The 66,008-nt window shown below is 40.7% G+C and overlaps 1 protein-coding gene across 1 annotated transcript; it reads left to right on the top strand.

The window, feature by feature from the left end:
• Positions 1-15,137: 15,137 nt before the first annotated feature.
• On the top strand, positions 15,138-16,276 carry LOC147418400 (small ribosomal subunit protein eS21-like). Its single transcript, XM_086507288.1, has 3 exons — positions 15,138-15,295; positions 15,783-15,915; positions 16,030-16,276. The coding sequence occupies exons 1-3, from the start codon at positions 15,246-15,248 to the stop codon at positions 16,090-16,092; spliced, it is 246 nt and encodes an 81-aa protein (XP_086363414.1). The 5' UTR covers positions 15,138-15,245; the 3' UTR covers positions 16,093-16,276.
• The last annotated feature ends 49,732 nt before the right edge of the window (positions 16,277-66,008 follow it).

The following is a 66,008-nucleotide window of genomic DNA, read 5'->3' as shown; positions in this document are numbered from 1 at the left end:
GCCATGTACTAGCAATCTCTTCATTTATTTCTCTCACCCATGTGAAGGCATTACATAAGATCACAAATCTTTGTGCTGCAAGCATATGCAATGGCATCAAGACCTCACACACCTTCGAAGATGGTGAGAGCTAGGGGGGAATGAGAGTAGATTGAGAGGAAGGAGTAGTCTTACGAGAAAGAAGTATATCTCCTCACATAATCACTCATAAAAGCTTAGCATGGTAGAGGAGATGAGCATGCATTGAAGCTTGGCTCTTGGTTGGATTTGCATCACAAAGACAAGAGTTGTTGGTGTAGGCCTCCCTTCTCACAAGCTTGGAGTAGATGATGAGCTTTCCATTAAAGCTTGAGAAGGAGAGAGAGAGAGTGTGTTCTTGCTTCACACATGAGATTGTGTGAGTGTGTGTGTGATAATGCCTTTGAAAAATCAGCCCCCTCTCTCTCTTGGTCGACCCTTCTTGATAAATCCTCTTGCTGGCTTCCCATTGGACCTCTCCAAGCTTAGCCGATAGGGTTTAAGAAGCATAAGTGATAGTCTTGTGACATGTGTCTCCTTTTCCCCTTTTGTGAGAGATTTAGGTAATTTAATAATGCAACTTAACTCTCATTGGACCCCTTTGTCTTCTGGCCAATAGGAATCAGGCAAGCCATGGGGCTGTTGAATGCTCATTGGACCCCTTGGGAGACTGCTAGCCAATAGTCTTCTAGAGAGCTTGATTCTTATTGGTTCTTTTATCAAGTGTTTTTAAATAAATTAAACTAGATTTACTCTAGCCTAATTCTCATTGGTCCACCTCTATGGCCATCCAATAGGATTTGAGTGCACCTTGTGGGCAATTGACCTAGGGAGCTGACATGTGTCCCCTATTCCCTTTGTGTAAAGGGAGCCTGTGAGTGTGTGTGTGTGTGTGTGTGTTTCTCTCTCATCCCCTACTTACAGGGCTCGCCCCCTCCTATGTAGGAGTCTTGAAGACTTTTTGACACACTCACAAACCATCCAATTTCACTAAGCTTGACCATTGGACACAACCTTTGAATTTTGGAACCTTAGCATTTTGGAAGTCTTATTGGGCTGAACCTTAGGGTCTTTAAAGCCCGTTTTTGCACATTGCTCTTTTGCAGATGTCCCCCCCTTTGGATCCCTATTTTCCCTCCTTTGGATCCCTACTATGGCCGGTCTGCCAGCTTAACCAATATTCTAGCTTTTTCTCCCTTGGTACTTCCCCATATTAAATGATCCGTTTAACATGAGAAAATCATTTAGGATAATTAGATATTAGTTATTATGACAGAACCACTATCTGTTGGGGACTCCATTTATTTTACAAATAGACCACCAAATTCTCAAGTACTTCATAACACAAACCAAGCTTTCCGACAAACAAATGAGGTGGGAAAATTTTATTTGCAATTTTATTTTCATATTAGTCACGTTGTTGGAAAGCACAATCAAGTGGCTGATGCACCTTCACGATGACCAAAAGTTAATGCGGTGTCTATAGCAACTCACAATGATCTATCTTTTATGGTAGATAAGTATGCTATTGACCCTGACTTTAGAGACATAATGTCAGCCCTTGCTTTGGGGGAGAAAGAGGAACCATTCACCTTGCACTATGGTTATCTTCTCCATGGCAATAGGCTATGTGTTACCCACTCCCTTCATTAGAAAGTTATGTATGAATCCCATGCTCCTCCCTATGCAAGACATAGAGGCATTCAACCTACTCTTCGAGGACTAGAGACGTATTTATATTGGCCTACCATGAAAGTGGGCATATAAGAGTATGTTTCAAAATGTGTGATATGCCAAAAGACCAAGTATGATAGAGAGAAGCAACCTGGATTACTCCAACCATTGCCAATCCCTAATTCACCATGGGAGAGTATATCCATGGATTTTATCTTTGGATTACCCAAGTCTATCCATGGGAATACGGGAAAATGAACAATAGTCGACATGTTTAGTAAGCAAGCACACTTTATTCCTGTCAAAAAGACTATTAAGGCACACCAAATGGCAACTCTCTTCATATCTTAGATTTTCAAACACCATGGATTGCCAACATCCATCGTGTCAGATAGAGATCCTAGAATGATCAATAATTTTTGGAAAAGTCTCTTTGAAAATCTAGGAACAAGATTGAATTTGTCTTTGGCGTATCATCCACAAATGGATGGCCAAAGTGCGATAGCCAATCTTACGATTCTTGATCTACTAAAGACTTATGTTACAGAAGTAGATCAATGCTCACAATGGGAAAAAAACTTACCTCTTCTTGAGTATGCGTACAATAATGTTGTCCATACTTCTACGAGAAGAGCATTTTTTGAAATCATTGAGGGAAGACCTAAAAGTCCCTTGCTACTTAAAGTACATGGGAAGATCTTCGTTGCCGATGAGTATAGCCGTGACCTACAATAATCTTTTCAAAAGATTAAGGAGAGTATATCCATCTCTCAACAAAGGCAAAAAGCTATTGTTGACAAGCACAGAAGGGCCTTAACGTTCAAAGAAAATGATTGGGTCTTACTTAAGTTTCCTAAGGCTCGATTGAGGCAAACGACGGGCAAAAATCCTGCGGGCCATCAAAAGCATTATGCTAAACTAGCAAAAAGATACTATGGTCCTTTTCAAATCTTGAAGCCAATCAATGAGATGGCTTATCAACTCCAGCTGTCCAACCATTGGCTAATACACAATTCTTTTCATGTGAGCCTACTTAAGCCGTACAAAGGAGAGCCACCAAGTGAACCAATTATTGAAGACCCTCCCGAAATCAAAGATCAAGAAGAGGTGCTACAACCCGAAGCTATCCTTCGGCATGAAGACAAGGTACTATGACATGGTAAGATTATCCGACTATATCTTATTAAGTTCAAAAATTATCCTTTTGAAGATGCTAGATGGATGCAAGGAACACAAATTAAGGATATTATGAACCTTGTTGATGCTTACAATTCTACATTAGAGTAAGCAAATGTACAAATTTCTTTTGAATGACCAATTTTCGTCTTATAAGACTAGTTCTTTCATAATAACTAATATCTAATTCTCCTAAATGATTTTTTCATGTTAAACTGATCATTTAATATGGGGAAGTGACAGGGGAGAAAAAGCTAGAATATTGGTTAAGCTGGCAGACCGGCCACGATAAGATCCAAAGGAGGGAAAATAGGGATCCAAAAGGGGGGACATCTGCAAAAGAGCAATGTGCAACAATGGGCTTAAAAGACCCTAAGGTTCAACCCATAAGACTTCCAAAATGCTAAGGTTCCAAAATTCAAAGGTTGTGTCCAAAGGTCAACCACTAGGAAAATTGGATGCTTAGTGTGTGTGCCAAAAAGTCTTCAAAGAGTCCTACTTAGGAGGGGGCGAGCCATGGAAGTAGGGGATGAGAGAGAAACACACACACACACACACACACACACACTCACAAGCTTCCTTTACACAAGGGGAAAGAGGGACACATGTCAGCTCCCTAGGCCAGATACTCAAATCCTATTGGATGGCTATGGAGGTGGACCAATGAGAATTAGGCTAGAGTAAATCTAGTTTAATTAATTTAAAAACACTTAATAAAAGAACCAATAGGAATTAAGCTATCCAGAAGACTATTGGACAGTCTCCCAAGGGGTCCGATGAGCATTCAACAGCCCAATGGCTTGCCTGATTCCTATTGGCTAGAAGACGAAGGGGTCCAATGAGAGTTAAGTTGCAGTAATTAATTACCTATTGCTCTCACAAAAGGGAAAATGGGGACACATGTCAGAAGGCTATCACTTATGCTCTTGAAATTCCATTGGCTAAGCCTGGAGAGGTTCAATAGGGTGTGAGCATGAGCAATAGCAAGAGGGGTCGACCAAGAGAGAGAGAGAGAGAGAGAGAGAGAGAGAGAGAGAGAGAGAGAGAGAGAGAGAGAGAGAGAGAGGGCTGATTTTCTCAAAGAATTATTACATACACACTCACACTAACTCATGTGTGAAGCAAGAAGACTCTCTCTCTCCTTCTCAAGCTTTAATGGAAAGCTTGTCACCTACTCCAAGCTTGTGAGAAGGGAGGCCTACACCAACAACTCTTGGCTTTGTGATGCAAATCCAACCAAGAGCCAAGCTTCAATGCATGCTCATCTCCTCTATCATGCTAATTACTAAGCTAAGCTATGCTAATATGAGTGATTATGTGAGGAGATGTACATCCTTCTCGTAAGACTACTCCTTCTTCCTCTCAATCTACACTCATACCCCACTAGCTCTCACCATCTTCGAAGGTGTGTGAGGTCTTGGGTCTAAGACCGTGAGGGAATTGATGTTGTGTTTTGCTTAGTGCTTGAAGCTTCCATCTTCATTGCACTAGCTAGTATTGAAGGAACACAAAGAATTGTATTGTAAAATGTCTCTCTTGATGGGAGAAACCATAATACAAAGTCTTTTGGAGGGGGGACCTGCTCCATGTAAATCCGGTCCTCAGCTATTGTCAATAGCTTAATTTCTCTCTCTTTTGAAGTATTGTTCATGCTATCTAACTAGGTGGTATACTTTTTGTTGCTCTCTCCACCCAAGCACTCTTGTTATTCTCAGTAGGAATCTATTCTAATGAAATGCTCACTATGTTCATGCTATTTTCTACTACACACAAGTTACTAGGCCATTAAATGTTACATTGGTATCAGAGCACAAGGTTTCTCTTTTCTTGCTCATGAAGGGAGGTCCTCAAGCTAGCTGTAAATGGTTGGTACTATTAATTTCATTTGAGTAAGTAGAATGGGGATTTTTCAGCTTTGCAGTGCGCATGTCTTCGTGTAGATAATGGTGCATCACCGTCAAGAGCTATGGTCTTAATAGTGGACTCCTACGGGCTTAACCACTATTGAGCTATTAGAAGCTTGACAGGAGCCGGTGTTGTTTCGGTGTTGAATGACCCTCTCTTCTATTCCTTGCATCTAAGGGTATTTGAGCCACGGGTACAGTAGCTTGAGTGCTTTTCTAAAGGGGTAAAGAGGAGTAGCAAACTAGGGCTTGAAGTGTCAAAGTACACCTAAAAAGTTTACACCTAAAAGTTTTTAGAATGGCTGACAATAGTAAAGAGAGTGAAATTAATGTTAATAGCTTTGATTTTGCTAATGAGCAGGCTACTAATGATGCCCCTATGCTTGTTAACTACCTTGTTTCTAGGCTTCAATAAGCCATGGGCAATCCATCCCTCCATGGGATTCTCCAAGCTCCCCACCATGACGAGAGAGTACCTAGAAAGCCTCCTTGTGAGACTCCCAAAGGAGACCTCTCTCTGATTCGGGAAGAAGAAGAGGATCCATATGAAGGGCTCAAAAATTTGCTTCTTGATGATGTATATCCTTATCAAAGGAGAACTCAAGAGCCCCCATCAAAGGAACGAGAAAGAAGTGAGTCTTCTGCCACCTCGACGGAGATGGCTCCACAAAGACGAAGGGCTAAACGCTCTCCATCACCTCCAAAACGGAGAAGACCATCACACACTTCTTCACACCATTCTTCAAAGAGGGATGAAAAAAAGCAAGAGAAGAAAAAGGGGAGAAAGAGGAAACCCTCTTCTCCATCTTCTCCATCTTCTCCATCCTCTTCCTCTTACGAAAGTGATGGTGCAGACAAAGAAGATTAAGGCAAGAAAAAGGCGAGAAAGAGGTCAACCTCTTCTCTATCTTCCTCAAATTCTTCATCTTCTGAAGAAAGTGATGGTGCAACTTTTGAACCATCAAAAAGAAGAGTCCATAGGAAATACTATGACGCATGGAAGAGGTCGTCCAAGCTCAAGAAGTTCAAAGATAGAGGAAAGAGCATCTCTTTCCTTACCTACGATGGCACCTTTGGTGCTACGGACAAAGTCTTGGCCTTTATCCAACAATTCGATGTGGCGTTTGGAGATGAGGGCTTCATGGAGTCCTCTAAGCTACACCATGTAGCTATGCACTTTCAAAAGTCTGCCAGGCAATGGTGGTCTAGCCTACGGGTCAATAGTGAAGCTCCACAAACATGGAAAGCTTTAAGAGCTTCAATTATGAAGCAGTTTTTGGCCACCGATGCCAAAGACAAAAAGTACTCACCGAATGGCAAAGCCTGAAGCTCTCTCCCTACGAATCCATTCACAAATATGTAGACAAGTTTTGGGACCTACAACTCAAAGCCATTGTCTTCAAAAAGTTGGATTTTGGAGAGCAAAAGCAACAATTTTTTGTGGGCTTAACTGAAGAAATGGCGGAGTATGTCAACTGCCAAAGTCCACGCACCATATTTGCAGTTATACACCATACTATGGTGGCTTCTCAAATCAATTTCCAAACAGGGGCTAAAAGAAATTCTAAGCCCACAAAAAACAAGGGTTCCAATGAGCCTAAGGGGAAGGACAATGTCCAAAAGTCTCCTAAGGGAAATTCCAACAAAGCTAAAGAGAAGGGAGTTTACAAAGGTAAAAACAAACTCTCTCCTGAAGAGCTTGAGCGTTATCGCAAGGATAACCGCTGTTTCAAGTGCGGCAAGCAAGGGCACGCGTACCGTGCTTGTCCCCAAAAGAACACCCGCCATTAACCTCCCAGAGCTACCTTGCTCGAAATCTAAGAGGAGGAAACTCACCACAAAGGATCTCCTCTATTCCATGCTCGGGGAAAGGTAAGAGAACATGATGCTTTTATTCTCTTTGACCCTGGTTCTAATCACAATTTCATATCCATAGAGTTGGTCACCAAGCTATGCATACAAGCTTACGAGATGGGAGATGTCCTACCCGCAGATGGTGCTTTCAAGGGGCAAGACGCTTCAGTCACTCCCTTAATTGGGGAAATTGAGGCTCCATGTCCAAAGCTATGTGGACAAAGAGGACTTCTTTATCTCTCCTCTCAAGCATGAGGATGTAATCCTAGGGGCACCATGGTTTGATTGCATGGCTGCCAATGTTAAATTCCCTGAAAGGAAAATCTCTTTAGGTTCAGGGAAAAGGATATGTACATAGATGCTAAGCAAATGGGTAACACCATACCCATTGTACATACGCAAGCTTTCAATAAGTCAATAAAGAGCTCTATTTTGGTGTACATGATTTTTGTTAAACATTCTCAAAATGAACCTAATGTTTTAACAAAAGAAAATATATATACTCACAAGGAATTAGAGTTATCCAATTTTCTCAAGGGGTTTCAAGATGTCCTTATTGACGACATCCCTTGTGAGCTACCTCTTAAACGAGGCAATGATGACCATGCAATTGAACTTCTTCCAGGAAGTTCACCGCCCTTCAACCTCCTTATAGAGTTTCTCAAGCTCAACAAGAGGAGATTATGCGGCAAGTGCATGAGTTAGTTGAGAAGGGCATGGTTAGGCCTAGCTCATCTCCATTTTGCTCACCTTTGCTATTAGTGAAAAAGAAAAACGGCACATATCGTATGTGTGTTGACTATAGAGCACTAAATAGGATCACTATCAAGAATAGGTTTCCCGTTCCACGGGTAGAAGACTTATTTGATAAGCTACAAGGATCGACCTACTTCAGTAGGATTGACCTAAAAAGTGGTTATCAACAAATAAGGATAGTTGATCAAAACATTGTAAAGACCGCATTTCGCACTACATTTGGTCTTTACGAATTTATTGTCATGCCTTTTGGCTTGACCAATGCACCAACCACATTCAACCACTTGATGGAGAAGCTCTTCAGGCCTCACCAAACCTTTACTGGGGTGTTCTTTGATGATATTATCATCTACTCTACTTCACTAGATGAACACAAGCAACACCTCCATGTAATATTTAAAGTTCTAAGAGAGAATAAACTTTATGTTAATCAAAAGAAAAGTGAATTTTTCTTGCAAGAGATTCAGTATTTAGGTCACATTATCTCTTAAATGGCATCCAAATGGATCCATCCAAGTTAGAGGTAATAAAAGGATGGCCTAAACCAAGGTATCTTCATGAACTAAGAAGCTTTATAGGTATGTGTGCATACTATAGACGCTTCATAGAAAAGTTCTCACAAATTGTAGGACCATTACATGACCTAACAAAGAAAAAAATTAGGTATATATGGTCTACCAAGGAGAACAATGCTTTCGAAAAGCTTAAAGAAAAGCTTATCTCTGAACATGTGCTTACATTGTCGGGTCTCTCAAAGCCATTTGAGGTCCAATGTGATGCTTGTGATGATTGCCTTGGAGGTGTTTTTCTCCAAGAAGGGCACTCCATAGCCTATGAAAGTTGAAGGCTCGACCCTGTTGAGCAAGCTCTAGGCATATATGAAAAGGAACTCTTCACAGTTCTACATGCCTTAGACTCATGGAAGCACTATTTATTAGGGACTCCATTCATTCTCCGAACGGATCACCAAAGTCTTAAGTACTTCATGATGCAGACCAAGCTCTCCGGCAAACAAATGAGGTGGGTAAATTTTCTTTCGCAATTTCATTTTCATATTGCTCACATTGCTGGCAAGCATAATCAAGTAGCCGATGCACTCTCAAGACGGCCGAGAGTGAATGCAGTTTCCATAGCAACTCACAATGATCTATCTTCTATGATAGATGAGTACGCTATTGATCTCAATTTTAGAGATGTGATTTCAGCCCTTGCATTAGGGAAGAAAGAGTAACCATTTACTTTACAAGATGGTTATCTTCTCTATGGCAATATACTATGTGTTACTAGCTCACTACGTGAGAAAGTAATGTATGAATCTCATGCTCCTCCTTATGCAGGGCATAGAGGGATTCAGTCTACCCCAAAAGGGATTGAAACATATTTCTATTAGCCTACCATGAAATCAAACATACAAGAGTATGTTTCTAAATGTGTGGTATGCCAAAAGAAGTTTGATAGAGGTAAGCAACTTGGATTGCTTCAACCTTTGCTAATCCCTAACTCACCCTGGGAGAGCATATCCATGGGATTTTATCTTTGGATTGCCTAAGTCTATCCATGGGAATACGGGGATTGGACGATAGTAGACAGGTTCAGTAAACAAGCTCATTTTATACCTATGAAAAAGACTACAAATCCCATCAACAAATGGTAACCCTCTTCATTTCACAAATCTTCAAGGACCATGGCTTGCCAATGTCTATAGTGTCGGATAGAGATCCTAGAATGACCATTAATTTTTGGAAGGGTCTCTTTGAGAATTTAGGGACAAGGCTAAATTTCTCTTCGGCCTATCACCCGCAAACGGATGGCCAAAGTGAAATAGCTAACCTAAAAATTCTTGATCTACTAAAAGCCTATGTAACGGAAGTAGATCAAAGGTCAACACTATACATACTTCCATGGGAAAAGCACCTTTTGAGGTAAGTGAGGGAAGATCAAAAAGTCCCCTGCTACTTAAGATCCACGGGAAGATAAAGCCTTACAAAGGAGAGCCACCACAAGAACCAACTATTGAAGACCCACTGGAGATCGAGGACCAAGAAGAGGTGCTGCAGCCCGAGTCCATTTGCATGAAGACAAGGTACAAAGAGGCGGTAAGACTATCGGACGATGTCTTATTAAGTTTAAGAATTATCCTTTTGAAGATGCTAGATGGATACAAGGCATACAATTAAAGGATAACCTAAACCTTGTCAATGCTTACAATGCTTCCCTACAGTAAGCAAATGTACAAATGTTAAAAATGAACAAAGGTTTTGTCTTATAAGACTCTCTTTTTATTTATTGTGCACAAAAATGAAGTAGTATGCATGCTAAGATCACGTTTGCGGAGACGACATCTCCCAAACACCAAGTAGAGCTTGTCACTCTACTATGGAATATTTATAGGACTAATGTGCAGACATGCTTGCAGCAGCTTAGGCTCTCAAGCGCGAAATGGATTAGTCCTCCATTCTAGAACAATGTCGTAGGGTAACATAGGGATCCTCTACCCGCTAGAAAAAGAACTAATGAATATGCTTTATCCTCTCTACCTCATAGTCAAGGACGACTATGATTTCAAGAGAGAAGTAATGTCATAAGAACTAATATCTAATTATCCTAAATGATTTTCTCATGTTAAATTGATCATTTAATATGGGGAAGTGCCAGGGGAGAAAAAGCTAGAATATTGGTTAAGCTGGCAGACCGGCCATGGTAGGGATCCAAAGGAGGGAAAATAGGGATCCAAAAGGGGGGCCATCTGCAAAAGATCAATGTGCAACAATGGGCTTAAAAGACCCTAAGGTTCAACTCATTAAGACTTCCAAAATGCTAAGGCTCCAAAATTCAAAGGTTGTGTCCAAAGGTCAATCGCTAGAAAAATTGGATGCTTAGTGTGTGTGCCAAAAAGTCTTCAAAGAGTTCTACTTAGGAGGGGACGAGCACTAGCAGTAGGGGATGAGAGAGAAACACACACACACACACTCACAAGCTTCCTTTACACAAGGGAAAAGAGGGACACGTGTCAGGCTAGATACCCACAAGGTGTACTCAAATCCTATTGGATGGCCATGGAGGTGGACCAATGAAAATTAGGCGTAAATCTAGTTTAATTAATTTAACAACACTTAATACAAGAACCAATAGGAATTAAGCTCTCTAGAAGACTATTGGACAGTCTCCCAAGGGGTCCAATGAGCATTCAACAGGCCAATGGCTTGCCTAATTCCTATTGGCTAGGAGACAAAGGGGTCCAATGAGAGTTTAATTAAGCTATGCTAATATGAGTGATTATGTGAGGAGATGTACATCGTTCTCGTAAGACTACTCCTTCTTCCTCTCAATCTACTCTTATACCCCGTTAGCTCTCACCATCTTCGAAGGTGTGTGAGGTCTTGGGTTTGAGACCGTGAGGGAATTGATGTTGTGTTTTACATGTGTTTTTCTTTTAGTGCTTGAAGCTTCCATCTTCATTGCACTAGCTAGTATTGAAGGAACACAAAGAATTGTATTGTAAAATGTCTCTCTTGATGGGAGAAACCATAATACAAAGCCTTTTAGAGGGGGGACCGTCTCCATGTAAATCCGGTCCTCAGCTGTTGTCAATAGCTTAACTTCTCTCTCTTTTGAAGTATTGTTCATGCTATCTAACTAGGTGTTATACTTTTTGTTGCTCTCTCCAGCCAAGCACTCTTGTTATTCTCATTAGGAATCTATTCTAATAAAATGCTCACTATGTTCATGCTATTTTCCGCTACACACAAGTTACTAGGCCATTAAATGTTACAAGTTCTCTTTTTATTGTGCACAAATTTAAATAGTATGCATGCTTAAGATCATGTTTGTGATGGCGACGTCTCTCAAACACCAAGTAGAATTTGTCACTCTACTTTGAGAGAATGAAATGGACTAAAGAGCAGACATGCTTGCGGTAGATATGGCTCCCAAGCACCAAATGGATTAGTCATCCATCTTGGAATGATGTCGTAGGGTAAAAAGGGATCCTCTACCTGCTAAGAAACATTGACTAATGACTAAGGCTTTATCTCGTCTACCTCATAGTTGAGGACGACTATGATTTCAAGAGAGAGGTAATGTCAAGAAAATCTAATATCTAACCAATCCAAATGATTTTCTCATATTAAACTGATCATTTAATGTGGGAGAATAGACGGGAACAAAGGTTAGAATATAGACATGTGCTTATGGGTCTATCTCAACATGGGGCCAATGGTAAAGCGGTCCAAATGAGGGATGTTATGTCAAAGAGAAAGGCTAGTTAATGGAGCTTAAAGACTTTCATTAAAGACCTCCACTAGTTAGTGTTCAAAGTCTTTTGACCTTAGATAAGCTAGGGCTATGCTTGAGGTGGGAACCCGGCCCAAGCTTGAGGTGCTTGTCGTGCTTGCTGACTAAGGTGCTTGAGGTGCTTGTCATGCTTGATGACTAAGGTGCTTGAGGTGCTTGTCGTGCTTGCCGACTAAGGATCTCGAAGTGCTTGTGGGAACACTACCCAAGATTGATGTGCTTTGTCGCGCTTGCTGACTAAGGTGATTGTGTCTCATAAGTCAAAGGCATCCCTACAAAGGAGGGGTAGGACCCAAAGCTAGGGGATGAGAGAGAACACACACACACACACACACACACATTTGGTCACAACATTTGACTTTGATAGCATCTGGGGGCTTCTAATTGTGTCTTGAATCACTGTATCTGGCTACTAAATAGGACATCCAACCTTTTACACTCAAACTAGATTTAAGTTGTTGTCTTATGGGAGTCTACCTTATGCTTTACATAATAATTACTGCTATCTCTTGCTATGGAGAAAAACTATGCCTAAATAAAGCTTTCCACTATGCTATTTTGGTAGCATGGTACCTCTAATAACCTAACCCCATAGGAATGGTCTCTTGTGGAAATAACCCTTGGAAAGTGAAACTCCTTGTGGTTCTAAAAATATTTTCATGTATCGAGCTTCCTGGCTTAAATCACTATGGGGAAATCTATGTCGCCACCGTTCCCCTTCCCTTTTTGATGATGATGGCGGCTAGGCGAGGCTTGTAGCTCAACCTTTTCACAATATCTCTAGGGCCCGCTCACGATCCCGAAGGGGATTGCGCACAGCGGAGGGCTTGCAGAGGGTGGCCATACTTGTCATGATGTTTGGGTGACGATTGCGGACATACACACAACCACTAACCCTATATAAAGGTGAGGGGCTCTTCCCTTCACTTAGGCTTGGGTTTGTCTAGTTATTACCAGTGGATCCTTGGCTCTACTGTCCACTGCTACTGTGTTTATTATTAGGATGGCTTCCACTTCAAAGGTTTTTTATTCACTATCCTTAATGTGTACTATGCTTGTGTACCACATTGGCTTTGTACCACTAATCTCGGTTTGACAAAACCTCGTGCTTATGATGTATAAATGATGGTTGAATGGTTGATATTTTGATGAAGTAGGTTAAGGGAGTAACTCACTCAAATGATAAATTTGCAAATTTTATCTGGTTATAAATACTTACATAGATATTACCATAATGGTTATCTGACTTAATATTTCTACTAAGGTAAGTTGCTGATGGGGTGTTTTTACTACCTAAATGTGTTATATTATAAGGGGGAGACTGTTCTGACTGTGCTGAACACTGGTTGATATTCTGGAATGTTATGTGATGGTTCATATTCCTAAAGTAAGTATTTTGGTGGGTTATGTGGTGGTTCTTAATCTGACAATGAGTGGTTCTTAATCTAACAATGAGTTACATTGGGATTTTGTTGAGAAAGGGTTTCGGCTTACTAGTTTTTACAAAACCATAAGAATTGATTTACTGATGGAATCGGAGCTTGGTAACTGCAGGATCTAAACCAGTTATGATACATACACTTTGCAGATAAAACCATGATAATCTATCGTTGTCTGGCTTAATCTCTCTACTAAGGAGGAGATGCTAGTTTGCTTTGATTTACTTACATCCTGTTTGTTGATTACTGGTTATATTTTTTTGGTTGGGGATATGTCGTTAAGTCCTGAAACCTGGGTTTTTTCAACTACAGATAGCTGTTATAGGGTATTGCCATAAATTGTATATAAACTTATACATACATGCATATTCTAGGTTTGATGCTTGGCATAAAATCTATGGATACTGATCTGATTTTTGGTGCTTTACTACCAAAATTTGTCTTGGTCTCTGGGATAGATCTTACTTTCATAAAATGGCTATATTTGGGTATGATTGGAGATGGCTCTAGTTCTAACTAGTACATCTTTGGCTCTGGCTAATACTATTCTTGGCTATTTTTACCAAAATATTTTCTTCTTTGCTGACCTTGCTGGACTCTGTCAAGCTGGCCTTGACTTGCAAAAAATTTAACATACAACATGCTGCTAATTACTAGGATTAAGGTTTGGCTTTTTGCTTTATACATAATTTGGTTTGGCTTTATACATAATCTGGCTTTTTTGGCATAAATTCTGATCGGGCCTTGTTATTAATCTGGTGAGTACTGATCTGGTCTTTTAGGTGCTTTACTACATGTCTTGAAATGACCACCTAAGGTGATTGGCCAAGCCTGGCAAGGGCCAATAGGGATCAAGCAAGAGAGAGGTGTGTGTGAGAGAGAGAGGGGTCGACCAAGCAAGAAAAGGGCTGATTTTTGACATTCTCACACACACACATTCCCATTGTGTGAAGTGCAAAGTGCAAGAGCTCCATCTCCTTCTCCAAGCTAGTAGAGAAGCTGAGAGCCTATACCAACACTCTTGGCTATGAAATGCAAATCCAACCAAGTGGCACGCTTCAATGCTTAAGCTTGCCATCTTCTCCATCTTCATTACTATCTTATTAAGTTGCGTGTTCCGTGTCTGGTAGGGACGACATATATTCACGATACCGGATGTTTCAATTGCACAAGCGCGACTCCAGCTCGACAACACTACAAGGTTTGTTATCTATATCCAGTACCCCACGACTATGCGTTTGCTTGGCGCAACACATAAACGCTATACGGCTTCTGTTTCTTATAATTTTTGGAGAGACCACAGTGCTAGCTCTCCACCATACTTTTGTATGGAACCTCTACATGCTGTGATGTTTCATTGCAAGATGATATGTTTAACTATTCACATTGCTTTTTTGTAGCTTGATTCAAACATTGTCCTCCAGCTTGCACAATTGGATGACATTCGTACACGATTATCATGTCGGTAGTGTGGTTCAATTTTTATACTCTATCTATGCTTTTTGTATTTTGGAGTTTGTCAAAGCTTCCTTAACTTTAGTTGAGCCATATGTTTTGCTCATGAGTGCATGCTCAATTTCGATTATTGTATCTCTATATCAAATAGACATGTATTTCTTTTCTCACAATCTGGCAATTCAATCTATATATTGAAATAAAGGAAAATTGACTACGCTTGATTGAGAATAAGATGGGTGTCTCCACAGTTTGAAGACTATATGGTCGATATTACTAGATTGAATGGTGTTTTTTGCAAACAACTACCCAAGTAGGTTAAGTTGCAACCCTTTTGCTTGATTTAATTACCCTCTTTAGTAGCCCTTATCGTATATGGAGCACTATGGGACACAACTTTCTTCTTCCCAATGATCATCAAGTCCCAAGCTGAGCTATTATTGGTGCCTATCAAGTGGTTCTACTCATTTTCTCGTGTCACCACAACAAAACTCGGAGTATTTACAACAAAGGTCCACCAAGCAAGACTAGTTTGGGAAGAGGGGTATTTTGGTAATTTTCTCTAATATGAAATACTAAAAAAGTAGTGGCCGACCAGGTGTGAAGAGATCAACAACTCGTGCGCACACTTCTTTTGCCCGCTGCTGCGCTGCGAGGAGGAGCCTCGTATCGGAAGATGCAGAATGAGGAGGGAGATAACGTGGATCTGTACATCCCCAGGAAGTGGTAAGCTTCGTTTTCTCTGCTCTGTTTAGGTTTTCATTGCAGAGGTTGTAATGTGCTCCACCTTCGTTTTCTTTGCTTTATTTATGTGTCATAACCGTAAACAAGACCAAGGCTGCATGATTGTGCTCTCAGGAATCCATATATGAAGAGTTCTGCTAGCATTTTCTGAGAACGGTAAAGGAGCATGCTGCTGCGAGTAGTAGGGTTGCTTTTATTCTCTCACGGATTCCATGGTGTCCCTGCATAAAATTAGGATTTTGTCAGCGTTGTAGCATTTATGCAAGGTGTAGGCAGCTTTGTCATGTGAGAATCTTGACAGCCATTCCTTGCGATTTCAGGAAAAATGCTGCGTACCTCATAGATTTTGGGGGTTGTGCTTGCTTTAAATCTTTCTTTGAGTCTCTCATGTATGTATGCTGTGATTTTTATAGATTGGTTGAGTTACTGATATCGCTCCCAATTTGTGGTTTTCTGGCATTTCTTTCAGCTCGGCTTCAAATCGCTTGATAACTGCAAAGGACCATGCTTCAGTGCAGTTGAACATTGGGCATTTGGATGAAAATGGCCTTTACACCGGCCAATTTACCACATTTGCCTTGTCTGGGTTTGTCCGAGCTCAGGTCAATACATGCATTTACTAGTAATTTGTCCTTGTTTCAATTTTCCTGTTGAATACTCTTTGTTATTCGATTTTAAAGAAGTGCAAAGTTTAACTGCGGCCATCCTATTGATAGGGGGATGCGGATAGTGCTTTTGATCGGCTTTGGCAGAAACAGAGGGCAAAAATTGGCCAGTAACTGTAGTGGGCAAGCCCTTACTCTTTATTAATGTTGGTCTCTATGAGCAAAAGGATTTTAGAACAAATGACTTTTCAAGCTGCATTTGTGAAAGCTCAACAAGTTTGTAATTTGAAGACTCGTCTCTGCTAGACTCCAGTGAAGTGCCTTCAATTTAAAAGTGTTTTTGATTTTTTGGACATAACTGAACGTGCCCTTGCCTCTATTTATCTGTGTGCACATTTTTTCTACGTCCAAAGCTTATTTTTGAATCCAGTCCAGAGTCATATCGTCTTTTTTTGTGCCCATCCAACAATGTCTGATAGTTTGAGAATACTTATGTTCTCGATAAATTTTTGGCATAAAGTTAAGCTCTGTAACACAATTGTATATCCTGGACGTTCTTAGAATGTAGTGTTTGCATCATCAGGTCTGTGGCATCTCCTTCATGAGGAACCTGCCCAAAGATATTTGATGTTGTAAAGCGAGGAGGGGATAGGTACATCTTTAGTTGCATTATCATTCAAATCCGTTTGAAATCATAATCAAGAGTTTGAATAAACTGGAGTTTTTAATCGGTTTTCAGACTTGACTCTAAATGGGTTTCTTTTGCAATGGCCATTGATCCATGTTTCATTATGGTGCATAATGTTATATTGTCACGTAAATGCTACTTGCCTGTAAATATTCTATTTTAAGACTCAATGGTTGGTAGCACTTGAATAATACAAATGTTTTAGAAAAACTGAGAAATTAGGGTCGCGTTTTGAATGGCCCAGGGGTCCGGTTCATCCTTTCAAACTTGCTATGTTTATTTTTGGTTGATAAGAAGGGCAATCAATCTGTCACTTCTTAAGTTGAAGCACGTATTCTAGGTTCACCTCCCAGCAAATCCAAGCATTAAATTGTTAATGATGGATCATTTGAACTTGACAACTTGGGTGCTAATCAAGGCTACTCGTGTCTGACATGATAAAATGTCCTGGTGTATGACGCATAGTTGAAAGTAGCCTTGTTTTTGAATGGCAATAATATTTTGTCAGCGTGTTGGTATTATCAGTTAACGATGAACCTTGTGTCAGCCTCGGGTGGCGTTGGAAAAGGTGAATTGGATGATGATCAAGACTGCTACCATGAGCAAACCCCCTCTTGAACACGGGCAGCCATCGAATTTTGGATGTACTCTAGTGAATCAAGCCCATCGCATGGGCAAGGGATAGCACACACTTGCACAAATGAACCTAGAGTAGGAGAAGGGTGTGAGATTGCAAGAGAGATCGTTGCCCAAAAATGCAGGCCAGCTGTAGGAGAGAGAAACTGCTAAAGGACAGAGAAATTCCAAAATGTTGGCAAACTGCCACAAGGGTTCGGTCCATTTATAGGGACCACTCAGCAATAATACCCCATGACCCAATAATATGGGGGTGCTTATACAAATGTAGTAATGTGCAATCGACCATCTCTCTTTATATGAACAAAAAAAAAAAAACTTTGTACTTCCATGGTCTTTTCATTACCTAAACTCACCCTTCACGTATTTCCTTTTGACGTTTCTAAAGGGTTTTTAATTTTTCGAGATTGGAGAGACCTAATGCGGGTGCTTATATAAAATGCCCCATCGTCTTACGTCGCCCCTTGTCATGTAGCCTATAATGGCTACATCTAGGTCGGGCCAGAGTCGGAAAGGAGGGGTTCAAGGGGAGACCGCCCGGCCATAGTGCCTGTGCGATCAGACCAATATGAACAGGTAGGTCACACCATAGGCGTTGAGTTGGGTGGTGAGCTATCGACCAGACCCTCTTTAGGTGGAGTGCTCGAAGCGGCATTATAGGTATTGAACATTGGTATCAACAACTCTAGGGTTGCGTTCCACGCGTGAACGGACCCACCTAATTTTTAAGCCCTTTATCATTGGCTAATAGGGAATTGTTGGGCTTGTAGCGGCATTGTAAGTATTAAACATTGGTATTAACAAAGCTAGGGCCCCGTTCTGCGCATGAACAGATACACCTAATCTTTAAGCCATTAATCATTGGCTAATAGGGAATTGCTCAGAGGATAACGAATCATTGAGCTAAAAAGACAAAATGGGTTTGCGCCATAGCTTGGTAGGAGGAAGCTTCTCTCTCTCTCTCTCTCTCTCTCTCTCTCTCTCTCTCTCTCTTATTGCTCACAAGGGCAAAAACCCTATCTCCTCTCCCGCTCAAACTCTCTCCCTCTCTCAACCCTCTCTCACTCGCTTGCTGCTCCTCGTTGCTATTGTGCACCGCGGGGTTGCTTGTCGCTGTCGTGCTTGAACCATTGCTTGGGCGCCTTGCTACCCAATTGCGAACGCCTCATGTTGCCCATCGTGGTGATGTCAACGTTGCAACCTTGCTTCCTACTGGTGTTTGCCATCGTTGCCTGTAGGTCACCCACTGCCTGGTTGCGTCGCTTGTGCACTGCTAGTCCTATCATCCGTTCTTTGCCAGCGTCGCTTGCAACGCCCTGCGTTGCTGTGTGCTATCGTGCAGCCACGCGTCTCGCTGCCCTGCAACGCGCTCCATAGTTCCCACTTCTAGAAGCTCCGCCCAGTGCCACGTCGCCTGTTGCTGTTCCCCAACCTGCAATGCCCCTTGGCCACCGTCTAGTTAGCATCCTCCTTGCTGGGTGCTCACAAACAAAAAGGGGGGTTTCACACCTTGCCACCCTTGTAAAGACCGAGCCATGTCTCTCTCCTCAATTATAACAGAGAGCACAAAAAGGTATGACAAGGTATTAGAGGGCTAATACAAAGCTTTAAAATTCAAGGATAAAAGCAAGCTTTAAACAATTAAGCTTTTTAAGATGCCTTTTACGCGCGGGGAACAAAAGAAGACGCCCGAACTTACATATCTCCAAGCGAATTTATTGTATGGATGCGACTACATTAGATTCGACTACAAGATCTATCGGTCACAAGCTTCATCGATTTTGTGCACGCCCGTCTCTCTTAGAGGACTTTTCGACATGCCGCCAGTTTCTACGACGAGTTGTGACTCTCAAAAGAGAGGGGGGTGATTATTCCATTCTTGCTTATTTATTTAGCGTTTTTGTGCAAGTCTTAATTTTTTAAAATTTTTGTGCATTTATTTCCTTAAAAAAACATTTTGAAAAAGTATGTTTTCATGTTGTGTCTTTGTCACCCTCTAGCTCTTTAGGTTTTTCGATCTTGTCATCGATTGCGGGCTAAACACAGACCAAACTATTTGGCTCTGACTTTTTCACTCTGGAGCGCGTTCGCGATCACTTCACGTGATCTGCCAACGCCCTCCACGATCATAGATCCTACAATTGGAACACGGCGTGTCGTAGAGGCTGCCGATCCATATGACCCTCTTTTGGATGGTGAGCCAGATTTTATGGAGACTGATGTCATAAAATCTAATATCTAACCAACCCAAATGATTTTCTTAATTAAATTGATCATTTAATGTGAGAGAATAAATGGGAAAAAGGGTTAAGATATAGACATGTGTTTATAGATCTATCTCAACACGGGGCCAATGGTAAAGGGGCCCAAATGAGAGATGGTCTATCAAAGAGAAAGGCTAACCAATGGAACATAAGACCTTAGGGTTAGCTTCATTGAAGACCTCCAGTAGTAGGTGTAAAAGTCCTTTGACCTTAGGTAAGCTAGGGCTGAGCTTAAGGTGGGAACCCGGCCCAAGCTTAAGGTGCTTGAGGTGCTTGTCGTGCTTGATGACTAAGGTGCTTGATGATTGACATGCTTGAGGTCCTTGTTGCTTGAGATCCTAGGGCTGTACTTGACGTGAGAATCCAGCCCAAGCTTGAAGTGCTTAAGGGCCAAGCTTGTGGTGGAAACTGTGCCTAAGCTTGAGGTGTCAGAACGTCAAGATTCAACCCCTACAAGGAGGGGGCGAGCCCTACAAGAGGGGAGATGAGAGAGAACACCCACACACTCACATAAGGCATGCATGGTACAAAGAAAGCAAAAGGGACACTTGTCAAGTTCCTCCTCATGTTGCCCTCATGGTGTGCCTGAAGCCTATTGGTTGGCCACCCAAGGGTTTCAATGATAATTTAGGAGATTTAATTAATTGTCTTTGCATTTATCAAGTCCTCTCTCTCAAAGGGGAAAGGGGGACACTTGTCCCAAGGCTACCCTTGTTGCTTGTAATGCCTCCTGCTTGTGATTGGCTAGGCCTGGAGGGGTCCAATGAGCGTCAAGCATGAGCTACAAGGAGGGTCGATCAAAGCAAGCTAGGGGGTTACCTGAGGGGTATACTCTCCCACACACACTCACACACACTCACACACACTGTCATTGTGCATTGTGTAAAGTGCAAGAGCTCACTCTCCTTATCCAAGCAAGTAGAGGTTGAGAACCTACACCAACACTCTTGGCTATGGAGTGCAAATTCAACCAAGAGCCATGCTTCAATGCTTAAGCTTGCCATCTTCTCCATCTGTATTACTGTGCTATTATGTATGCTAGCAACAAGAGTGATGATAAGTGAGGAACTAATTTTTTCTCCCATGAAATGTTTCTTCTTCCTCTTCCCTACCCTCATTCCCTGCTAGCTCTCTCCACCTTCGAAGGTGTTTGAGGTCTTGGGACTGAGGCTTGGGATAGTTAGAGCGTTTCACAAAGTTTATTTTATGCTTGTAATGCATGAAGCTTTCCATCTTCATTGCATCATCTAGGTCACAAGGAACACAAAGATTGTATTGTATCAAGTCTCTCTCAATGAGAGAAATCATAATACAAATGTCTATTGGAGGGGGGACCGGCTCCACATAAATCTGGTCCTCAACTGTTGTCATGTTCTCTAAATTCTCTCTGTTGCAAAAGTATTGTTCATGCCAAGTTAACTGATTGCTATGTCTATGTTGTTATCTTCAATTATGTTCACCCGCTATGCTCACAAAGTAATTTCTCAAAAGTACTCTCGTTAATTTTCGCTACTCTCAAGTTAATAGGCCAATTACATTAGATTGGTATTAGAGCATTTGGTTTCTCTTTTCTTCCTTAAGAAGACAGGTCCTTAAGTAGCGTATAAATGGTTGATTTTGTTAATTATATTAGGGTAAGTGGAACTGGGTTCTATTATCGGTTTTGTTGAGATCACTATGTAGGATATGGTGCACACCTCGGGAGCTTTGGACTTAATAATGGAGTCTTTTTTTAGATTTTTCTACGGCTTTACCATTATTGAGCCATAAAAAGTTTAAAAGGAGCTAGCCCTCCGTAACTCTGCTATGTTAGACCTACTCTACTACTCTCTATAATTAACCACTTCGAGCCGTGGGTAGATACTTAAGAGCCAATTTTCAAAGGCTAAGAGGAGTGGCAACTAAAGTTTTGAATTTCCAAAGCATACACTAAGTGCATACACAAATTTTGTTAACATGGCTGACAATGACCAAGAGAGTAGAATGAACATTGATAGCTTTGATTTTGCACATGAAGGTTCTAATGATGATGCCCCCATGTTTGTCAATTATCTCGTTACTAGGTTGCAGCAAAGCTATGGGCAACCCTGCTTTGCAAGCCGAAGTTACACACAACAACTTCGCGCTTATGGGATTTGCCTTCCTCTCCAAGATGAGAGAGAGCTTAGGAGGCCTCTTGAAGAGACCCCCAAAAGAAGACTCTCTCCCACACGAGAGGAGGAATCCAAAGAGCAAGAAAGCAATGAAACTTTAAGTTCTTCTAAAGATGTGGCTCCACGAAGACGACGGTCTAGACTCCTCCCGAGAGAAAAAGATCAACACATAGTCCTTCTCCTCGTCATTTCGAAAGGGAAGAGAGGAAACAAAGGAAGAAAAGGGTTAGAAAGAGGTCACCCTCTTCTCCTACTTCTTCACCTTCCTCCTCTTCCGATGAAAGCTATGGCTATCCTCCTAGAGAATACAAGAGGGGAGGACATCGTAAATCATACCCTGCATGGCGAAGGTCACAAAAGCTAAATAAGTTCAAAGAGGGAGGAAATAGTATCTCTTTTCTCACCTATGATGGCACCTTTGGTGCTACTGACAAAGTGTTGGCCTTCATCCAGCAATTTGATGCGGCCTTTAGAGATGAGGGCTTCACGGAGTCCTCCAAGCTACACCATGTAGCTATGCACTTTCAAAAATCAGCTCGTCAATGGTGGGCTAGCCTTCGTGGCAACAGAGAAGCCCCAAGGACATGGAAAACTCTACAAATTTCCATCATGAAGAAATTCCTTGCAAGCAATGCAAAGGACAGAGTGCTTACTGAATGGTGCAGCTTGAAGCTTCTCTCTCATGAGTCTATCTACAAGTATGTAGACAAGTTTTGGGATTTACATCTCAAGTCTATTGTCTTTCAAAAGATAGACTTTGCTGAACAAAAGCAACAATTCTATACGGGATTACCTGAAGAGATGGCCGAATACATCATCAACTCTCAACGGCCTGGTTCTATCACCGAAGTAATCCATCACACCATGGTTGCTTCACGCATCAACTTCCATCAAGGGGCTAGACAGAATGTCAAGCCCATAGAAAACAAAGACAAAAATGATGCAAAGGGAAAACCAATGCTTAAAATTCTTCCCAAGGCACTTCCAACAACAACAACGACAATCGGTCCAAGGAGAAGGGAGGTTACAAAGGCAAAAAAAAACTCTCTCCTGAAGAGCTTGAAGCTTTTCGCAAGGACCATAAGTGTTTCAAGTGTGGGGAGCAAGGACATGGCTATCGTTCTTGCTCCAAGAAGAATGCTCGCAATGAAACTCCAATGGCTTCCACCATCGAAGCTCCAAAAGAGGATGTTCATTGCAAAGAATCATCACTTTCCTATGCTTGGGGAAAAGTAAGAGAGCATGATGCCTTCATCTTGTTTGACCCTTGCTCTACTCACAACTTCATATCAACGGGGTTGGCCACCAAGTTTGGGCATTCAAGATTTTAACATGGGAGATATGGTAATGGATGACACAACTTTCAATGGACAACAAGCCTCTGTTACTCCCTTGATTGGGAAGTTGAGGCTTCATGTCCAAAGCTATGTCGACAAAGAAGACTTTTTCATCTCTCCTCTCCAACATGAGGATGCTATCCTAGGGGCACCATGCTTTGATCGCATGGCTGCCAATATGAAGTTCCCTAAAGGAGAATCTACTTCATTACAAGGGAAAGAACATGTATATGAATGCTAGTGATCCCACCACCATTCCACTTATAAATTCTCCCGCTTTTGATAAATCAATGAAGAGCTTAGTTTCTGCGTACATGATTTTTGTCAAAGAGTCTCTAAAAGATCCTAATGTTTCATCAAATGTAAATGGTAGGAATCAAGAAGAGTAAAACTTGTCTAATTTTCTAAAAGAATTCCAAGATGTGTTCATCGATGATATCCCTATGGACTTACCTCCAAAACAAGGGGATGATGACCATCGCATTGAGCTCCTTCCAGGAAGCTCACCGCCTAACAAGCCTCCTTATCGAGTCTCTCAAGCTCAACAAGAGGAGATCATGAGGCAAGTACAAGAATTGGTAGACAAAGGGATGGTGAGGCCTAGTTCCTCTCCCTTTTGTTCTCCAGTCCTTTAGTGCAAAAGAAAGATGGTACATACCTTATGTGTGTGTACTATCAAGCACTAATTCATATCACTATCAAAACCAGATTTCCTGTGCCTCGGGTAGAAGATCCGTTTAATAAGCTACAAGGCTCTACCTATTTCAGTAGGATTGACCTTAAAAGTGGGTATCATTAAATAAGGATAGTGGATAAGATATCCTAAAGACCGCGTTTCGCTTAACGTTTGATCTTTATGAATATCTAGTCATGCCTTTTGGCTTGACTAATGCATGAGCTACATTCAATCGCCTAACGGAGAAAATTTTTAGACCTTATCGCAAATTCACTGGAGTGTTCTTTGATGATATCATAATCTACACCAAGTCTTTTGAGGAACACAAGCAACATATCCAAGTGATTTTTCAAGCATTGAGGGAGAACAAGCTTTTTCTCAACCAAAAGAAAAGCGAATTTTTCCTCCAAGAGATTCAATACTTAGGTCCTATTATCTCTTGAGATGGTATCTGTATGGATCCATCAAAGTTAGAGGTAATAAAAGCATGGCCTAATCCAAGGAATCTACATGAGCTAAGAAGCTGTATTGGTATGTGCGCATACTATAGACGCTTCATAGCAAAATTCTCTCAAATAGCAGGACCACTATATAACTTAACTAAGAAGAACGTTAAGTATGTATGGACTGCTAAGGAGAAAAATGCTTTTGATAAGCTCAAAGAAAAGCTTACCTCCTAACCAGTCCTCATGCTTCTGGATCTCTCAAAGCCATTTGAGGTCCAATGTGATGCTTGTGGTGATTTCCTTGGAGCAGTTTTGCTTCAAGAAGGGCATGCCATAGCATATGAGAGACGAAGGCTCAATATTGATGAACGAGTCTTGGGCATTTATGAGAAAGAGCTTTTAGTTGTTCTACATGCCCTAGATACATGGAAGCACTATTATTGGGGACTCCATTTATCCTATGAACCGACCACCAACGTCTCAAATATTTCATGACACAAACCAAGCTTTCCGACAAATAAATGAGATGGGCAAATTTTCTTTTGCAATTTAATTTCTATATTGCTCACATTGCTGGTAAGCACAATCAAGTGGCTGATGCACTTTCACGACGACCAAAAGTTAATGCGGTGTCTATAGCTACTCACAATGATCTATCCTCTATGATAGATGAGTATGCTACCGTCCCTGACTTTAGAGAAATAATGTCAGCCCTTGCTTTGGGAAAGAAAGAGGAACTATTCACCTTGCAGGATGGTTATCTTCTCCACGAAAATAGGCTATGTGTTACCCATTCCCTTCGTGAGAAAGTTATTTATGAATCCCATGCTCCTCCCTATGTGGCGCATAGAGGTATTCAACCTACTCTTCGAGGAGTAGAGACGCATTTCTATTGGCCGACCATGAAAGTGGACATACAAGAGTATGTTTCAAAATGTGTAGCATGCCAAAAGACCAAGTATGATTGAGGGAAGCAAATTGGATTACTCCAGCCATTGCCTATCCCAAATTCACCATGGGAGAGTATATCCATGGATTTCATCTTTGGATTACCCAAGGCTATCCATGGCAATACCGGAATATGGACAATAGTTGACAGGTTTAGCAAGCAAGCACACTTTATTCCTGTCACGAAGACTATTAAGGCACACCAAATGGCAATTTTCTTCATATCATAGATTTTCAAACACCATGGATTACCAATATCCATCATGTCAGATAGAGATCCTAGAATGACCAGTAATTTATGGAGAGGTCTCTTTGAAAATCTAGGAAGAAGATTGAATTTCTCTTCGGCCTATCACCCACAAACGGATGGCCAAAGTGAGATAGCCAATTTTACGATACTCTATCTACTCAAGACTTATGTTACCGAAGTAGATCAACGCTCACAATGGGAAAAGTACTTACCTCTTGTAGAATATGCCTACAATAATAATGTACATACTTCTACGGGAAACGCACCTTTTGAGATCATTGAGGAAAGACCTAAAAGTTCCTTGCTACTCAAAGTACATGGGAAGATCTTCGCCACCGATGAGTATAGCCGTGACCTACAAGAATCTTTTCAAAAGATTAAGGAGGCTATATCCATCTCTCAACAAAGCCAAAAAGCTGCTGTTGACAAGCGCAGAAGGGCCTTAACATTCAAAGAAAATGATTGGGTCTTGCATAAGTTTCTTAAGGCTCGATTAAGGCAAACCACGGGCAAAAAAATCCTACGGGCCATCGAAAGTATTATGCTAAGCTAGCAAAAAGATACTATGGTCCTTTCCAAATTTTGAAACCTATCAATGAGACGGCCTGCCAACTCAAGTTGTCCAACCATTGGCTCATACACAACGCTTTTCATGTGAACCTACTTAAGCCCTACAAAGGAGAGCCACCAAGTGAATCAATTATTGAAGACCCTCCCGAAGCTGAAGACCAAGAAGAGGTGCTACAACCCGAAGCTATCCTTCGGCGCATGAAGACAAGGTACTACGACATGGTAAGATTATCCAACGATATCTTATTAAGTTCAAAAATTATCCTTTTGAAGATGCTAGATGGATGCTAAGGATAATATGAACCTTGTCAATGCTTACAATGCTACATCGGAGTAAGCAAATGTACAAATTTCTTTTAAATCCTCCATGTTTTTTGTCTTATAAGACTAGTTCTTTTTTTTTAATTGTGCACAAATTTAAATAGTATACATGCTTAGACCTCTCTCAAACACCAAGTAGAATTTGTCACTCTACTTTGGGAGAATGAAATGGACTAAAGTGCAGACATGCTTGCGGCAGCTATGTCTCCCAAGTACGAAATGGATTAGTCATCCATCTTGGAAAGATGTCGTAGAGTAAAAAAGGATCCTCTACCCGCTAAGTAAGATTGACTAATGACTAAGGCTTTATCTCCTCTATCTCATAGTCGAGGATGACTATGATTTCAAGAGGGAGGTAATTTCATAAAATCTAATATCTAACCAACCCAAATGATTTTCTCATATTAAACTAATCATTTAATGTGGGAGAATAAATGTGAACAAGGGTTAAGATATAGACATGTGCTTATAGATCTATCTCAACACGAGGAAAATGGTAAAGGGGCCTAACTGAGAGATGGTCTATCAAAGAGCAAGGCTAACCAATGGAGCATAAGACCTTAGGGTTAGCTTCATTGAAGATATCCAATAGTAGGTGTAAAAGTCCTTTGACCTTAGGTAAGCTAGGGCTGAGCTTGAGGTGGGAACCCGGCCCAAGCTTAAGGTGCTTGAGGTCCTTGTTGTGCTTGATGACTAAGGTGCTTGAGGTACTTGAGACTGAGGCTTGGGATAGTTAAAGCTTTCCACAAAGTCTATGTTATGCTTGTGATGCATGAAGCTTTCTATCTTCATTGCATCACCTAGGTCACAAGGAACACAAAGATTGTATTGTAACATGTCTCTTTTAATGGGATAAATCATAATACAAATGTCTATTCGAAAGGGGGACCGGCTCCCCATAAATCCGGTCTTCGACTGTTGTCATGTTCTCTAAATTCTCTCTTGCAAAATTATTGTTCATGACAAGTTAACTAATTGCTATGTCAATGTTTTTATCTTCAATTATGTTCACCCGTTATGCTCACAAAGTAATTTCTCAAAAGTATTCTCATTAATTTCCACTACTCTCAAGTTAACATGCCAATTCCATTACATGTGCTTGAGGTGCTTGATGACTAAGGTGCTTGTTGATGATTGAGATGCTTGAGATCCTTGTCTGCTTGAGATGCTAGGGCTGTACTTGAGGTGAGAACCGAGCCCAAGCTTGAAGTGCTTAAGGGCCAAGCTTGTGGTGGGAACTGGGCCTAAGCTTGAGGGTCTTGAGATGTGAAAAAGTCAAGATTCAATCCCTACAAGAAGGGGGAGAGCCCTACAAGAGGGGGGATGAGAGAGAACACCCACACACTCACATAAGGCATGCATGGTACAAAGAAAGCAAAAGGGACACTTGTCAAGTTCCTCCTCATGTTGCCCTCATGGTGTGCCTGAAGCCTATTGGTTGGCCACCCAAGGGGTTCAATGATAATTTAGGAGATTTAATTAATTGTCTTTTCATTTATCAAGTCCTCTCTCTCAAAGGGGAAAGGGGGACACTTGTCCCAAGGCTACCCTTGTTGCTTGTAATGCCTCTGCTTGTGATTGGCTAGGCTTGGAGGGGTCCAATGAGCTTCAAGCATGAGCTACAAGGGGGGGTCGACCAAAGCAAGCTAGGGGGTTTCTTGAGGGGTATACTCTCCCACATACAGTCACACACACTCTCATTGTGCATTGTGCAAAGTGCAACATCTCACTCTCCTTCTCCAACCAAGTAGAGGTTGAGAGCTTGCACCAACACTCTTGGCTATGGAGTGCAAATGCAACCAAGAGCCATGATTCAATGCTTAAGCTTGCCATCTTCTCCGTATTCATTACTATGCTATCATGTATGCTAGCAAGAAGAGTGATGATAAGTGAGGAACTAATTCTTTCTCCTAAGAAATGTTTCTTCTTCCTTTTCCTACCCTCATTCCTTGCTAGCTCTCTCCACCTTTGAAGGTGTTTGAGGTCTTGGGATAGTTAAAGCTTTCCACCAAGTTTATGTTATGCTTGTGATGCATGAATCTTTTTATCTTCATTGCATCACCTAGGTCACAAGGAACACAAAGATTGTATTGTAACAAGTCTCTCTTAATGGGAGAAATCATAGTACAAATGCCTACTGGAGGGGGGACCGGCTCCCCATAAATCCGGTCCTTGACTGTTGTCATGTTCTTTAAATTCTCTCTCTTGCAAAAGTATTGTTCATGCCAAGTTAACTAATTGCTATGTCTATGTTGTTATCTTCAATTATATTCACCCGCTATGCTCACAAAGTAATTTCTCAAAAGTACTCTCGTTAATTTCTGCTACTCTCAAGTTAATAAGCCAATTCCATTACACTGACATCGTTGAGGGGGACGACATGAACCCTTGGATGACAATGACGAGGACTATGACTTGGACGATCTTGTCAATGTACTTATGGAGACGAAGCTCTCTAGTGTGAGACTCAAATATTTTAATCCAAAGTTGACTGCTTTAGAAAAAGTATAGGCTAATGTAGTCACGATACTACAGAGCATCTCCACATGTCTAGACATGCTAGCAGCCAATTCAGTTGCATCTCCTCTTCTTTGCAGTAGGAGGACATCTGCTATGTGAGTGAACGTAGCCTCACCCATAGCTACGAGAGTCCAAGCTGATGCATCTGCGGGGCCATCCGTAGAGATAGTCTTTGCTCTAGTCAAGGATTTTAAATTGGTTAGTTTTGGAGGCGAGGAAAGGGAATGAAACAGAGATTTTGTGAACATGTTCCTAGCAAAGTGATCGGATATTCATGCACTGCGAAAGCAGTCTAGCTGTGTGTAGTCCACAAAAGCTAGTTTCTTAACTGGAAAGACGTACAAGTGGTGGATGAGCTTGATCACTCGTCCTACCACTTGGATAGAGTTCAAAATGATGTTTCAAAAAGAGTTCTTGCCAGACAATGAGGAAGAGAGAAATTGGGAGTTATGGGAAAAGTGCTCGATGCAAAACATGTCCCTGACCTAGTACATGACTATAGAGAGATAGTATTGAGTTAAAAGGAATTGATGCATTTCAAACTTTTTAGGGTTTCAAAAGCGGCCTCATAAATGACTATCTTGAGTATGTTGAGCCTCTTCAGCCGAAGGATTTATTTGAGGGGATAAAATATGCTCAGATCTATGATGACATCAAATGTCATGGTATGCGAGATGGGACAAGTAGGGCTGAGGAAAAAGAGAAAAAAGAGTCAGAGTTCAAAAGAAAGAGGTTCTGTAATGAGAGGTAGGGGGAGAGGACCGATCAGGATGGTCGTTGGACTAAAAAACCGTGAGCATTTAAAAAGAAAAGAGAGTCCGAGTTGTAGAGAAAAGAGAGCTATGTTAAAATGCAAAAAGATAATAACTGCTTTAGTTGCAATAAGGTAGAGCATACCAAAGTCGAATGCCCAAAGCTCAAAGCTGGCACAAGTGACAGTGATCCCAAGAGACATGGTAAATCCCCTCGGTAGTTGCACATTGTGGATACACTTTCTCTTAGTTTCAAAGAGTTCAGAGAGGTGAGGGTGTGCCACTGTGACAAGCACCATGCGTGTTCAGTGACACCAGATATGTGGAAGCCTAACGTAGGTCCGCATGACATGGTGCACATGTATAACAACATAGGTGACCATAGAGTCATTGTTTTCACAGATGATGGAGCTAGCCATAACTTCTTAAACTACTCGTTGGTTAAGAAGTTAAGGTTGCCCGAAACCGTGAACGATCATGAGTACACCGTTGGCTTAGCCAATGATTATGATAAGATGGTATGGAATACCTTAGTCTTGGGAGTTTCATTAGCCATGCAAGACTATGAGGCTACACTTGACTTTGAGGTCATGCACTTGGCTAGAGGACATATGTACCTAGGCAAGAGTGGCTGTACAACCTGGGCCCTAGTCTAGTGAGAAGCTGCTTGCACAACGTGCTACAATTTGAACATGGTGGTAAGGTCATCACCCTATAGGGTGACCATAGTGTCCCCTCTACCCCGCTCTTCTCTTCCACAAAGCTACATAGAGCTGCCCACACAAGCCAGATAGCAAAGGTATTTTCTTGTTACCCTCTTTTAAGTTTTTTCATTTTAAATGAAAGTAATGAAAGTGTTTTTGTAGTTGAAAATGTAAGTAATTTTTGCGTAGACAAACATTACTAAAAAACATGGATTTGGACGAGACCCACTATTTGAGAACCTTATTTGGTATGCATGCAATTCTAAAACAAAAAAATCCAAGGCAAAAGAGACCTTTAAGAAAAAGTACGTAGATGATTTAATGAATTTATTAGAGGAGTTTTAGAATGTATTTCTTGGTGATTTATCAGGTGGCTTGTTGCCATCTTGGAAAGTAGACCATGGCATCGATGTTATGCTAGGGCCAAAACCTATAAGCAAACCTGCGTATAAATTAAGCCACTCCAAAGCATAGGTGGAAAAATAGTTAAGGAAATATTTGAACAAAGGCTTTATTAGGCCCACTTCTCGTTAGTGGGCATCACTTGATCTTCTAGTAAAGAAGAAGGACGGATCTATGTGGATGTGTGTAGATTATATGGCCCTTAAACCAGATAACAATTAAGAAAAAGTACGCGATGTCACGTATGGATGAGTTGTTTGATCAACTCTTTGGGTCAAAATATTTAAAAATGCTATGAGATATAGCTATCATCATGTCAGAATTAGAGTAGAAGATGTTGCAAAGATAGCATTTAGAAGCCGTTTTGAGCATTTTGAATTCTTAGTTATGCCATTTGGGCTAACCAATGCACTAGCGACATTCATGACACTGATGGACAATATTTTACTTCCATACTTAGGAAACTTCGTAGTAGTTTTCCTAGACGATATACTAGTCTATAATAAATCTAAAAAAGAACACTTAAAACATTTTGTCTAGTGTTTGAGTTATTGAGAAAACATAAATTATTTGCAAAGGAAAGAAAGTGTTGTTTCTAGGAAAGATCTAGGTCATATCATATCCGCAAAGGGAATGTAGATGGAACTTGAGAAAGTGGCAGCTGTTCTCAGATGGTCAACACCCAAAAATCTCAAAGAACTGCAAAATTTTCTTTGTATGTCGGGCTTTTATCGTAGTACATAAAGGATTACACGAAGATCACAGTCTCGTTGATAGATTAGTTGATGTCAAAACGTAAGAATATAAGTTGGAGGGAAGCCCAACAGAAAAGCTTAAGGTGGTTATAGTAGCTACACTTATATTGACTATAGTGGATCTAAATGAGCCATTTGTCTTGGAGACATATGCAAGTAATGGGGTTGTTGGAGTCATGCTTATGCAAAGGAGGCACCTGATTGCATTTACAAGAAAAAAAGTTAGATCATGCTCAACGTAACTACTCGACCTATGCGTGAGAGTTACTGGCTATAGTACATGCACTTAAAAAGTGGAGACACTATTTATATGGTGCCAATTTTGAGGTCCTGATGGACCATGAAAGTCTGAAATGGCTTTCAAGTCAAAATGAATAGAAGGGTAGAAAGGCTCGATGGGCCGAAATCCTATTGGAGTTTGACCTTCAAATACGTTGCCGGAGAGGTAAATATAGCATAGTGGTGGATGCACTTAGTTGCATGCCACAAATTAATGAATTAGGTTTCACAGTTTTTAAGAATGAGTTCTTGAAATCACTACAAGGCTTATGTGAGCACGATGCATCCTTTACAGAGGTCTGATGGTTGTACACAATCGTACTACTTCATAGATGCAACCACCTCCCTCGTTGGTGCGAAGAGTAGGGAAGCGACAGTTAGTTTGGAGAAACTAACCGAGACTTCCGGCTATAGTTGGGGACTTGAGAGCTCTAAGATAGACCCTTCATCACCTTTGACAACTACAACTTCAAAGGGGGTGATAAACTTCATCGAGAGTAGGATGCATACATCACAAGGCTCCAACAAGCCAGAAGCTTGCATGCCGTATGCATCCATCGAGCTGATGTGTGTGTGTGTGTGTGAGAGAGAGAGAGAGAGAGAGAGAGCGAGAGAGCGAGAGAGAGTAAATAACGAACATACATCCCAATGCATGATTTTGAGACTTTAATTCTAGGAGAAGTTTGGATGCCTAGAAAAGAAGCTCTAAACTTGACTTACTTCTCTTGCTTCATTAAAAATACTCTGCCTTTCCTAAAAATTATACTCTTCCTTTCCTAAAATTACTATTGCTTTCCTAATATTACTCCTCCTCTCTAAAGGGTCAACTCTTATCTTTAGATATAGTCTTGAGGCTTAAGTTTCCCATATCAACCTAGTGTTTCCAAAAGAATAAGAGCCATAATTTATAGTTCTATAGTCCGTTTTTGATCCGATCGTTCCATTGGAATGCTTTATGATTTAAAAAATGCGAACCTTAAACACTTTTGCAAAGTAAATGAAATAGTTTTTATTCAAAAATGTTGGGTACATTACAATCTCCCCAACTTAGGGATTTGAGATGTCCTCATCTCGAGAAAAAGTGAGGGTAGTTCTACTGTCATTACCAGCTCGTCCACCATTATGTCAATGCATATATTTGGACATGCACAAGCAACACCACCTCTTATCATAGACCAACTCATATGGGGTAAAGTTGGAAACTTTGTAAGAAGTCCTTCAAGCCCATAAAAATTTGTCAAGATTAGCCACACACTCGTCTACCTGCTTGTACACATATTTGGTGAGCATTTTGACTATCTGTCCATTAGCACACTCAACCAAACCATTCCAAAAAACATGTGTTGAATACCCAATTTCTCCACTAATTCAAACATCAACTTACTCCAAAATCGTTGACCACGATTAGAAATGAGCACCCACAAAGGAAATAAAAACAAGATGAGCCATAGTGTAAGCATTTACCTCCCTTATTGCTTTAGCTTCAACCCACATGGTAAGATAGTCGATGGCCACCACTATGTACTTCTTGCTGCTTGCCAATTGAATAGTCGACCAATAACATCAAAACCCCACTTCTCAAATTCATTTTGAGCTATGATAGCCACCCTTGTGACTCAGCTACCAGGTGTCTTTCACGCATGGTTTGACACTCATGGCATGTCTTGCACCAATAGTGCACATCTTGTACAATAGATGATCACCAAAAACCAACTCTACGTACACAAAAAGGTAGTTGATCTTTGCCTTAATGTCCACTATCCTCGTGACATTGCTCCAAAAGCATACCAATTTCCTCCTTGTAGAGAACTCCATCCCGACCATATGTCATCAGGTCTTTGTTACCAAAGTAAACTTGTGAGCCTTTTGAATAGTACTCCTCTTTTACACCTTGGACAAGCCCTCCCAACATTGACCCATGCTAAAAAAAACATCAATTTCTTTCAAATTTCTTTGTCTACATACGTGGTGAGTGCCACATATAAATCAACTAAATGAGCTTGCAATGATTGCTAGCCAATTGACCAGCTTCTTGGTTCTGCTCCCTTCTAACATGCTTAAACTACACTGCTTCAAAAAACTTTTGCAACTTCTTTATGGAAAATAACCAGTTTTTGAGAGAATCCTTTTTTTACCTACAATTGACCTAAGAGCTACTTAATGTCTAAGAGTGCATCATCCTTAACCACCAGTGTGGAAATACCAAACTCCACGCACTGCTTTAACCCCAGATAGAGAGTCAAGTACTCTGCTTCATTGTTTGTGTGAACACCTTCCAAGTCATAAGCCTTGTAAAAAAATCACCTTACCTTGTGGGTCTTGTATAATCATACCTCCTCCCTCTTTCTACACTATTCTTTTGTAAGTTCTATCAAGCCACATAGTGAAAGATTCTTCCAAATCAGATTCCTCTCCAACTTCCTCTTTCACCACCCTTGGATACATCGGCAAATGAGATTCTTTGTTAACTAGAATGTTTGCCAAAAGTGACCTGATTGTGTGATCAATCTTGAACTCAAATTTAAATTCTTGAAGCTCAAGCACCCACTTCCAGATGTGCCTCCCTAGATTTAGATGAAGCAGCACTTTAGGCAACAAAATTTTAGATGTGAGCACATAAATGTTTTGAATAATCAAATGCACTTTAAACTTGCGGCATGCAAACACTAGGGTCATCACCCACTGCTCAGCTTCCGTGTATGACCTTTTTCGTGGGCTAATCACATGTCTATCAAAATAGATCATCTTTCAACATTCACCCACTTTTTGCATCAGCACCACACCTGGTAACCGTAACTACCATCATGGAAACATAGAAGTCATCCTCCTTGTTAGGAGGACAAACTGTCGGCAACTGACAAAGAATCTCCTTTACTTTGTCAAAGGCTACATGTGCATCTTCAGTGCACTAGAAACCATGAACCTACCAACTCAACTTATTATGAAGAGGTATACATACTATGAAAGCATCCAAAATAACCTCGAGAAGTACTTTAGCTTGTGCACATATGAAGACAAACCTATTGCATTTATTGGGGGTGTTCCATCAAAACCAAAGCCTTAACCTTTTTTGGATTGACTTCTATTCCATTATGTGGGACTACATGACCCAATAAATGAGCCCGTGCTTGAACCAACTTGCACTTCTTGGGATTCAATTGTCCACCCTCTTCATTCAACCTTTGAAAGCACAACTTTAAATTTGACAAATGCTCAACCCTAGAATTGTAACATCCAATATCATCCATAAAAGCTCTGGTGAACTTACCCAAGTATGGCCCCAACACCCTGTTCATAAAATCTTGAAACGTCGCACAAGAATCCACCAAACCAAAAGGCATCCTGTAGTAGGCAAAGCACTCCCATGGAAAAATGAAGGCAGTCTTCAATTGGTCCTCCAAAGAAATACTAATATGAAAATAACCTAAAAAGACATACATAATTGAATATCTCTCATGCCCTACTACTACGTGGTTCAATATCTCATCTTGGAATGGCAAGGGGTAGTGATTCCACTTTGTAGCACCATTCAATAGCTTATAATCTACACATACTCTCCACTTCCCATTCTTTTTGGTGTAATAACAAGAGGTAAAATAATGGATCCAGGCATTCTCACTTGCTTTCATCACAAAGAAGTCAATGAGGCTTCAATTTTCACAACCTTTACCTTCACATGTTGAGCCACTCCCAAAAATCTTTCTTTGGCATGGTTGTCCATCCTCATTTGCACATTGGATCTGACCACAACTTTGATACCTATGTCCTTCATAACAACCTTTGTTAGCACCCAAACTTGTGCACCACCATCAATGTATTCCTATACTTGATTCTTCCTTTCAATCAAAAAATTCACAATTAGAATCACATCAGTTGGATTCCCTACCCTTAGAGGAAGATTCTGTACCGCATGCACATCACCTTTAGCCCATGGAAGCCTCATACTAACACTGGTAGACCACTAACTTTTCAACTTGGGATTCAATGCAAGCAATTGACCAAATTTAATTTTAATTTTTTTGATTTTGGACGTCACTCACTCAGTCATATTTCGAACGAACCCGCCCCCAACTAGAAAACCAATTGTTTGATCTTTCAATGACGCCTTCTCCTACTTGTCTGTCACTGCTCTTTGTCTTCAGTCACCTTCTCTTTGCCCTTACAAGCCCTGGTTTCTTGTTCATTTCTTGTCTCCCTTTGGTCTCGTGCTCTTTTATTTGCCAAAACATCCATATCCTTCTTATCCACACCAATGATATAACTCTAGGAACTTCATCATTACCTGGCCAAGCTGACGGTTCCAGATTCTCCACTACCTACTGCTCCCTTTGACCATTGAACTGCGCTTGCCCTCTATCTCTTCCAAATAACAGGTACATGTCTTCTCTTTCCCTTCATGGATACAAATAGTCTTTGGAGCATAGTGGCCTTCTTCTCTGCAATTTTAGCACCTGCCAAGCAACGCTGGACCTACCTCTTCCACCCCTTGGCTGCCCTCCATCCATAACACTTAAATGAAGCTCTTGCACTTGCTCAGTTGAATCTTGAACAATACGTAATGAGTGTTGAGGAATAGTTGCAACTCCTCTATTTTCTTGATTCTTTTCTTGGACTTCTTCCTTTGGACTATGGAGCAGGCTAGGAGCCATCACTTCATATCCCAATGGAACTTGCTCAATCTTCTTCTTAATTTTCTTTCTCTTTGCTCGTGCAATCGCAACTACACCATTGTAATTCTCTGGGCTCTTGAAATCTACCTTCTCTTAAATTCTGGGATGCAGACAAGCCTTGGATTTCTCAGTTTGAAGTACTCTCCATTGGCCAATTGCATAGTTGGTGAAAACTTTGCCCAACACTCTTCAAAACAATTAAGAAAAACACCAAATTCTTCATTTACAACTTTCCTTAAAGCCTTCAACCTTGCATCCAAATCAATAGGGAACACCTCCTTATGAAAATCCTACAGAAAGCGAGCCTGTAGGGCCGGCCATATATTTGTGGGTTCTCCTTCTAAAGCATCAAACCATACCTTTGCTTTGCCCCACATCAACAAATGAATTTTTTGCATCTTGCTCTCTTCATTTGGAATATGCAATGACAACATTTACAACTCAAAATCAGCCATTTAGTTCTCCGCACAGGTGAATATTTGCCTGTAGCTTTGTGCTACCATCACTTATTTGTGAAGAAATCTCCCTTCTTGATCAAAACAATGAGCAATCAAATGCTCCTCAATGGGGGCACTAAAAGATGGAGAGGGGGAATGAGAACACACCCATAAAACACCCACATATTTCTCCTCTATAGCCCCATACAAGATATACACAACACCTTGCTCCTCTCAAAAACACCTCCAAAACGACACAATTTCCACAACCTTCACCTCTTTCTGCACACAAACAAGCATTCACACACCTCAATAAATCAATGTCTACACAATACTCACACTGTTTCAGTTGTACACACCACCGACACAAAACACACTTCTGTGTGTGTGTGTGTGTGTGTGTGTCTGTGCACCACAAAACACGGCCCAAAAAACACACACCAAAATGAACACCAGAGCGCAAAAACAATGGAGAAGAAGAAGGGGAGAGAGAGATTGACAACAAGGAGAAATCAACATTTGAATCAAGAGCAAGAGGTGTGTACAAGGCTTTCTTTGTTCTCTCTTCAACCTTATGCAGCTAATATCACAAAATGAAAAAAAGGGGGTGCCCTTTTTGGGGTGGATTTGCCGTTTTTTAGCAAACTCATTCTCCTCCATTTCTCGGAGGCCTCCTAAGCTCTCTCTCCTCTTGGAAAGGAAGGGAAATCCCATAAGCAAATTTTTTTTTAGTAACTTTGGCTTGCAAAGCTAGGTTTACCATAGCTTGTTGCAACCTAGTAACAAGATAATTGACAAACATGGGGGCATCATCATTTGCACCTTCATGTGAAAAGTCAAAGTTATCAATGTTCATTCTACTCTCCTGGTTATTGTCAACCATGCTAATTAAACTTATGTATAGACTAATTTGTGCTTTGGTACCCTCAAAAACTTTAGTCGCTACTCTTCTTTACATTTAAAAATCAGCTCTCAAGCAACCACACCCGTGGTTTAGACACTGTTGATTGCAAAGTCTAGTGGAGAGGGTCTAACATTTCTCGGTTGATTATGGTTCCTATTGAGCTTTCTCGTAGCTCAATAATGGAAAAGCCAAAGGTAAGCCCCGAGAGGCTCCATTATTAAGACTATAGTTCCCAACGGTGTGCCTCGAACTAAGTCCTTCTCAACCGAGATAATAGATCCCTGTCCCACTTACCCTATTGCAATAAATAGTCCAACCTTTCATGGACAACTTAAGTGCCTCTCTTCTTAAGCAAGAAAAGAGAAACCAATAGCTATGATACCAATGTAATGGAAATGGCCTATGAACTTTGAGAATAACGGAATTAGGAGAATTAAAGAGAGCATTTTTGTGAGGCTACTTTGAGAACACAGAGGGTGAACTTAATTGATGGTTGCAATATAATCATAGTACTTAAATAACTTGGCATGAACAATACTTTTGCAAGAAAGAAAGTTTAGAGAACTTGACAACATTTGAGGACCGGATTTATGTGGAGCCGGTCCCCCCTCCAATAGGCTTTTGTATTATAGGTTCTCCCGTCAAGAGAGACTTGGTACAATACAATCTTTGTGTTCCTTATGACCTAAGGGATACAATGAAGATGGAAAGCTTCATGCATCATGAGCATAACATAGACTTTGTAAAAAGAATAAATTATCCCCAGCCTCATTTCCAAGGCCTCAAACACCTTCAAAGGTGGAGAGAGCTAGCGGAGAATGAGGGTAGGGAAGAGGAAGAAGAAACATTCATAGGAGAAAGAAATAGTTCCTCACTTATCATCACTCTTCTTGCTAGCATACATAATAGCATAGTAATGAAGATGGATAAGATGGCAAGCATTGAAGCATGGCTCTTGGTTGGATTTGCATTCCATAGCCAAGAGTGTTTGTGTAGGCTCTTATCTTCTCTACTAGCTTCGAGAAGGAGATGGAGCTCTTGCACTTTACACTTCACACAATGAGTGTGTGTGTGTGTGTGTGTGTGTGTGGAAGAGTATATATATCCTGCAAGCAGGTCCCCTCCTTGCTTGGGTTGACCCCCTCTTCTAGCTCTAGATGAAAGCTCACTGGCCTTTCCAAGCCTAGCCAATCACAAGCTGGTTGCATATCAAGCAACAAGGGTAGCCCTAGGACAAGTATTTGCCTTTCCCCTTTGAGAAAGAGGACTTGATAAATGCAAAAATAATTAATTAAATTAACTAAATTATCATTGCACCTCTCTAGGGATCAACCATTTGTCTTTGGACATTCCGTGAGGACAACCTAGCTAGGGGCTTGACGTGTGTACTACTTGCCTCTTGAGAAAGAGGTGCCCTTTGGGAGAGACAAAGGTCAGGAAACCACCCCCCCTACCTGTATGTCTTTCCCCCTCATTGTAGGGATATTTGTTGGCTTTGGCGACACCTCAAGCCCCTTAAGCTTGGTCCTGGTACTCACCACAATCTCGGCCCTTAAGCCCCTTAAGCTTGGGCCGGGTTCCCACCTCAAGTACAACTCTAGCATCTCAAGCATGGCAAGCACCTCAAGCATCTCAGTGATCAAGCACCTCAAGCATCTTAGTCATCAGGCACGACAAGCACCTCAAGCACAGTCGTAGCTTGCCTAAGGTCAAAGGACTTCTAACACTAACCATTGGAGGTATTTAATGAAGCTAACCCTAAGGTCGTTAAGCTCCATTGGCTAGCCTTTCTTTTTGACATATCATCTCTCATTTGGACCCCTTTACCATTGGCCCCGTGTTCAGATAGACCCATAAGCACATGTCTATATTCTAACCCTGGTTCCCATCTATTCTCCCACATTAAATGATCAGTTTAATATTAGAAAATAATTTGGATTGGTTAGATAATAGATTTTATGACACATTGGGATCAAAAGTTACACTCTACATTGTGGGCTTATAGGATAGCTTATAAGACATCTATTGGAACAACACCATATAACATGGTGTTTGGTCTTAATGATATCTTGCCTATGGAGTTTTTAATCCTAACGGTGAGGGTAGCTAGGAAACTAGAATGGACATGCCATGAATTGTCTTTGATAGTTGATGACTTTGAAAAGCTATATGAGCTCCACTTGAAGACGTAGCTTCTATCTACGCTTGGAAAAAAAAGGCAAAATGAGTTTTTTGATAAGCATGTACATATACCCAAAATATAGTCAGTCTACCTTTCAGAGTTTGAAAATAGCTTATAAGACAATATCTTTCTCAATACATGTTAAAATCTATGAGCTATGCTAGGTCAAATCTATGTGATATACATGCTATGAGCTATGCACATGTCAAATCTCACCTTATTCTGAGCACATATACATCATACACGTATGATGTCCCACAGTATAATGCCAACATCATCTAAATGCACTTTTGTCAACTTGCATAGCATCCTTAGGCCCTAATTAGCTTGTGATTTAATTTTGGAGTCATTTGGATTGCTAGAAGTTGATCGATTGCCAAATTTAGTAAAAGATGCTAGCTTTTGGACTTGGAGTGTGGGCAAGATCAATGGATGTCGGTAAATCACTTGTAAAGAAGAAGAGACTCACCTTGAAAGAAATTATTGCAATGGTGAAGCCTTTTATAATTCCCAATGAAACATTGAAGCCAAAAAAACATGGATGGATGAAGCGACTCTAGAAGCGGAGGACATAAAGCTCTTCTGAGATCCAAAAGGCAATACAGTGGATGTACCAATGATTCCATGCAAACTCATTGAATATGCAAACAAAAAAAGCATCAGCAATCATCTCAAAAGGGTAGATCTACATGGGTTTTTTACATCTATGCCGGCAAGTGTTGATTTTCAAAGAGTCTATGAGCTAGCTACTACAATCAAGAAAGATGGAAAGGCAGTCCTCACGACACTTAATTGGGAAGGTAAGGAAGTCAAAATTACACCTCAGCTCATAGAAGATGCCTTGGGGTTACACAATGATGGCAGCTCACTCAGGGAAAGAAGAGAGACTGTTGAATTGTAATCTCAAAAGAAAACTTTGAAGAAGTGGTGGTTCCAAGAGCTGAAATCTTAACAAAAATAGCATATGAAGTGATCGGAGCTAGAGGACAGTGGCCAGATCCACCTACTCAGAATGATTGGCTAAGGCTTGAAAAGGATGTAGAAGATGAACCATCAATGGCACCACTCGTGTTGACAATGCGCAAAAGAAAGTTGAAGACAATTCAAGAAGAGAAGATGGAAGTGCCACCAAAAAGAAAGGAAAAACTGCGATGACCAAGGAAGAGAAACCAAAAGAGACAACAAGTCAAAAGGCGGCTTGCATCAAAAGATTGATCGAGCAGTTCAAGGCTGAAAGAGCGTACTTTGAAGAGTATTGAGTGCCATATCCAAATAAAATGGGTGATATCTCCTCACAACCATTAGAAGATCAGCTTGATCATTACATCCAACTCTATGAAGAGTCTAAGAGGGTGTTGAGAAATTTGGAGCCCTTCATAGCTAAAGAAGTTCAAGATATCAAGAGAGAGCTGCAAGAGCAGCTTGAAGAACATGGAAAGCAGGAAAGAGAGTCCAAAGGGGAAGGAGGTAGCAAAACACCATCATCATCTCCCCCAGAATCCACCCAACAACATCCAAACTCAAATCCTTCTACATCTCAACAAAAATACTCATTAGAGAAGGTGTCAGAGAATGAGCCAATGCCAAAAGGTAAGGAAAAACAAGACGGGTGCACTTATGACGATCTCATTAAAGCTGGCTAAAGATGCTTTTGATGTTGTATATGGCACCTCAACTCCGCCATGGGCCAAAAATAAAGAAGAAAATATGGAGGAGAAACCACAAGAACAAGTTAGGAAAGCATAAGAAAAAGACAAGGCCGCTTATGAGTTACCAACAGACAGACAACCACAAGGCCAAGACACTCAAAGAAGGGAATTGGAAATGCAATTACCAGAGCCTAGAGTACTAAGATTGGCATTAGAAAAAAATGGGCTCATTTTTGGGCCTTTTAGTTCTAGTGAAAGAATGCTACTCAGCCAATAGGAAGAAGGTTAATGTTACATAGAAAAAGCCTTTTTTGTCATTTTTGAAAATTTCCATGAAAACCATTTTGGTGAAATTGTCACTATCACCAGAAAGTAAGGCGCTTGATAGTGACATCTTGCACAAGCATCAAACACCTTTTTATGACTCGCTATTGCTATCGTATAAAGTGAGGTACTTGTATGTGTGCATCAATCACCTTTTTATGAGCTAGTTACAATTCAAATTTGGATGGATCGTACTTGATAGCGATTGATAGGTACTATTTAAGACTATGAAGAGTCAGAACCAAGCAAATAGAGGTCCACGAGGGGTCTCTTGGGCCTCTATTTGCTTGGTTCTAACCTCTTGAAGCCCTAGGTTTAAAAATGCTATATCTTGAGCTAGAGACGTCAGATTTGAGCATTTTAAAGTGCTATCCTAAGGTTTTTGGACATTTTGGATGCATTCTTGGTATTCTTTTTTTATTTTGAAAACATCTCTTATGTGTTTTCTCTCATCTCACATCACATCACTCATTAAGATTCATGAACATGGGTGTTTGTGCACACTTAAGTTGGGGCTCTTAAAAATCATTTTGTACGAGTATGCATTTAAATGATCAAGCAAACTTCTATGCTCCTTTTATGTACGTACCATGAGAAATATAATTCCGAAAAATTACTTTTGTATTTTCGAAAACTACCTCTCTCTATGCTGAGTTTGTGTTTCTTATAGGGCCCAAAATTGATTCCAAATTTCTCCTAATGTGCCAATTCCCCTAGTGCCAAGATGGAGGCCTTTGGAAACTCCATGGCGTCCTCCTTCGGTGGGAAATTTACTTAGCATGGACCGTCAAACCCCCCTGCATGGACCACTGCGTAGGTCTACTGCAATTAGTATGATAGTGGTGAGTGAAGAGGATGTGAGAGTAGCTCACCAAATACTAGATAGAATCAGGACAAGGTCTATCACCATGGTTGAGGAAAACAACATGCTCAGAACAAGACAAAAAAAAAAAACAAAAGAGCATGACAATCTCACTAGAGAGCTGCAAAAAGAGAGCAGAGAGTGCCAAAAGGGAGCATGAATCTCAAAGCAAAACCTTAAGAGAAGTTGAAGCAAAAAGGGATACACTCACCCTCCAGATGACCGAGGTATCCAAAGGAATTGTCAATCTACAAGATGAGAAAGAGAAGACAGAAGACAAACTAGAGGCAGCTCGTGACAAGCTAGTTGAACTTAAAGGCAAATTAGAGCTCCAATAATTGATAATACAAAGGCTAAGAGCAAACCCAAGGGCTGCAAGAGCGATTGTGAAAGTGGACAGCCAGGCTATAAAAGCCTTGGAAGCTCATATCACAACACTTTAAAAAGAATTGAAGTAAGAACAAAGGCAAAGAATTCACATTGCAGAAGACTCCCTGGCAACTAAAGAGGGACTAAAATAAGAGCAGCAAAAGCTCCAAGAAGAGAACAACCAGCAAAAGTGCCAGTTGCAAACGTGTTTTTTTCTCTAGGTCAATAATGCAGAAGAAGCTGCCAAAAGAGAGAAACTCATACAAGAAACTGGCAAAAATGAGACAAGAGGTGGAGAGAGAAAGGGTCCAAGCCATAGATCCGGGTCCAAGTGACTCAGGAGTCAATGACCAATAGGAGCCAATGGAGATTCTAGACGGCTCTGAAGATCCCATATTGGTGGAGATACCTCCATAGTTTCAAGAAGAAGGGCAAGAGCTGACGGCGGAGGAGGAGGCTTGTCTCTAAAGTTTAATTGAATAGTCAATTGAAGAGGGTGTCAGGGCAGTCATAGACTGGGAGCAAAGGGTGATTCACTCTGCAGGTGTGCTAAGGTTAGATACGAATGTAATCAGAGAAGAGTGGATGCGTCCATCCCTCCCATACCCATTGGTCAAGTTTGAAGTGCTCACCACAAAGAAAAGAATCCAAGCAGAAGAGACGACACCGCTCTTTGAAGGTAATATCAAAGATCAAGCAGTCTCCAAGAAAATAGTGGACTAACATCCAAAATGAAGAAAAGATTGGCTTACAAAGTACCCAGCATACCTAGTATGCCTAGTTGATCAGACTCTATCTCATTTGCCCAGTACCAAGGATGTGGACATGGAAAGACCATGCAAGTCTTTTGTAGAGGCACCCAACCTAGCTGAACTATCTTAAGCTCCCACCACCCAAAGAAGGAGAGACAATAAGTGGGACTTACATGGTGAAAACTCTAATGGGTGCCATTAAGCTCTTCATTGGCTCTCTTGATTTGACGTGCAAGATGCTCAAGAAAATTTGCAAGACATTGTTAGCCTGCATCGAGGTGTTTGCATCGCAAAAAACTATAGACTCAAGTCTACTATCAACGGGTGACACCCTCCTCACGCTAGCATATGACCTCTCAACTCAACCTTCACCACAAATATTACATCACTTCTACCAACGAGTGATGTTTTTACTCAGCTCCCACATGCAAGCCTTTGAAGAGGCATTCTACAAAGGGTTTTTCACATATGATAGCAAGATCTTTGGACCCACAGTGAGCATTGGCAACATCTGATATGAATCCTACTTAAAGATGATCAAGCCACCAGGATTCTATTGAGCCCACCCAACAAGTTGAAGCAAAGGATCAAACAAGAAACCAGAAGAACACATGGACCAGTCATGTCAAGGAAGAAAGGATTTAAAGGGGGGGAGTGTTGACTGGAGAAACACCCATTTTTGTAATATTAAAGTTTGATGGGAACAAGCAAAACCTTTTGTATTAGATGAGAAGCTATTTTTGATGCAAATGTACCTCTCAAGAATCAGGTATAGAATCCAAAGTCTTGTAGCCGTAAAGGATACTTTTAATTAATCAATATTTTGTGTCTACTGTGTGCCGTGAGTGAGTGAGTGAGTGAGTGAGTGAGAGAGAGAGAGAGAGAGAGAGAGAGAGAGAGAGAGAGAGAGAGAGAGAGAGAGAGAGAGAGAGAGAGAGAGAGAGAGAGAGAGAGAGAGAGAGGTCTTATCTCTTCTTTCACGTGTTGCAGAGAATCCATTGCAAAGGAAATGTCACCAACGAGTTAGCAACGGAAAGGGCTACACACCAATACCAAGCTTATGAGTTTTTGGTTCTACCTTGAGGCAAGCTCCTTGAGCTTTTGAGTGATTTATCTTGAAAATTGTGGGTTTGTTTTGAGATTTCTTCATATCGGTAGGTTCACAGCAAGAAGAGCTACATATTAGGATCATGCATGTTGAGAATTGGTGACCTATAATAGATTGAATTTCTTCATATGTGTTTGCTTCACCAAGTGGTTACAGGTGGGATATAGGTTCAAAGTCCATAGGGTAGTGACCTCTTGGTAAGTATAGGATTCCTGAGGAGTTTTGAGGTGATTCAAGGACATTTCCTCTTGATTCTAACAGTGTGAACGTTGTAGGTTTTGTTGCAGTCACAAGCACATAGGATGTCTAGAATTAATTTCCTTGAGTGATTGTCATTAGAAGGTTGAGTAGGTGTTTCACAAACATCTACTTACTTCCACGCACCGCAGGTTGAACTACATCCTTGGCTGAAATTTTGGTATGTTGGTTTAGTTCTCACTATGCTAACAACTGCCTGCGGCATATTTGCCAACATATGGTCAGGAAAGCGAGGTATGAGAATCAAAATGGAGGGACAACACCCATTCTAGAGGTTGATCTTGACAAAGACATGACTGATGTCAACATTCAATCAATGTACGGGGATCAAGGTACAAAGAAATGAGAGGATAGTTGAGAGGACACTTTTAAGGAATTACCTTCTTACTTGGGTCCTTACGTGGGAAAATTGGATGTTATTGTCCTACAATCAGAACAAGAGACCTTACAACCAATCTTAGATTCTTGGGTGTTGCATGACCTCATGTCCACACCAGCAAGATGCACTCTAACGATGGTAGAATTGTTGAAAGTTAGACCTCACATTTTGGACAAATGTCCAAAAATGTCTTGAGAAAATGGGCATCAAAAAACTAGTGGAAACTTTAGATCTTGAAATAGAAAAGTGGAACTAGCCCAAAAAGAACGCAAGCCAGTTCCAATAAACAAGGTACATGGTTACTACGAGGGAGAAGAAGGAAATACCACACTACCCATTGAGCATCAGGGAGTAGCAACCATGGCTATCTTGGATAGTGGAATAGGGGTAGCCATAGCAACAAAGTTGATTTAAGACAAATGCGAAAACCCATTCCTTGGGAAAACTAGGATGAAATTGTACTTAGCTGATAGCTACATTACAAAACCTATCGGAATTTTGGAACACGTGGTGATGATGTCTTGTGGGATTGAATACAAACATACGTTTGCAATAGTGGACTTTGGTACCGAGAATAACTATGATGCTATTCTAAGAAGGTCATTCATGTGACAGTTAAAGATGGTCCAAGACTAGGGCTATGATTATATCTACTTACGGCACATGGAGACCACAACACGCATCAACTCAAGCTAAAGAGACATGAAAAGAACACCCGTAGAGGACTTTGACTTTGCAATTGCTACAAAGTCTAAAGTACTTGCATTGTTGAACTCTAAAGCTCATATGTGGATGTGCGGAGATTTTGATTGTGGTAGTTTTGTCAAGGACAAAAACAAGACAGCAAGACCATTTGAATATCTGGATTATTTACTTGAGCCTGAAGAGAGAATGAAGCCCTTAGAATGGACTCAGATCTAAGCCACCTTGGATGTGTGTGCTAATGAGATCACACCCACCAAGTTTTGTGATGAGAATGGCTTAGCCTTAGTTTTCATATGCATGATTAAAGTAAGTCCAAGAAAAAATCATTGAGAGACCACAAAAGCTGGTTTAAAAAAACCGACAACGAAGTGCAGTGTTTGCCCATTCAAGAGGATATTTTGATTAGAGATCTTACCTTAGAAAAGTGATTCAAGCCACACCTTGGAATAAAACAAGGAATCTAGTGATGAATGCTACCATGAAACCTTTGAAACCCAAGGATACGAAGAGCTTAGCACAGTGATGAGAAATCAAAAGATGATGAAAATGATCTCAATACAAAAAGGAAAAAATTCTTTGATTTTTCAAACCAAAAACTCAAGAGACAAAAATGCTACCAGAACAAACGTGCACCGAAAGGGATGAGAAACAATACATTGCCACATATCAAGGGAAAACAGTCGTACTTGAGACTAGTGGGAGCTCATGATTGCATAAAGGACAAGGTAATTGGAAAGGCGACAACATCTGAAACAGAAAACAAGACAACCAATGAAGCATGCAAAAGACTTATCAAAGGCAGGGGATGTTTTTTGAGAACCTAAATGGACCAAGGTTGAACAAAAGAAGAAATACAATGAGCTGAAACAAAAATTGAAAGAGGTATGGACAACAAAAATGAAAAGAGACAACAAAATGGGAAAGAATCCGTGAAAGATGAATAAGTGTATCCTCGCATTACAAAAAGTACACTACTCAAGACCACAAAATCATCATTGAACAACCAATGAGAGAGAAGGATGAACCAGGGGAATCTTACGATGGACCTGAGGATGCAAAAAAAAGGTCTAGCAAAACCAGGAGAGGAACCTAAACCTGCCTACATCGCTATGGATCTGACCCCAGATAAAGAGGATTTGTTGATCTAAATGCTCAAAGAGTATAATAATGTGTTGGCTTGGTCATATAAAGACTTGAAAGGGGTTGATCATGCCATCTGTCAGCATACAATTCCCCTATATTTTGATGCTAAGCCAAGTAGACTATGCCCGTCCACTTATAGTGAAACATTTGCCAAGAAAATCAACAAGGAAACTGATAAACTCAAAGAAGCAGAGCTCATTTACAAAATTGAACACACAGATTGAGTATCCCCTATTGTGGTGATACCTAAGAAGAATGGTAAGTTCAGAGTGTGCTTCAATCTCTAAAAAGTGAGCATAGCTACTATTTGTGACAATTATCCTCTACCATCACGAATCATGTCTTAGAAAGAGTAGCAAAAAAACAAGCATATATCTTTTTGGATGGATTTCAAGTTATAATCAGTTGTGTCGATTAAACTAGAAGATAAACACAAACCAACTTTTGTGATTGAATGGGGCATTTTTGCTTACCGGTTAATGCCTTTTGGGTTGACAAATGCACATGCCACCTTCCAAAGACTCATGGCTCACTCTTTCATAGAATACTTGTGTATCTTTTTAGAAATCTATATGGATGATTTATGTGTAAAGCATACACCATTTACAATCCTTCCCTTTCTGTAGTTGTGTAGTTTCATTTGGCATTGTTCAATTGATGGCTAGCATAGCAGATTGGGAAATCCATATTTCTCTCACCAGGTTGTACTAGAACACATTCAGTGGCAAACAAGAAGGAACCTACATGAACATGAAAGGTTTTACTCCAATATGGTGCCTTGAGGATTGGTGCTGATACCAAAGCCTGCTTCAACTTCTAAAATGATTTCTTGTAATCTTTTATCTAGTTGAAGGTTACAATCAAACCATAGAGAGGCTTAGTAATGATTGCATACATGTAGATAAATTCTCTATAGTATCCACAATGTCCCATGAATGGTTGAACCTCTTTTACTATTCTTGGGAGTGGCATATACAGAATCACCTTGATCTTGTCCATGTCTGTGGTTGATCCATTTGCTCACACAATATGTCTTAGGATCTTGCCATATCTTACCATGAAAATACATTGTTTTTTGGATTTAGGTAGATTCGATAGGTACGGCATATCCCAAATACCTTTTTAGATGCTCTATTTGGTCTTCGCCTAACATTGAGTGCACACATAATTTATCCATATAGATCTCTAAAAAATACGCAAGCACTCCCTAAAGGCATGAGCCATCAATCATTGGATGGTGGCCGGTGCATTTGTCAACCTGAAAGGAATCACCAAATAAGCCAAAATGCTCCTTTTAATCTCAAAATTTGTTTTGTGTTGATCATGATTATAACCTAAAAATCCATCCAAAAAGCTATATGCGCATTTTTCTGTTACTCTTTCCAATACATGATTAGTGATAGGAAGAGGATAGTTGTTGCTGATAGTAGTTGTGGTTTTTTTTTATAGAGATTGACACCCACTCTTAATCTGCCATTTTTCTAAAGGTACCATGACAATTGGAGATACCCAATCCGTGTGCTCAATTTTGTAGATGAACTCAGCTTCCTTGAGTTTATCTATTTCTAGGCTTTGATTTTCTTTGCAAAGGTTTCATTGTAAGTGTAAGGGTGTTGTCTATTTGACTTTTGAGTAGGCTTTAAGGGAATTGTATGCTAACATATGGTAGGATCAACCCCTTTCAAATCCTTATTCAACCATGCAAACATGTCCTTATACTCCTTGAGTGTTTGAATCAACAATTCTATCTTGTCTGGTCATAGGTCTGTAGCAATGTAGACAGGTTTATGCTCTTCTCCTGGCTCTACTAGAGCTGTTCTTTTAGCATATTTGGGTGCATCATAAGATTTTCCAGGTTCAACATTCTCCCTCAATGATTGTTCAACGATGATTTTTCAATCTTGAATAGTGTGCTTCTTGTAATGTGAGGGTACACTTATCATGTCTTTCCTTGATTCATCCTCATCTTCATTGTCACTTTCCATTTTTGTTGTCAATTTTTGTTTCAGTTCACTGTACTTCTTTTTCCATTCAGCCTTAGTCCATTTAGGTTCACTAGTAGCATCCCCTATCTTTGACGCATCTTTAGGCGGTTTCATCAATTGTCCTTTTTTTAGTTTCAATTTTTTTGGCTGAGAAGGTCTTGTCACCTTTCCATTTACCTTATCTTTTATGCAGTCATGGGCTCCCATTAGTCTCAAGTACAATTTTTTCCCTCCGTATATGGAATTGGATTGCTTCTCATCCCTTTTTCTATGTGTTTGTTTTTGTAATGTTGCTACCTTTTGGGTTTTTGATTTGGGAAGTCAAAGAATTTTTCAGGCTTTGCTGCAAGATCACTCTCATGATCCTCTAATTTTCCATCATCTACACTAAGCTCTTCATATCTTCAAGCATCAAGGGTGTCATAATAACATTCATCACTTGATTCTCTGTTGTGCTTTAATACATGACTTGAATCAATTTCCATGGTAAGATATTTCACAATAATCTCATCCTGAACATGCAAACATTGCACTTTGGTCTCAACTCTTTGTACTTCACTAGTTTCTATTGTTTCTTGGATTCACTCTAATATGCATAAGGGAATTCAAAGGCATTCTCATAACAAAAATTGTAGGTGTGATCTCATTGACACACACATCTAAGGTGGCAGAATCTGAGTCCACTCCCAAGGGCTTCATTTTTTCTTCAGGGAAAGGCTTAGGTACATATTTTGGACCTTCAAATGGTCTTGATTTCTTGTTTCCTTCCTTGACAAAATTGCCATGGTCAAAATCTCCCATTTATAGGTGAGCTTTAGAGTTCATTCACGCAAGTACTTCAGATTCTATAGCAGTTGCAGAATCAAAATCTTCTACTTCTGTTCTTCGTACATCTCTGTAATTGTGATCCTTGAAGTTGATGTGTGTAGTTGTCTTCATGTGTCACAAGTAGATATAATCATAACCCCAGTCTTGAACCATTTTTGATTGGTGCGTGAATGGCCTTCATAGAATCACATCATAGTTATTCTCAGTACCAAAATCTACTATGGAAAATGTATGTTCATACTCGATTCCATAAGAATTCATCACTATTTGCTCCAAAATTTTGTTGGGGTCAGCCCAACTTGGGCAACCGCATATGTGTGAACCTCTTTGTAAAGCCTTTATAAGGCTCATTAAAACATAATCAAAACTCTCTTTTTGTGTTGCTGCTCATTCACGTTTTCTCTTATCCTCTCCTCTCTCACCTTCTCTTTTCTCTCTCCAAGTGATGTCGATCCAAGATACAATAAGCTTCCACTGCATGCTCAATAGGTGGTATCAGAACAAAGGCCACATCCCAGGGAGATTGCAGTAGAGAGGAGGTCGTGAATGCTTGGAAAAAAGCTTGCGATAATTTTGGTGTAAGGGAAACAAAGGCCAAACAACAACAACACTCGTCTGCAGCAACCAGGAGCTCTTGAGAAGGGATCGACTAGCCCAACCAACACTTAGCCTTGAAGGTCAAGTAGGGATGGGTACAATAGCGCCCTATGGAGAGTAGGCCATGGGTAGCTAATCAAGTACTTGATGGTCTTCAATAGTTGCCGAGACGCACGTGGCAAGGTGAAGTTCATTCATTCACAAAAGTCTAGTCTACAACTACTGGTTTGTATGAATTCAGAGACTCTTCAATTGTGCTTCCAATGGAGAGTGCACATATGGAATGTGCAATTATGCTGCAATTCTTGCAAGGAGCACATTTTTCACTGGAATCTTCATCTTGCTCATCACTCTCATCCGTATCTAGAAGAAATCCCTTACTGTTGTAGATTTAGTGCCACGCCATCACTCGTCATCAGCTAAACATTGATCGCAGCACGACATAGTGCCCGTGCACCGGCCTGCAAATTCAGAGAGCAATGGTGTGCATGAATACATGCATACACACATTTCATAGATGACGTCGGTCGATGCAAGATCTGATAACAGCTTTTCTTTTTTATTTTTCATAGTTGTCTTTAATTTCAAATATCTTTTTACTTTAAAGGTTGTTCACACTTTGGGTCTTTCGATGATGAACATCCTCATAATGTGTATGCCACATGATACTTGGCCAAGCCCCTCTCATCTTGTATATGATTTTCTATTGGAATATTTTGTCAATGACGTCTTCAATAAGTATGCTATATGGGATTAGACACTGCCCCAATGCATGAATGTGATTGGCGGTAAGACCTTCCAAATGTAAAGCCCCTTTCCTTGTAAATCACTACTTATGAGGTTAACGGGTAAACCTAAACCCAAGGTTAGCTAGAGTATACCAAAAACTCTAGGGTTTGGGCGTAAACCAAAAACTTCGCATGATGGTAGCTTTAAAGTAGCACCAAGTTGTGCAAAAACCTAAAATGCAGGGTTTACGAGTATACCAAAAACTTGTGGTTGAGAGTGGACCTAAAAACTCTATGTGTCATGAGAGTGTGAGTCTAGTTCTAGAGGGCGTCACGACAAAGATTATGCCAAGTTTGGTTGAAGGGGGTGATGGTTGGGGTCAACCCACCAACTTGGGTGGTCGTATACGTGTGAACGTCTTTGTAAAGCCTTTATAAGGCTCATTAAAACATAATCAAAACTCTCTTTTTGTGTTGTTGCTCATTCACGTTATCTCTTATCCTCACCTTCTCTTTCTCTCTCCAAGTGATGTCAATCCGAGATGCAATAAGCTTCCACTGCGTGCTCAACAAATTTTGATAAGCTTTGCAATATAGCTGTTAGCTAATTGTAGTTTCATCTAGACAGGTTTTCCCCATTTCTCTCAAATCAGTATTGTAGCGAACCCCCACTCTACTATCCAAGAAAGCAATGGTTTCTACTCCTTGGTTTCTCTATGGTCAGTGTGGTGTTTCCTCCTTCTCTTTTGCAGTAATCTCCCACCTTGTTTATGGGATTATGAGGCTGTAAAGGATGAAATGGCAGCTTCTTGGTCATAGAATTCCATGACCCTTGATGGATAAGGATCACTATGATGACAATGTCCATGGTGTTCCTTCTCGTGAAACATATATACTCGTACTAAATCACTCTCTACTTGATATTGATTTGAATATACATACCTCACTGTTGCTTTTGATCATCTCTCGATAGTGGAGTTTGATGGCCTAACACCGGTCTTGGTCTTTCTACTCCTAGTTGTGGGTTCATTGGTCTTGAGGTGTATCTTACCGGTGGTGGTGATGGTCTATTGGGTTGATATTGAGGGTTTGTTGGCATGTTCTATTAATATTGAGGGTTAGGTGGATAGGGCCTCTCCCTAAATTTTCCTCAAGTATAGTAGCATTCTTCAGTGGCATGATCTGTCCAATAATTTTGAGTGGCACACCACTTCTTCTTAGGATATGGTTGAGGCATCATAGTACATTGTGGTGCTAGATGATCTCCCCCACATCTAAAGCATCACCTCAATGGTGGTACTCTCTGGTTTTGAATCCCCAAACTTTTTTCCATTCTCCTCACAAGTTCTTCAGCAAGCTCCTTGGTGTTCATGGGCATTTGTTATTGCGGTGTTGTTTTTGTGATGCTTGGTGCACTAGCTATAGATCAAGTATCTGTCGAATTCAAAACTACTTCTCTCAACACTTCTCCATTGATCAAGAAGTTGTTCACTAAGTAGATAGCTTCCTTCATGACCTCTTCCAATGTCATACACTTTTTCAAGTGTAAATCCTTCTTGAGGTGTTCATTCTTGAGCCCCTCTATGAACATCACTACCTCATGATCCTCTTGAGGTTTCTCACATGGTAGACACCTCTCAATGTATTGCTTAAATCACAAAGTATCTTTCTCATCCTCTTTTTGTTTGAAGGAATGAATTTGTGACATAGGATTATGCTTGATTCCTCTCATGGAAAACTCCTTCCTGCAATCTTGTAGCAATGCTTCTATATTCCCATAGTCTTCCTCTTTCGGTTGGAACCAAGTGATGTTGAATGTGCATGGGGATCACCTGATCCATTGTATTTTGAAACCATGCATTTTGTAACTTGGGATGGGTGCATGGGCCTTGGCTCAGTGACATATCTCACCATTCTAGGAGCTCCTGCAAAAGCTTCCTCATATGGAGGTGGTTGTCATTCTTGGCATAGCTCTTGGTTATTCCCTCACATGTCTGTTTGGGCTTCCCCTTTTAGTAAGGTGTGACTTGGATGACCCTGTAATGGTTGTATAGCCACCTTTGATAGGCTCTAGTTCTAACAAACTACCCCTTCTTATCCATGGATCTGGAACTTTTGGTTTGCCTGATCCTCTTCTATGAGTACTTTCTACATATGGTGGAATCTCAGTGACTCATTCTATAAAACTCATGTCCTTTTCCATTCACTTTTTGCAAGCCATCTGGTTTAATTAGTTGACAAAAAATGGTTCTCTCTGACAAGAAATATTTTCCATGTCTGCCATGTATGCATACATATACTCATGTCCCTTACTATCCACCAAATCCCTATTTCGATCATATAGACATACATGTACATCTATTTGATGTCAATAAGTTCCACAGGACTCACGTTGATAGACCGCTTTTGGAGTGTACAAAATAGCCTTTATATGCATGGTAATATGTACAAAAGGATGTAAATACATGCATTTGGGAGCTTTGCAAAGTGGTTTCAAGTTCTAAAAAAGATGCAACGTGTACACATTGTGAATACTCAGGTTCGCATGCCAGCAGACGAGCACATGTACATGCCCGGATAGGGTATCGGGGCCTTGGATATGGTTCTAGGTGGCTTATTTTGGCTCTAAAGAATGTGTTTAAGCTTTCTATAATGTAAATAATGCAAGAGACAAGTGTCGGTACTCTCATCCCGCTCAAGAAGTTTGGGACATGCAATAACTGTCTATTTATGGTGCCTGATCTGCGGTGATGCGTGCACCGCCCTAGAAGTGGTCAAAAATAGAATGTGGGGATGTGGCAAGGTGCTTTGGTATCGAGGATCAAGACTAAAAAATTTGGTGAACTTTGGAGTCTGTTTGGGGGTTTTCCCGCAAAAAAAATGCCCGCTGCGAGTCAAAATTGGCCAAAACTGGGCCAAAAAAGGTCAAAAAAGTGTGAAATGGCTTCAAATTGACACATCACTCATGGTTCTATGATGGTCCAGGCTGAGGGAGAACTTTTGAAGAGAAATATCAACACTTTCACCTCTCTGTGTGTGGGAGGAAGCAAGGTTCCTACAGGTGGTTTAGTGCAGTCACACGTCGCGTTCGGGTCTTGTTTTCGAGTGTGTGGAGGAGTGAATGAGAGCTTTCTCTCTTCAATTTTTCACTTGGGAGAGTCTATGGAAGTTCTGAGGTTTTCATGGATATGTGTGTGCAAGAAATTGAGGGAAGAAGGTGCGGCTTTCTGCAAAACTATGTCACCCTGTATCGGTGCCATTAGGGTTGGCGCTACTCCAAAGAGTCCAACAGAGTAGAATTTGGTGAAGCCCTTGCAATGGTTTGAAAGTGGCCTTTTGTGGCTGGAGTTTTTGGGTTTTTGATGGTTTTCTTGTATATTTTGGTCACCATCAAGCGTGATTTCAAGTGTTGATCACCTCGACTCACCTTGTAGTGTCTGCGGGCAGGCAAGGGCTTGTAGGTCGGGACGTTTGGAGTTTGAATTGAGCTTGTGGGTAGAATTTTCAGGGAGCTTTTGAGTGTTGGTGAGTGAGGTGAGGAGTTTAAGTAAATTCCTTGTGTTGTGTTGAGTTGTCTGGGTGTGATTATGCCCACGTCATCTTTTGCTCCATCATCCTTTGGCGATCCTGCTGGGGAGCGGAAATTTTCCGGTTGTGCACCCAAGTGAAGCGGTTTTTCTATGAAGTTCGAGCTTCATTGAAGAAAAGTGGTGGTTTGGTTGAGGTGCAAGACTTCAACTTTTGTGGAATTACTCACGCAAGGAAGAAGCAACTCCGAAGAGATGGCTTATAGTCGACCAATGTTCACAAGGAAGGAGGATGTGAAGGACTGGATTGCGGACTTCGAATGGCATACGCTTGGTATGCACATTGTGAATGATGAAGCAAAGCTTCATGTATTTCCTCTTGCACTCAAAGGAGAAGCTCGGGAGTGGTTTGAAGGTTTAGAGGAAGACAAAAAGCAAACATGGGAGCAGGTGAAGCTGGCAATTTTTGACAGGTTTGGAAAGAAACTAACCACAACAGAAGCGACAACAAAATTGAGAGGTTTGCAGCAAGATGTTCATGCTAACTTTAAAGAGTTTTTGCAACACTTCAAAGGAATTTGGGTTCAATTAGAGGCCGCATCCCAAGTACCTCCAGGGGATTTTTTTAAAGTGCGTCAGTTTATGGATTGTCTCCATCCAAGTGTAAGGGAGAAGGTCGATCAAGATGAGCCTGCTACATTTGAAAGAGCTATGGAAATCGCTGAGGCCAAGAGCAAGAAGATCAAGAGAAGGTGGGAGCAAGGCATGCCACACGTTGAGCCAGTTGTGGTGCAACCAATGGTCCCTGTGACAACGGATGATAGAGTGGAGCGAGTGGTTCAAGGTCCAGATCCTGTTACGGCCCGGGTTTTGCGTGATCTTGCCGATCAGTTGCAAGAATTAAGAATTAACATAATGAATAGGAACCAAAGAGATGAGTGGCCCAGCTGGGAGAGGTAGGGGATGAAGGCTACAAGGAAGATGCTACAATTGTGATGAAGAGGGTCACTACGCCCCTGATCGTCTTGAACCACCAAGAGGGAGAGGAGGGATGTACCCCCTATATGGACATGGTCGAGAAAGAATATAAGAAAATCAACAAGAGTGGGCACTAGAAGCACTACCACAGCAACAACAACCACAACCATTGCCTGCAAATGGAGAAGGTAGGGCTATTAACATCATTACCCTTGAGCATCAAGATGTGGATGTTTTGGCCAATAAGAGAGCCAGGAATGATAGGGAGAAAGAGACAGAAGAAGAGATGGAAACAAGACCAAGGAAAGGAAAGGCTAAGGTAGAAGAAAAACCAGAGAGTAGCAAGAGGCGGCGAAGAAGGAAAATTGGTCCAAAGGACTACCTCCTTGGCCAAGGTGTTGAAGACTATGATATTGTCGATGACATACAAAATCAAAAGGCAAATATATCTTTTGGTCATTTGGTGGCTTTGAACGCTAAATTGAGGAGGCAGTGGACCAAGTGTTTGAGTACGCAACAGAAGGAAAATCATCACAGCATGGTGTCATCTTTGAGGGTTGGTCACCCATTGGATATGGTTCCAATAATAGAAGCTATGCTGGGAAAGAAGACATAAGTGCAAGCATATGTGGATGGTGGTGCCCAAGTGTGTGTCATGACCGAGGCTATCATGAAGGAAGCAGGCGTTAAGATTTCAGTGAATGCTTCGATCCGTATGAGGATGGCCAACCACAAAAAGGCAAGGTGTCTTGGAATAATTGAAGATGTGAAGATAAAAGTATTGGGGATTGAGTGCTTGGTTGATTGCTATGTGATGCAAGCGGGTGAGAATGCTTATCCGATCATTTTAGGGAGGCCATGGCTTATAACCCTTGGTGCTAAGTAGGATTGGGGCCCAGGCTTGATCACCATCCCCAACAAAGAGAAAGGAAGAACCAATGTCTACAACATGAAGACACACGAGAGTCGTACACAGCCCCTAGTGGAGATGCAAGATACAGATTTGATAGAAACCACGTCATAGGATAGTGATGCTTCATCTACATCATCAAAAGAAAGTGTAGAGGAAGGCTTGATGCAATTATGTCCTGGTCTTTTTGGGATAAGTGTTGAAAAGGAAGCATCGATGCATGATGTGAAGGTCAAGGAGGAGAAGGATAGTCCAAAAGCAATTGTAGAGCCTGTCAAAGGGAATGTAAGGAGCATGCTAGGAGAGGACTTGACAGAAAAAGTAAAGAACGAGTATGAATACATGTTTACAGAGTTTCCAAAGCTATTCACCACTGAATATACAGAGTTTCAAGGAGCTAAAGGGGTCGAGCATAGAATAAATCTAAAAGAAGGTGCCAAGCCAAAGGTTCAAAAGCTTAGGAGGTTGGGGGTCATTCATGAGAAGGCACTTCATGAAGAGGTGACGAAGCTTTTGGAAGCAGATTTCATCTTTTGAGTGGAGGAGTCCAAATCGGTCTCTCCAGTTGTTATTGTGCCCAAGAAGAACGGAAGATTTAGGATATGTGTTGATTTCAAACCTTTGAATGCTGCCACAAAAAGGAATCATTATCCACTACCCTTTCTAGATGAAATCCTCAATCAGGTTGTAGGTCATGAACGTTACTCAATCATGGATGGATTTTCTGGTTACTTTCAGATCTTGATAGCGATTGAATATCGATTGAAGACGGCCTTCATAACTCCTTGGGGTTGTTTTGCCTACAAGAAAATTCCTTTTGGGCTTGTTAATGCATATGCTACCTTCCAAGGATGGATGAACAGAGTGTTTGTTCCCTACTTGGGTAAATTTATTCGTGTTTTCATGGATGACATTGGGTGTTATAGCTCAAGGGTCACACATTTGGAGAAGTTGAGGTTGAGTTTTGAAAGGATTCAACAAGAGGGTGGGCAACTCAACCGAAAGAAGTGTAAGTTTGCTCATGCTAGAGTCCATGTTCTAGGACATGTGGTTTCCCAAAATGGAATAGAAGCTGACCCAGAGAAAGTTAAGGCTTTATTGCTTATGGATCCGCCCAGCAACACAAAGGATTTGGCATCATTTGTGCATAAGCTCAGGTACTTGTCACGTTTTTTCTGGATGCTATGTCAGTATGTGTATCCTCTCCAGAAATTGAGTCAAAGAGTTCAAGGTTTTGAATGGAATGAAGACATATAACAGGCTTTTGATGGCATCAAGGAGGTATTTTGTGCTTTACCAACAGTGAGTCCTCCCAACTTGCAGTCGATTTTCTATGTATCTATTAGTGTGGGGTCAGTAGATTTTGGGTCGGTTCTCTTACAAAAGCAGGGAAGGAACTTCAAACTAGTCTATTTTGAGAGCAAAATGAAGAATGTAAGCAAGTTCTCCTCCACGGAAATGGAACAGTGGGTATTCGCCTTGGTTCTTGCTTGTCAAAGGTTCAAGACCTATCTACTGCCCCAAAAGTTCTATGTGCTCACCACATCGAATCTTTTGTCTGATGTAGTACAACATTTGAAGCCTAGCAAGCACATCTTAAAGTGGACTTTGGAGCTTCAAGAGTATGAGTTTGAGTTTAAAGTGGATCATTCTGTTAAAGCTCACTTGGCAGACATAGTGGTACATAAAGGGGGGGAGCTTCCATCTTACCCAAGGGTTGACAAGGATGATCATGAAGAGGAAGTAGATATTACAGATGCGTATACAGTGATGTTTGATGGTGCATACAGGAAAGTTCTTCAGAAGGCAAGTGGTGGGGTAGTCATTAAGAAGCCAAAAGGCAATGTAATCTTTTCTAGAGCTTATGATCTTGATTAAACTTGAAGCAACAATGAGGTCGAGTATCTCACGCTTTTCCTTGGGTTGAAGCAGTGTGTTGAGTTTGGATTGAAGAGGGTCATTGCAAAAGGGGATGTGTTGCTAGTCATGAATCAATTGCTTGGTTTGTGGAATGTTAAGAAAGACAATTTGAAGAAGTGCTTTTCTGGCATCAAGAAGCTTTTGCATGAGTTTGAGAAGATACAGTTTAAGCATGTTCCTCATGAGAAGAATAAAGAAGCTGATGAGTTGGCTAGGGACAAGTTGCATGCCTTGGTAGCTCCTTTAAAGGTCAAGTAAGCCTTGTATGCAGGAAGGGAATCATTGCAAGATGTAGAAGTATTTCTTGGTAAAAGGCAATGCCCAGAGGGCATGTCAAAAGTTCGGCGTAAGAGAATAGTTTCAAAAGCAAGAAATTACACATTGGTAGGTGAGGATCTCATGCTTTATGGCAAGGATAGCATTTTGAGAAAAGTGTCGTACAAAGAAGAGATAGGCTTGATTTTGGAGCACTACCATGAAGAAACAGGCCATCAAGGCAAGGATCAGGTTGTCTTTTGTGTTTTGAGAGCAGGTTACTGTTGGCCCTCTATGATGAGAGATGCTTATTTTTGGTGCAAGTCATGCCATGAATGCCAAGTGTTTGCAGATCGGAAGTTTTGGCTGAGCCTCAAAAAGCTATAATGTCTTTTGATGCAATTGCAAAATGGGGAGTAGATGTTGGAGGTCCAATGCCGAGGATCAACAATGGCAAAAGGTATATCCTTGTGGCTGTGGACTCTTTGACAAAATGGGTGGAGGCAAGAGCAGTAAAAGATGTAATAGCAGGAAGAGTGGCCTCTTTTTTATATGAACAGGTGTGTTGCAGGTTTGGAGCTCCTATGATTATCATTTCTGATCGTGGACCAAGGTTAGGGGAAAACTTGTTGCTGCCCTCATGAAGAGATTGAAAATTCAGCATAGGAGTTCTTCTCCTTACTACCCACAATGCAATGGATTGGTTGAGAACTGCAATGGTCAAATTGTGAAGATGCTATCAAAGTATGCTAGAGAGCATCCTAAAGAGTGGGAATTGGACTTGGAAAAGTGTTTGTGGGCTTATAGAACTACGTATAGAGTGTCAACACAGTTTACACCATATGATCATGTTCATGGAAAAGAAGCTCTTATGCCCATACAAGTGCAGTTGGATGCCTTGAAGTTTTTTTGTAGAATGCAAGGTGAGCATAATGTCGAGCTGCAAGAAAGAATTCTTTCTCTAGAGTTGTTGCGAATAAATAGAGAGAAATCCAGTGATTATTATCTTCAACAAGCAGAGACAAGGATGTAGAAAATGAATAAGAGGCTACCAGAGAAAGAGATCAAAGAGGGAGATCTGGTGATGAAGTATGATTCTCGCTTGGATTTTACTTTTCAAAAGAAGTTGAGGGACAAATGGTTGGGTCCATACAAAGTGAAGCATGTATTTCCTAATGGCCCATATGAGTTGCATAAATTGTCTAGTGAACGTTTGCGCTACAAAATAAATGGGTATCGATTGAAGAAATATTGTGCGAGGGATGTGGTTCCAGATGCAAATAGTCTCTTGGTTGAGCATCAATGCTCTACCTAGAGGGTGGGCAATGATGATAGACCGCTTTTGGAGTGTACAAAATAGCGTTTATATGCATGGTCATATGTACAAAAGGATGTTAATACATGCATTGGGAGCTTTGCAAAGTGGTTTCAAGTTCTAAAAAAGATGCAACGTGTACACATTGTGAATAGTCAGGTTCGCATGCCAGCAGTCAAGCACATGTACATGCCCGGATAGGGTATCGGGGCCTTGGATATGGTTCTAGGTGGCTTATTTTGTCTCTATAGAATGCATTTAAGCTTTCTAGAATGTAAATAATGCAAGAGACAAGTGTGGGTACTCTCATCCCGCTCAAGAAGTTTGGGACATGCAGTAACTGTCTATTTATGGTGCATGATCTGCGGTGATGCGTGCACCACCCTAGAAGTGGTCAAAAATAGAATTTAGGGATGTGGAAAATCTCTTTGGGTATCAAGAATCAAGCGTACAAAATTTGGTGAACTTTGGAGTCTGTTTGGGGTTTTTCCCGCGAAAAATGCCCGCTGGGAGTCGAAATTGGCCAAAACTGGGCCAAAAAAGGTCAAAAAATGGTAAAAAAATGGTAAAAAAAGGTGTGAAATGGCTTCAAATTGCCACATCACTCATGGTTCTGTGATGGTCCAGGCTGAGGGAGAAATTTTGAAGAGCAATTTCAACACTTTAACCTCTCTGTGTGTGGGAGGAAGCAGGGTTCCTACAAGTGGTCTAGTGCAGTCCCGTCACGTTCGCGTCCTGTTTTCGAGTGTGTGGAGAAGTGAATGAGAGCTTCCACTCTTCAATTTTGCACTTGGGAGAGTCTATGGAATTTTTGAGGTTTCCATGGATATGTGTGTGCAAGAAATTGAGGGAAGAAGGTGCGGCTTTCTGCAAAACTATGTCACCCTGTATCGGTGCCATTAGGATTGGTGCTACTCCAAAGAGTCCAACAGAGTGGAATTTGGTGAAGCCTTTGCAATGGTTTGAGAGTGGCCTTTTGTGGCTGGAGTTTTTGGGTTTTTGATGGTTTTCCTGTATATTTTGGTCACCATCAAGCGTGATTTCAAGTGTTGATCACCTTGACTCACCTTGTAGTGTCTGCGGGCAGGCAAGGGCTTGTAGGTGAAGACGTTTGGAGTTTGAATTGAGCTTGTGTGTAGAATTTTTAGGGAGATTTTGAGTGGTGGTGAGTGAGGTAAGGAGTTTAAAAACATTCCTTGCGTTGTGTTGAGTTGTGTGGGTGTGTGAGTGTGCGCACGACATCTTTTGCTCCATCAACGTCTTCCCTGATGTAATAGTTATCCTCTTCCTTGGTCATAAAATTATACAATTTCACTGTAGAATCATCTACATACACTCTTTCCAGCTCTTTTATGGATATGAATCTAGATCTTGCGTCATTCTCCAGTGGAGATCTCTTGATTCCCTTGTAAACTTTATCTTTGGTTCCAGTCATTGCATCAAGAAGGTCAAGATTATTCGTCCTAAGATAGGCAACCCCTCTCTCATTAATACATCCGTCTTCATAGTAAACATGCTCAACTTGTTCTCGAAACTCAGGGTTTCCCAAGTCCTCTCAAACGTAGCACTTATGATTGATGTCTACATAGATTATGGCCCCCTCACCATTAGTTTAATTGTAGTACAGTTCTTTAGTGAGGGGAAGTTCTGGCTTTTGTGAGGTGCTCTCCCCATTTCTCTCACTATGGTAGCTCATTTTCGGTGCTTTTTCTGCCATAAGCACAGTGAAGGATGGCTCATAAGAAGTGTCAAAGACCTCTTCCTCCTACACATTTACTAAAGGCTCTAGGATCACTTGGTTGATACTCTCTTTCATGGATTCCCTACTCACTTGGTCTATAGGTAGCCTCACATCTGACAAATTTCAACTCTTGATCTCAAGAACATAAACAATTCAATGATTTCAAACCTAAATTGTTACCTAGAATCATTTAGATCCTCTGTGCTTTCCCCCATACTCCAACTCTTCTCTTGCACCAATCTCCCTTACAAGGCTCAGTAAAAACTTGAACACATATGTAGTTACTACAAATTGGCAATTGATGTGCAAACTACTTTAGTCAATTATAGGACTTCATTCACGACTTTAATGATATTCAGACCTAGTAATGCCCTATAGGTCTTGCTTAAGAGGGTGGAACCAAAATAAATTGAAAATTTTTTATCCTAACATGAAAATTGCAATTTTCTCTTGCTTAAGGTTTTCTGAGGTGTTTTTCCCTTCCAACTGTCTCAAAGACTCTTTACCCAGCCCAAACAACTTACCCTTGCAATAATTTCAAAGATTTGACCCCTTTGATCTTCTTTTGCCTTACATTCTGGGTGGGATTTTGCTTAATCTCATGCACAAGAGAGTAATTCTATATTTAACTATGTGAGCGTGTTCGTTACCCTAGGGACTTCCTTTGGTACCAATATGGGCTTGTCAAACCTAATGCAACTAAGGACTAGGGAGAAAATTGTCATTTTCTCCATCCCTATGTGGACAAAAGTCAAATTACACTTTCAACCTTATGAATGTGATTCACACCTTGATAGAAATCCCTGGTATCAATCTTAGCCAGAAACTTGCTTTCTAACAGAAACTGAGGAAAAAATTATGATTTTTTCCTTGTCTCCTACTTTTGGTCACTTTTTCCAGTTTTGGTCGATTCTCAAGTGTTCTACCGTTATTTAGAGTACACTTTCACCTCAATTAAACAAGTGAAATGATCCCAATCTCTATTTCAACAATGTTTTTGGAATAAAAGATCAATTCTTGGGTCTAGACCTACTTTAGAATGTCAGTTTGTACCAAAATTCACACAAGTACTTAAACACATTAGTCAAAGAAACTGGTGAAGTATCATGCACAATCTTGTCCTCTAGCTTCACATGTAGGAGAAAATCACAATTTTCTCCTACAATTTTCTCTCGCAGATGCTAGTTAAGTATTTTTGAGACTTTTGGTTAAGGTTGAGCACTCACACACTATTGTTCGAGCAAATCATGCCCAAAATTATTCCCTTATTTGGATGCATTATCCTTCTCAATTTTTCCTTACCTTTGGCAAAAAGATCCCTTCAATAATATGCAGATCCAATGAGATGTTGAGAGCACTTGTCAAATTTTCTTACTTACCCTACTTCTAAAACAAAAGAAATCGACCAAAAATAGGTTCAAAAAGCTTGACCTACACTCCCTAGCTAACTCCCAAAAAAAAATCCTTTTTCTTGCATTTTTCTCGCTTAGTGCAAGCTTTACCACTCTACCAGTCAATGAAATCTTGCACTACGCTCCAACCATATCTATAACACTGACTCTAACTTGTCTAGCACTTTTTTAGCGAGAAACTCACCACAATCACACACAAAACAAAGACCACGGAAACCTTGGTCTCCTTTTCTAACCTATATGGCCTAGGAGTCTACCTAAGGTAGATCTCTCGGACTCGACTGTGTTCACTCTAGTCTAGGTACCCATTCCTTGGCAACGTCGCCAATGTTTGGGGGCTCCCACAAGGATCAACACCTATCACATCTTTGAAAGAGATAGAACGAAGACAAAATGTCAATCCTAGGACTAAATGGACTCGACTAGGGCATGTAAATGCTCAATTTTTGTGTGATTCTTGCAATGTAGATATCCACACATAGAGTTTGATGACACAAACACATTGGTGCCCTTGTAATTCCGATGCGACAATCATATGGTGCAATGTGAGCGATTGAAAAACATAGTAGAAAAGAGATAACACACGACGTGCCAAGAGAATCCTTATCTGCTCATTTCTTTATAAATTGATCGTACAAAAAGTCTTACAATATTGCCTTTTATACCCTGGCTCCAAGTTTTATGGCTCAAAAGCTAGTTTTTCCGCAATAGCATCAAAAATTACATTTCTAGCTTCAAAAGAACATACGAGTAGCAGATACAAGTTTTGGAAAAGATACTATTATTTGGAGTTACGGTTACAATTACAAGAGGGATGAAACAATTAAATTGACATCCTTGTTGGAATCTTCCAACAAGGCCACATTCCACGGACTTGCTTAGACACACTCTTCACGTCCATGCACATTGTCCAAACCTTCATCCAGGACGACTCAAAATGGGAAGGGGGGGAGTAACAACAGTTTAAGCTCTTATTGCAATAACTAAAGATGCAAGATTATGAGAAATCATGTCTATAGTGTACAAAGTGTGTCTTGTCACTTAAATTTTTGGCTTGTGTTTTAACAGGATTTAACCCTTATCAAGCATAATCATGAGCCATAACATTTTGACAGGCATAATGTTTAGAGTGAGACTATGTATTTATCAATGTATGAAATAATTTTAGCTAATTTTTTTGCCAAATAATAACAATTTTAATAATTTTCTCTCCTTTTAAATCTAAAAAGGATCAAAAATTAATAAACATAGCCAAAAGATTCGTAATCAAGTTTTGAAAGCAAATGCCAAATCTACAAAACAAGAGCTTGAGCATGTCAAGTTTGGAAGGATTTGGCACAAGTCAAAATTTGGGCCAACTTATTACACGAACCAAAATTGCAAAATCGAAGGCAACTTAATGATTGGACATCCAAATGATGAGCCATCTGAGCCGTAGGTGATATAACATAAAAAATGTGAGGAAACAAGGTAAATATACACCTAGCACATCAGGTGGGTCGGGCACATATAGGCAAAAATTAGGATAGAGCTCATTTGCATCTTTCTAGAGTCAGAGAGAGAGAGAGAGAGAGAGAGAGAGAGAGAGAGAGAGAGAGAGAGAGAGAGAGAGAGAGAGAGAGAGAGAGAGAGAGAGAGAGAGAGAGAGAGAGAGAGAGAAATTTGGTGACCTAGAGCTAGCTAGTGGTTTTTTACCTGCTACGAATACCCAGAGATCGCTTACTACACCAAATCTCATAGGTATGAACCTTAACCAATCAAGATCAATTGTGTATAGTCCACACTGCAAAAAAATCATCAAAACAATTGCACGGATCAAATCCAAGATGGGGTTTGCAACTTCTCAGGATCCATTCAGGCATCAGACAAGGTCCAAGTTTAAAACTATTTCACCAATGAGTTCCCCACAAAGGTAAAAATCTGGTCCTACAAGCACAGTCTACGAAGGGGTGGAACATGGATCGTAATCCATGTTTCACCAGATTCAAAGATTTTTTGGCCGAAGAATCCTCACAAAAGTGAATTTCCACTTCTCTAATCACAAATTCAAAATGTTGCCCACCAACATGGATTATGATCCATACCCAACATTGTCAAACAAGTGTAAAGTTGGGTCCACAGTTAGACATCACCTTGGAAGTACCACCGTGCAAGTTTGAAAGAAAATGGACATAGAATCACCCCAAGACCTTGATAAAATGGAATATCAGTCTGCAAATGGTCATTTTGACCCACGAGGTGCAAAAGTGATCCAAACTCAAAAATGTGATGACCAATAGCTTGGGGAACATATCAAGACCCTTCCCACAAAATCACGTAACATTTGGTCACAAAACATGGATCGTGATCCATGTACCTCAAGAGCAGATTTTTCAAGAATTAAGCAAGCTATGATTGTACAGGTTAATTATGAAAGAACATAGCAGTTTCTCAAGGTTTTGTGCACAAGAT

Source organism: Adiantum capillus-veneris, chromosome 30 (assembly GCF_014529385.1).
Source record: "Adiantum capillus-veneris isolate H3 chromosome 30, ASM1452938v2, whole genome shotgun sequence".
Lineage (NCBI taxonomy): Eukaryota > Viridiplantae > Streptophyta > Polypodiopsida > Polypodiales > Pteridaceae > Adiantum > Adiantum capillus-veneris.
Note: the sequence above shows the minus strand (reverse complement) of the source record. Positions and strands in the feature narration are given on the sequence as shown.

Coding starts and splice junctions, on each gene's coding strand:
- LOC147418400 (XM_086507288.1), top strand. CDS start 15,246: ATGCAGAATGAGGAGGGAGATAACGTGGATCTGTACATCCCCAGGAAG. Junction 15,296..15,782: donor CTGTACATCCCCAGGAAGTG/GTAAGCTTCGTT, acceptor CATTTCTTTCAG/CTCGGCTTCAAATCGCTTGA. Junction 15,916..16,029: donor CTGGGTTTGTCCGAGCTCAG/GTCAATACATGC, acceptor TCCTATTGATAG/GGGGATGCGGATAGTGCTTT.